We start from the raw sequence: 72,089 nt of genomic DNA, 5'->3' as shown, positions 1-72,089 counted from the left end.
GAAATTTTTAAAAGCTTACAAATGCACTTTGTTCCAATTTCTTCTAGGTGACTTTGCTTCCTAGTATACTTAAACAATTACATTCTGTTATTTCATTCACAGAAGAAAATACAGTGGTAATATAAAATATTCTCCCAAATTGATTTTTTTCTTACTTTTCAAACTGCTCACTGATTTAAACAAGTTTCTCTCCTTTCATGATCAATAGAAGAGTTGATAATAGACAGCTCTTAAGTACCAGATAAATTCAAACTGCCAACTTTTTTTTCCCTTCACTTTGAAACTTCACTGATAGTTCTTTCAAACTAATTTCAGTTTCTTTTTTAGATCAGTGGAATGACTTTCCTCCTTTGCACTAAAATTATAAATTTGTCACTCTCCAGAGAAAGACTGATTGAAAGGTTTAAGTATTGGTTCCATGTTATGTTGATAACATTTTGTTGTTATTTTTCTTTTTAAAAAAATTCTACAGAGTGGTATCCAAAACTCACTAAAAAATTTCAGAATTTATTTAAACTTGCAAACTACAATTGGAAATTCACAGTATAGAAATTACATTTCAGCCACAAATTTAGTCTCTAGTTGATAATGCCACAAATTTCTGCAGACTGAGAAGAAGATTCTCCTCTCTCTTATTTGTGTCTCTTCTGCCTCTCCAACTTGATCAGAGTTAGAAAGGCAGAGAGATAGAAACTGTCTTTTTTGAAGGCTTTGAAAGTTCCACAGAAAAGTTTTCATTCTTTACACCCTTTTCCCTTGGCCAATTAGAAAACAGGAAAAAGTTTGTTGGATTTATCAAGACACAAAATATAGACAATATTAACAACATACTGGACATTACACATATAAACTGAAACAAAGACAAGACAGAAATACACTAGTGAAGTCTTTCTAATTCATCCAGAGAAACCTGTTTCTAACCCAGAACCAAGCCAAATCAAACCAAACCAAACCAAACTACCCAACTGATCAGATTGGGAGGATTGTCATTTATGGATCGGGATAGCATGGCCTGTTTCCAGTCACCCAAGTACAAACATTCACAGGGTTCTCAGCACTGACCCTTGAGAGCTAAAGGAATCCATGCAATTCCCGGGTCATGATCACTGGAATTCCACCAGTCAGTTTATCTGGGAGTCCCACCACTACCACCATTCACTATGGGTAAAATTGTTGGTGCTGGAACAAATCAGAACCACAACCAAAACCAGAACCCCAAACCAAAAATTTAGGAACAGAAAAAAGGTTTATTGAGTTTGCCAGCACGGCAGCCCCTCCCCAAAGGAAAAAAAGGACAACGCTTATATAGTTTTCAATTTGGGCAGGAAGTGAATTAGGCATGAGGTACCTCTTTATTGGACAGGGCTGTTGCTGGGGGCTTGTAGAGTGGGAATAATGATATGGTGTCCCATAACTGGAGAGGGTCCATTGTAGGGGGCTAGTAATAGGAAAGGCTCTTCTTTAGGCTAGCTATCTTTATAACCCCTACCCTAACAGATAAGACTTTGCTGTTTCAGCAGAAAGGAAGGTTGCAGATGGGGGATAGAGCTGGGGGGAGGCTGCAATACAAGCAGGGTGAGGGACTAGATAGTGGAGCTGCAGATAAAATGGAGTTGCTTTAGCTTTCCCTACTACTCACAATAGACCAAAATAGGTGTAAAGTCATCCCTTCTAGCTGTATGTAGCACATATGGACTCTGGATTCACTTTACCAAGCCTAGACTTACACAGAGCAATCTCCTCTCATGATTAAAGGGATACCTCTGAAGGGCCATGAGATTCTCTTAATGCTATCACCCTTGAGCTTCCACCATTGTATTCCTCCTAATATCAATCAGTTATGTTTTCAAAAATCTGTAGCCAATAAATAGTGCCCTACTATCATTTTGAACAGTTGGTGTCTCCTTGCAAGCAGTAAGAACTTGTGATCATCAAATGTCTATTTCAAAGAAATATTTCAAAGAGAAAAATCAAAGAGATTTACTGAGAAGATATAACAAGAACTAGATGATGAAAGCACACACACCTGCTGCACCACAGAACTGGAGCTCATTGTGCCCTCTATATCCAGATTCCTGGAAAGATTGGGTCCCAGCTTAAAGTCATTCTTTGAAATATTCTTTATACCAACTTCACTACTGGTAAGGGAGGCATAGCCAGTGGATGAGTCACTCCCTTAGTTTAAGGATATAGTGTCTCATCTGCAGGGTCAATTCACTGCAAAGGTGGGCCAAGCAAGTGACTTTTCAGGACTACAGTTGTTTACTGGCTTAGCTACTATGGTTACAGAAGAATCTGTTATGTGCCACTATTTCTGGACCTATGGTAGCTCTTGTACCGTGCAAAACTGACAGGATCATTTCATCTCCAGTACTCATTCACCTATGCTCAGGAAAGAACAAGTACAAAAGAGACAAATGAAATCGATCACCATGTGTTTGAGTCATAAGGCATCCTGGACAAGAATTCAAGGGACTCAAAGTGGCTGCCTCTCCTACCCAGGGACTTTCAATAGTTTATCCTTACTTTAATGCCCTGTTTCTAATCTAACTTGCTATTTTATACAAAAGTCACAAGAAGTGACTGGCATACACTAGTTTAATGTTTTTCAAACACTGATTGATTCAATAAAGATGTTCTTTCCTGATAAAAGTATCAGTGTTATTCTATCAGTTACTTTAAGTGGGATAGGGTAATTAGTTGAATCAACTTGATACCCATCAACCTTACAATATGCCCAATTATATAGAATATATTAATGAAATAATATATTATATTAATAGTATATGATAATAATCTGTTATAACATATCAATTGTAATATAATTATAACAATCTATTATTGTAATAAAATTATGATACTCTATTATATTATAATACTTTGATAAATAATAATATAATTACATTGCATAATAATATTGTTATATATTATATTATGATAATGTAATGTAATCATTATGACATTATTATAATAAATGTTTGAGCATGTTTTCCTCCAACTTGACACTTTTTTGGTTAGTGCTATGCTTTCCTGTGCAGGTTAGGTTAATTCACTGAATGTCACATTATTGGGCATGTATGTATATTGCTATACTATATGTACAGTGGTCCAGTAGGTCAACAAGCATTGATTTAGCACTTAGCATGTGCCAGGCACTGTGTTAGTTACTTTGGATGCAAAGAAAATGGGGAAAAAGCCTTGTCTTTGTTCTGATGGCACTCCTATTCTAATGGGGAAGACAACATGCAAATACCTATTTATATACAAGATTTATGTGTGTGAACATATATATACATATACAGATGCATATATGTGTGTGTGTGTGTGTGTGTGTGTGTGTGTGTGTGTGTGTAGTGCAAATGGAAGATAATTTCCAAAGGATAACACTAGAGGAAGGGAGAAGAAAGGCTGGGAAATGTTTCTTAAAGAAAATGGGATTTCAACTATTGTTTGAAAGAAAACATGGCACTTAAGAGGAAATGTGTAATAAGGACATTTCAGACATGGGAAACAGTCTTTGAAAGGCATGGAGTCAAGAAATAGAGTCAAGGAAGAGAAAGAGCAAATGGCCCAGTGAAGCTGGAACCTAGAGAAGATGGAAGGAGAAGAAGGGGCCATATTACAAAGAGCCTTAAATGACAGAAGACTTTATAGGTAATACTAGGGGTAAAAGAGAGTCACTGTTGTTTATTGAATGGGAAGAGGGTGTGATATGGTCAGTCCTGTGCCTTAGTAAAAATAACTTTTTCTGCTAAGTGAAGAATAGGTTAGAATGAAGAAAAATCCAAGGAAGGGAACCTGATTAAAAATTTAATTCAGCACTACAAGAGTGAGGTGAGGAGAAGCCACTGGAATGGCAGCAATGTGAAAGGATACATATAAGAGAACTGAAGGCAGAAATGACAAGATTCACAACAGACTGGATATGGGGCAGGGCAGGGGAAGAGTTGATTATGACCCTGAGGTTGCAAGTCTGGGTGACTGAAACAATGGTGATGCTCTCAGAAGTAATAGGAAAATTGGAAAGAAAAGTGGATTTAGGGAAAGATAATGAATTCTAATTAGGATATGCTGAATTTGAGATGTCTATGGAGATCCAGTTCAAGATGTCTAAAACATAGTTGATGATGCAGGACTTGAGCTCAGGAGAGAGATTAGGGCTGGATATATAGATCTGAGAATCATCTGCTTAGAGATGACAGTTGAACCCTTGGGAGCTGAGATCACTAAGTGAAATATAGAGGGAAAAGAAGATCCAGGATAGAGCCTTGGGGAGTATACATAAGTAGTGGATGTGAAATAGATGGAGGTCTACTAAAAGAGACTAAAGAAAAGTGACCAGAGTGTAGAAGGAGAACCAAAAGAAACCAGTACATATTTGTGAATATATATATGTATATGAATTGTGAATATATATATGAGTGTGTGTGTGTGTGTGTGTGTGTGTGTACCCACCTATCTTTCTACCCATCTGTCTTAGAGAGAAGCTTTTGTTTTGAAAAAATGGTCTAACCATTTTTAACCTAATAGAAAATAATGGTCAGAATTCAGAATCACCTATTTATTTGTGTTTAGTTTTAGAAAAAGAAATTTTCTTCTAATGAAATTCCTGAATCATCAACCTTTGACTGATGTAGTTCTAATAGTTAGAAAACAACAAACATGTTTTTCCCAGCTCAATTGGTTGTTACCACAGCGGATCCAAAATCTTCTTTGGTCCATAATGATTCAACTTATCTTTCTCTGTCTTTCTTAAGATGTAAAGCAAATGATTTTCTTTATTTCAGAGATAGTTTTTTATTATTATTACAAATTGAGCTGCTGTTATGGTCACCTTTAAGACAGGAAGAATAATTTATCACAAGTCCATGGAAGAAAGTTTTTGTTATTCTTGAGAAATGTTCTGTAGGGATTGGAGCAGGCTCCTACAACTATGATCCTAGAGGCCACGAAAATGGGCAACTTAATTGGTCAACAAGTACTTATTAAGAACTTAATACATGCTAGGCACGTTGTTAAGAGCTAGGGATACAAAGAAAAGCAAAAGCAGACCCTGCTCTCAGGGAATTTACATTCTAACGGAGGAGCCTACATTTTAACTCACACTATCTTTGGAAAAGTTTGGGTCCCTGGGTGATGCCCACACCTTTTTGGAGGTTCTGTGGGAAGGATCCATTTTTGTAACCTGTTCAACTGTGACCTCTGAAGAATTACTCTTAAAGGTTCATGTTCTGAGATATGTGAAAGAAAAAGAAGTTATTATTGACACTAGAGAAGAAAACATTATTTCTCAACTCAAAACAACTTTTCCATGACTGGTTCCTCAAAAATGAAGCATTATTATGCTAAATATTATTCAAATGCCTTCCCCCAAAATGGGTTAGTTACTGGTGAGATTGACTTAAAGAGTTATGTAAATAAGGAATAATTGCTCTGGCATACAGACCCAGAAGTGGTATTGCTGGATCAAGGGTATATACAGTTTCATAGACCTTTGGTCATAATTCCAAATTGTCCTCCACAATGGCTGGATCAGTTCACAACTTCACCAATGCACCAATGCATTAGTGTTCAAATTTTCCCACATCTTCTCCAGCATTTATCATTTTCCTGTTTTCTCATGTTAGCCAATCTGATAGATGTGATGTGATATCTCCAAGTTGTTTTGATATGCATTTCTCCAATCAATAGTGATTCAGAGCATTTCTTCCAATGACTACAGATAGCTTTAATTTCATCATCTGAAAACTGTCTGTTCATATCCTTTGACCATTTATCAATTGGGGAATGACTTTATAAATTTGACTCAGATCTCTATGTATTTTAAAAGTGAAGTCTTTATCAGAAATACTGGTTGTAAAAATTCTTTCCCAGTTTCTGCTTCCTTCTTAATTTTGGTTGCATTGGCTGTGTTTGTGCAAAAGCTTTTCAATTTAATGTAATAAAAATTTTCTCTTTTGCTTTCATAATGTTTTCTATCTCTTGTTTGGTCATAAATTCTTCCATTCTCCTTAAATCTGACAGGTAAATTATTCCTTGCTCTCCCAGTTTGCTTATAGTATCAGACTTTATATCTAAATCACATACCCATTTTGACTTTTTTTGCTATAAGGTGTAAGAGGTTGGTCTATGTCTAGTGTCTGTTATATTATTTTCCACTTTTCCAAACAGTTTTTGTCAAATGTTGAGTTCTTATCCCAGAAGTTAGAGTCTTTGGATTTATCAAACAGTGCATTACTATAGCCATTGGCTACTATGTCTTGTGTACCTAACCTATTCCACCGATCCACCACTCTGTTTCTTAACTGGTATTAAGTAGCTTTGATGACGCTGCTTTATAATACAGTTTAAGACCTGGGAGGGCTGGACCACCTTCCCTTGAATTTCTTTCCATTGATGTTCTGAATCTTTCGTTCTTTCAGATGAATTTTATTATTTTTTTTCTAGTTCTATAAAATAATTTTTGGTAGTTCAATTGTTTTGGCACTGAATAAGTAAATCAATTTAGCTAGAACTGCAATTTTTATTGTATTAGCTCAACCTACCCATGGGCAACCAATGTTTTCCAAATATTTAAATCTGATTATATTTGTGTGAAAAATGTTCTGTAATTGCTTTCATATAGTTCCCAGGTTTGTTTTGGCAGGTAGACTCTCAAATATTTCATACTGTCTACAATTACTTTAAATGGAATTTTTCTTTCTATCTCTTGCTATTGGGCTTTGTTAGTAACACATAGAAGTGCCAACGTTTTACGTGGGTTTATTTTATATCCTGCAGCTCACTGATGGACTTTCAATAAAACTTGCCTTAGTGGAATGGTCCTGAGGGATTCTAGCTTGTCTGCAAAATACCACATGAGTGCATACTTCATGTAATTCTTAGGAAATGAGGCAAGGTAAATGACATTGTAGATTTTCCAGCTACATGCAAAATGAACTTGACTCTTAACCCCTGCTTTTAGGAGGGTAACAGTCATGTAGATTGGGATATCCAGGTCGGTGACTTACACCATAGAATACTTTGCCAAAGGCCCTCTTCATTCCCTCATGGGAGGTAACAGGCATTGCAGTAGCACCACGGGTGGGCATCCCTTTCACATCCTCTACCTTAGTCTGTGGTGGAGAGTATATCTATCCACTCATGGACACATTTGGCAAACTCTCACTTGGGGACCAACACATTGCACCTTCTCTCCTTCCCCCATGTCTGAAATGTTCTCCCTCCTCCTCTCTGCTTCCCTGGCTTCCTTTAAGAGTCTGTTCACATCCCTTCTTCTGCAGGAGGCCTTTCCCATTCCTCCCACTGGTAGTGTTTTCCATCTGGAGTATATCAAATTTATCTTGTATATGTCTTGTTTATATGTAGTTGTTTGCCAGTTTATCTCCCTCTTTAAAAACGTGAGTTTCTTGAGAGAAGGAACCACGTTTTTGCCTTTTTTTCTATCCCTAGCACTTAGCACAGTGCCTGCCACATAGTAAGTATTTAATAAATATTTAATTCCCTGACTTTTCCATTGCAGGGTCATTGGTAAACTGGATAACGCCAATCAATCCTGAAATTGAGGTGCAATACCTGGTGCAGAGTGCAGCCTTTCCAAGCAATATTCTATATGAAGACCCAAAACTCTACCCTGGGCCATGTGGTGAATCATTCTCATGTAACAGAATGGAATAAACATTTCTAAAGGGCCTATTGTATGACAGACACTATGCAAAGTGTTTTACACATATTATTCATTTGATCTTCACAATAACCCTGTGAGGAGGGTGCTATTACTATCTCCATCTAAAGATGAGGAAATTGAGGCACACAGAGGTTATGTGAGCTACCCAGTGCTGCACAGCTAGTAAGTGTCTGAGATTACATTCCACCTCAGGACTTCCTGATTCCATGCCCAGTGCTCTATCCACTGAACCACTTCTAGGTACTGGTTAGCAAGTGGAGAGATGCTTTCATTAGGTGAGATGACACTTTGCCCTAGGAGCCAAGAATGAACTGGAATAAGGTGTAAAGGTAGTTCCTTTGTTCTCTGACACATTCTTGTGCTAGGAAAGCTGGTGTCATATGTTCTCTCTCAGAAGACATTTTGGAATTATTGAAGGGCTTCCTTTAATTGGTTATTTAACTTCCTTAAGAAAGTTTTGAACAGTTTCTCTTGGACTTGGTAGGTGCTTAATAAATGCTTGTTGAGTAGATGAATGAATGAATGGATCTTTGATTCTACCACCTCCTTTCCTGAAGACTTAAACTATATGCGTTTGTTTCCTCTCATCTTAAAAGATAAAAAGAGCAATTTTTCAAATGCCCAGGATAAGCTTCTATCAGACTGATCGCTATATAAGAGGAAATCTGTCAGCATTAATTAGAGACTTTTTAAAAAGAAAAAAAATGCTTGTCTTTTTGTTTACTGCTACACAAAAAGGGACATGTCTGTGCATCAGCTATGGAGCTCCCTTTGGCTTCTAATCTTTTGTAAATGAAAGACATGGTACCTTTGTTCGATGGGGAGAAAGGACATCATGGCATGTTGCAAACACTCCGGGACAAAGAGATACACTTTTTCTTTTTCTTTTATTCTATGTATGTGTGCCTGGGGCAGCTAGTTGGTACAGTGGATACCAGGCCTAGAGTCATTAAGATCTGAGTTCAAATCCAGCCTCAGATACTTACTAGCTGTGTAACCCTGGGTAAGTCACTTAATCCTGTTTGCCCCCATTACCTCATCTGTAAAATGAGCTGGAAAAGGAAATGACAAATCACTCTGGTATGTGGCCTCAACAACCCTAAATGTAGTGATACAGAGTTAGATAAGGCTGAAAAACAGCTGAACAAACATGCTGCCGTTCACCAGGTCAGTGTACATAAATCTTGGAGTCTATTGTCTGTTTTCCCCAGGTCCTAGTAACCTTTTGACTTTCATACAGCCAGTGATAGCATTAAAGCATCATTATTGGCAGCAGCAGGGATGGATTCAGGCTCTACCCAACATCACTGAGACCTGAGTTCAAATCAACCTTCAGACACTTACTAACTGAGGAATCCTGTACAAGTCACTTAACTTCCGCCTGCCTCTGTTTCCTCATCTTTAAAATGGAGCACTTCCTTTCCAGAGTTGCTGTGAGGATCAAATGAGGTTGTTTGTGTAAAACACTTTGCCAATCTTCAAGTATGATATAAATGCTAGCTGTTATTAAATACTTAATTATGTAGTGCTGTGTGTACAGTAAGAAGTCACGTGGTGTAGTAGATGGAGAGTGGGTCCAAGTTTAAGTTCTGCCCCTGATACAGATTAGCTGGGTGGCCCTGGACAAGTCACTTAAACTCCACAGTGTTCTAGGCAACTCTTTGTATATGTTTCAGAGAAAGTATCTAACTGTGACAAAGGGAGTTTCCTCATCTTTTAAGTGTTTTTTTCCCAGCAGTGTTCACTTTTCTAGGTCCTTTGTCCCAATAAAATTACAAATCCACTCTATACCTTTCATGCAACTTATAATACTGCATCATGCAAGAGCAAGTTTATTGAGCTGCCTCTAAAAGCCCTAACATGGACATATATTAACATGAAAACCTTCTACTGAAGTTTAGCATTTCCTTCAATTATGAATTTTAAAGAAAATATTTTGCTGAGAAGGAATTCCCAGGTTTCCACAGACACCAAAGTGGCTATAACACACAAAGAATCCCTGAAATAGATGATCCCTAAATTCTCATCACATTCTATAAGTATGTGAATGGCTTAGTTTTAGGACCTCAGGTTCATTATTGTGTCTAGACCATTCTTAAGCAATGGCCAAATGCCTGTATCTAAAGGGCATGTACCTTTCACTATCTTTCAAGCATCTTCCCAAGATAAGGCTTACCAGAAGTGATATAACAATGTTTTAGGAATGCATTTTAAGTTTACGGCTACCCAGCCTAGCCAATATCACTTGTTATGATTCAGCACTTGGACCAAGGGAATTTGAATTGGCTACAAAACCCTCAGCAAGTAATATATGAAGATCAAAAAATTCGCACATCAGATTTACTGGGAACTTATTGCATAACTGCAACTTAGTTTCTCTCTCTCTCTCTCTCTCTCTCTCTCTCTCTCTCTCTTTCTGACTCTTTCTTTTTCATCTCTTTAAAATGTAAAAGGAAACCATGAAGTGAAGAAAAAATGATAGTCTATATTATTGTGAGGTTATAAAAATAACTAAGGAAGGCAACTGTCCAGCACATGGAGATAACATGCAAAGATGCTGTTGAAATACTTATCATTATCACACTATTACATAAGAAATAGTTAGGGGTCAAATTTTTTTAAAAGAGAGATGAAGCAGTGGGAGGAGGAAGGAAAATTTCCTAGATCTGCAGTTTCTTTGTTTGGAAGAAAACATTCCTCATGTCATTACATTTATCTTATTGTGGGGAGGTCCTTACACATTATTGCAGTGGAATTCCACGCGCAGATAAGTAGCGCAACATGATGCAGGCCCAGGCCAGGTGGATGCAACAATTCTAGGTGCTGGGCTAGCCATCACAAGCCAGATGTTCTATATTTCAGGGCTGGCTCACAAATTAGATAAGTTTTATTGTTAGAAATAAAGTTTAGAAAGTCACTAAGGCACCTGCCAGACAATAATCACCAGATTTTCCCCTTGGATTTGTGGTCCCTAGAGCCCAAGTTCTCTTTTTTATTTCTTTGTACACAAAATTCCTTTCTCCAGCACCAGATGCCTGGCTAAATGTCCCTACCTCAAGTCACTCTAGGTACATGATGAGTTTAGGTTCAAAATTTCTTCTTCCTTGCTTCTATCTCACTGCCCATCTCCTTCTGCTCTTAATCAATTTTCTATCCTCTACCCTCATAAGAAAAGTAGAAGAAAAAAACAGATAATTTTTTCTCTTTCATATCTGCTTGCCTTCTTTGTGTGTATTCATCTATGCTATGTCTTTTTAGGCTCTTTTCTTATAGAAGTCACTTTTGGAAAGGGTTAGTGTCATTCTTGGAAGGACTCCATCCAGTTGATGAATGAGACCAAGTGATACATTTATATAGAGAAGTGCTGAGTCAAGAAGAAAAGAAAAATGAGTCCAGAGAAAATAATGTGTTCTCTGATGAATAGTCAGGCATGTCTCAATAGATGGTAAAAAAAAAAAATCAGTGAGGTCCAAAAGGTCTTAAAACTGGAAAAATAATGAGGTGAGAAACTGCTGCCCTCTCGACAGTGCTCCGGTCCAGACTGTCTCAGCTCAGGACTGTCTGCTCTAATGAGGCACCCCAAGATCATCTGATGTAGCTACCTGCCTGCTCTGGGTCCTAACCTGTCTGTCTTGGGGCTGACAAAGAAAAATGTCTGTATTACTGTTGCACCCTTCTCCATTGTAATATGAGGTAACTATCAGGAGAGAATTTTTCCTGATAATTGGGGACTGAGTTCAGGTATGATGGATCTAGTAGGTAACTCAGGAGTCAAATCAGTAGAGGATGTCATCAGTTCTCAGATTCCTTCTTTGATGAAGTTGGTGTCCTGGTTCCAGAGCAGGACAGGTTCATGGGACAGAACGCAACCATACTACATGGACTATTAAATGCCTTTCTGAGAGGTTTGATAACCAGAGGCACACGCAGTAATACACAGGTTAACAGAAAAGGAGCCCCAGACCACCAGGGATGAACAGCAAACTTCCTAAAGCCTTACCAGACCTTTCACTACGACCCTATTTTAAAGACTGCACAGAAGACAGACTAGCTCAGCAATTGTACACCAACCTTGCATTGTGTTATGAACCGAATTTGAATGCCTCCTCTTCCTCAAGTCAAATATGTGTGATTTTCTAAAGTCCAGAAAATTTTTTTTTAAATAGATTTTTACAAATATATTTTGTTTTGTTTTTATATGAACTACATTTCCCCCTTTACCCCTCTCCTTCCCTAATCCCAGAAAGCCATCTTTTATAACAAAGAATGGTTTTTTTTTTTAAAGAGGAGGAATTGAAAAAATCCATTAAAAAATCAACACCTCAAAAAATACCAGAGTAGAGAATGACTACCCATGATCTCCTTGATCGAAGAAACTCTCTGATGAGGTGAAATGATTTGCCCAGCATCCCACAGCCAGGATGTGTCAGAGATGTGGACTTAAACTTAGGTCTTCCTGGCTGGTGATTTTAAACCCTTACACCACACTGCCTAAGTTTATTTAGACCATATCCAAGAATCAGAGTAAAAGTTGGCAAGGGAAGGAGCAGGGTTTGGGAGGGTACTGAAGGGAGAGGGATTTAAGGGGTTTGAGGCAAGGTTGTGATTTTTCAGGAGCCAGATCACATATACAGTAAGACTTGAGGAAAGTCTCTGAAGTATATGAAATACCCCCCCTCCAAAAAAAGGGGAGGAAAAGGAAAAAAGTCATTTAGAGACTGAGGTTTGAAATAAAACAAATTTGCATTAAGAACTCATGAAGAAAGTTCCATCGATATCTCCCTTAGCTGAATGCAGACTGAATTAAAGGAGTTCTTGTTTTCTTCGGCCTACAGATAAAGGGTGACCGGTGACAAGGTCCCTCAGGATGCTGTGCCCACTGCCCTTTTGGAGAGGCAATCCAAACTCAATTGATTGCTTTATCTGGGAGTATATTACCTTTTCAGAATCAGCTTATTTACTCCTGGGCAGATACTGCTAAGATTTTGCCTCTTGCTGGTTTTAGAAACTCCTACTGTTTAATGCCTTCTCACTCAGGATTACTAGAGGCCACATTCCATGTTCTTCTCAGGAATGAAGTGGTCATTATGGAAATAGAACAGATGTGGTCAAAGACAGCGGCAGTGGCAACAGCAGCAGCACGCAATACCCCAAGCTCCCAAAATAAATTCGCTTACATAATATGTGAAACCTCACAATCTCTCCCTTAGGTTCTCTTGGCAGAACAACTCATTTCCACTAAGAGGAAATATTCTGTTAGTTGAGATAAGGTGCACCACTCATTCACATTTTTCTCACTTTTCTGGTGGCAAGGTCTTTGTAAACACCCATCAGAACTGGCTTTTCTTCTTGATAGAGCCCATCACAAAGGAGGTAGCAGCAGAAAGTAAACTCCCTGAGGGCACAGCCTGTTCTATTCTGGTCTCTATATATGACTAGAGCTTAGAACTGAGGGGAAGGGGAGAGGGTGGTTGCAAAATGGGCATAGGAGGTGCTTCAACAATGCTTTCTCAGTTAAATTGTGTAGCAGTAAGGGAGTATGAGAGCTTTTGTTTTACCTATTATCTCCATGGAAATAGTGAATCCATTTGGTAGGGTGTAAAGGACATTGGGATTTGGAGCCAGCACCAGATTCTAGCACTTACTACTTGTGAGACTATGGGAAAATCGTTGAGTTTTTCTTGCCTTCAGTTGCCTCATCTTTAAAATGAAGGAATTATATGACTGTCTTCCAGTTTTAGCTAGGTGGTGTGGTAGATAGAGTGCTGGACCTGGAGTCAGGAGGACCTGAGCTCAAATCTGGCCTCAGATACTTACTAGCTACGTGACCCTGGGCAAATTGCTTCACTCTGTTTGTCTCAGTTCCCTCATCTGTAAAATAAACTGAAGAAAGACATGGCAGGTATCCCCAAGAGATCATAAAAATGGGAAAGGGTCCCACATGTACAAAAACATTTATAGCAGCTCTCTTTGTGGTGACCAAAAATTGGAAATCAAGGGGATGCCCACCAATTGGGGAATGGTTGAATAAATTGTGGTATGTGAGTGTAATGGAATATTATTGTGCTATAAGAAATGATGAACAGGAACACTTCAGAGAGGCCTGGAAGGACTTATATGAACTGAGGCTGAGCGAAAGGAGCAGAACCAGGAGAATTGTACACAACAATTAGTGTGTGAGGAATTTTTCTGGTAGACTTAGTACTTCATTGCAATGCAAGGATTTAAAAAATTCTCAATGGACTCCTGAGGCAAAATGCCTTCCACATCCAGAGAAAGAACTATGGAATTCAATCACAAAATGAAGCAGACCACTTTCTTTTGTACTGTATTTTGTTTTGTTTTATGATTTCTCCCATTCATTTTAATTCTTCTATGCAACATGACTAAGGTAAAAATGTATTCAATAGGAATGTATGTGTCGAACCTATATAAAACGGCATGTCATCTCAGGGAGGGAGTGGGGAAGGAAGTGGGAAGGAGGGGAGAGAAGGGAAAATATATGGAAGTGATTGGAGAACACTGAAAACAAATAAAATAATTTAATTTAAAAAAAAAAAAAAGAAATGGCTGTATTCTTGTCAAGGGAACTCTAAATAGGGTCACAAAGAGCTGGACATGACTGAATAACAACAACAAACATTTATTACTGAATTGCATGTATGTGCTGTATTTATCTGATATTTCAGATAATGTCACTATTGGAAGGGACATTAGACACCAAAGGAGATAACGATGGTGATGATTAAGAGTTTGTCTTCATAATGCAGAGTTTCTCTTTCACTCTTTATGTCTTTGCAATCTGGCTTTGGTCCTTTTCCCTCAACTGAAACTACCCTCTCCAAAGTTACTGAGGATCTCTTAATTACCAAATCTCCCGGTCTTTTTTTGGAGGGCTTAGTCCTTCTTAATTCTGTCTGTTGTATTTGACACCGTTGGCCATCTTCTTCTTTCGGATATTCTTTCCTTTCCTACTGACTCACTTCTTGTCCATATGGACCACTCTTGCTTATCTCTTTTGCTAGCTCATCATGTACCTTCATTGTGGAGGTTCCCTCTTTTCCTCTTCTATACTCTCCCTTGGTAATCTCATCAGCTGCAGTGACTTGCACTATCATCTCAACAAGATGACCCCCAGACCTCTATATCTAGTCCCGGTCTGTCCCCCAAGCTTCAGTCCCCCACCATCACCAATCACCTAGCAGAACAGGTGAATGACAATAATTGGTTCCAGTGGCTGTGAAGGCAGCTAAAGCAGGCACTGTGGAGCACTTAGAGCTTGGTCAGCATGAAACATGTCAAGGTCATCCATCTATTGCATCCTAGGCCATCATCAGGCAGGAAGAAAAAGTAAGACTGATGACTCTGAGCCTCACTTAAATCCAGTTCATGTGAAAGTCAGCACATCACCCTATAAAGTTATTGATCCTCTTTGTAAATTAAGGGCCATCACCAATAACAACCTATTTCAAAAATGAATTTGGCTATCTCAAAATGAATATTCCATAGATATCTAAAACTCAATGTGTCTAAATCTTAACTCATTATCCGTCCCCCAAATCTTCCCCTCTTCCAAACTTCCTTTTCTCTCAAAGGCACCACCATCTTATCAGTTTCCCATATATCTCAGTATCCTCTTAGGCTCCTCATTTTCCCTTACTCCGCATATCCAAGATTACTAAATTTTGCCTTTTCTCCCTTTTTATTCCTCTCAATCCCTACTTCTCTTTATTCATATAGCTACCACCTTGATTCAGGATATCATCACCTCTCACCTAGACTATAACAACAATCTCCTAATTGTTCTTGCCTCATGTTTTTCACAACCCTGTTCCACTATACAGACTGCTGGTTTCCTTAAGTACAGATCATACCAGAGATTCTTCAACCAATTCCTATGAATTATTATGCCTCTGAAATCAAATACAAACTACTTGGCTTATCTTTTAAAGTCTCTGCACAACCTGGCTTCAATCTACCTTTCCAGATTCCCTGGGCATTAAGTTCCTTCCTCCGCTCTTTGATCTAGCCAAACCATCCTTTCCTCTGTTCCTTAGTCAGGATAATCTATTTCCCATTTCTATGACTTTGCATTAGTTCTCTCTTCTCCCCATGATGCATTTCCTCCCTATCTCTGCCTCAACTAGGAGGGCAGACTGTATAAAGTGCTGGACTTGAAGTTAAGAAAACCTGAGTTCAAATTTGACCTCAGATACTTACTAGGTGTGTGACCCTGGACCAGTCACTTATCTTCTGTCTGCCTCAATTTCTTCAACCGTAAAATGGGGTAATAATAGCACCTACCTCTAAGAGCTGTGAGGACCAAACAAGATAATTTTTGTATTTAGCACAGTGCCTAGCACATAGTGGGTACAATAAATTCTTCTTGCCTCATCACTTCGCGGAGTCTCTACCTTCTTCTGTTTCTGCATTATCTGTCTTGATTCCCCACACATGCTGGTGCTTTCTCTTCCAGATCAGCTTTGTATATAATTTTGCATGCATTTATTAGCTTTATATTTCTACTGTAGCCAATTTTTCGCAAACTTATTGTATCCCTCACTAGAATGTAAGTTCAATCAAAGTAGGGATTGTTTCATTCTTTGTATTTATATACACATTCCCTAGCACAGCCCCTGATATGTGGAAGATATTTAATAAATACTTGTTGACTGGGTAATTGATAATTAACATAACCGTTATTGCCCTGAGCAGTTCTATAGTCAGTCAATCAGTCCACAAGCATGTATTAAATGTGCGCTATATATACCAGGCATTGTGTTTAGTCTTAGAAATACAGTATAAGCAGAAAAAGAAAGATGGTTGCTGCTCTCAGGAACCTGAGGAAGACAACATAGAAAAGGGAGCTAGAAAAGATTTATCGGGGGGAGGGGGGGGGGGGGAAGAGTGCCGGCACAGGAGCCATACTGGCAAAGTCTCAAGATCAGAAGCAGAACCAAGAGAGGAATGAAGGATGGTTGCCTTTCTTCAAAATGGGGGTTCCGGGAAAAATTCAGCAATGGGTGAAGGGAACAGAAGGATGTTTAATGTGAGAAGAAAACTGTATTATAATGGTGAAGCCTGGACAGTTAGAAGCAAAATCAGAAGAGGACTAGAATGCATCCCTAGTGGAGAAGGAAGCAGTTCCCACACTGAGAGTTTCCCATGCTCCTTCATGTACTCATGTGACTTATTCCAAAGAATGTAAAAAATTAATCCCACTCAACAAATAATTATTGAATGACTGTTAATGTTTCAGGACCTGTGCTAGATGCTAAAGACATAAAGATAAAATCAAAACAGTCCTTGACCCTAAAAAGCTTAGAATCTACTGAGATGAAAACAACATATGCATAATTAAGTATACATAAAATATATACTGAGAAACTACAAAGTAATTTGGAGGTTGGGGATTTGAAGAATACTAAAAACTAGGGAGATTTCAGAAAGTGGACTGAAGAAAGTAGTAGAAAGCCATTGGATTTAGCAATTGGGAGATCAATAATAATATTGGAGAGAGCAAATTAAGAGAGTAGAGGTGGGTTTTGAAAAACAGATTGCGTTGGGTTGAGAAATGAGTAGGAGGGCAGAAAATAAAGGCAAGACTTTTTGTAGGAATATGGCATTGAAAGGGAATAGAGATAATGAATGATTATTTAAGGGGATACCAGAGTCTAGTGAAGGAATTATTTTCATTTTTGTTTATTTTTTTAAGAATAAAGAAAATCTGGGCATATTTATAGGTGAGAGAGAGAGAGACAGAGAAAGAGAGAGAGAGACAGAGAGAGACAGAGAGAGAGAGAAAGAGAGAGAAGAGAGAGAGACAGAGAGAGAAACAGAGAGACAGAGAGAGAGAAAGAGAGAGGAGAGAGAGAGCCACTGATAGGAGGGATACTAAAAATCATGAAGATGGGGAAGATGATTTAAGAACCATGGAGGACAATATAGGAAATGAAATCATGAAGAAGCATCTCATTTTCTAAGAAAGGAACAGTGGAGGATAGTGGTGGAAGATGCTGAGAGTATCTGATGTTCAGAAGTTGGGAAAAGAGGGAATTTTTCATGGATAGCCTCAATTTTCTTAGTAAAAATAAAGCAAAATTCTCTCCTTAAAGAAGTGGACAGGTAGAGCATAGGTGACTTGAGGAGAGAGTAAAGTTCCAAACAGTTGCTACAGCAGAGATAGGGAGTCAATCAGGGAAAAGTGAAAGAGCTGGCATGCCCATGTGAGATTAAGAAATCTGACTTTGTAATGTACAAATGACACCGTTGGCCACCTTCCTTTAATAGTGTTCAGCAATTTATAAGTCGGAGCACAGAAGGTAGACAATAGAGGTAACACATGACTGGGGTTTGGAGAGGGCTGAGTGGCAATAGGTCAAAGGTGAAAGGGATTCAAAGGATGAAGACAGCATAAAGCTAAACTGATTAAGGTTAGCCAAAATTTCAAAGGAAAAAAGTGAGATCAAAGCAGTGGGGATGGACTAAGGAAGCAGGAAAGGGTAGAGTGACCATGGTAGGAAAGGTGAGGCACAGAAAAAGATGGGAGGACAGGAGGCTTTGGATAATCATGGAGTGAACACATTGGGAGAGAGTGACCTCTGGGTAGGTGGGAACCAGCTTCCTGATTACAAAGAGATAGACGGAGTTTGAGAAGAATTCTCACATAAAGGCTGTTTATTAACAATAGAACAGGGTTTCCATAGTGCACAAGAGAAGGGGAGAGCACATCAGAATAGGAACACAAGAGACGTAGGTCTGAAGTAGGGGGTATGGAGAGACTGGGCATAGGGAATGGGAGATTGTCTAGACATCCTTTGATTCTGGATCACAAGGATCTAGAGAAGAGGAAAAAAATTGTTACCAATTGGAAAGTAATTGTTTGACTGTTCAGTGTACAATAATAGGTCTGACATTGATTTCAGTATCACTACCACATCCCCAGGGAGGAGCTGCACCTCTTTTCCAGAGAAGTAGGGGTGTGTGTGTGTCTGTGTGTGTGTGTCTGTGTGTGTGTGTCTGTGTGTGTGTCTGTGTGTGTGTCTGTGTCTGTGTGTCTGTGTGTGTGTGTGTGCATATAAAGTGGAGAGGGGATGAAGAGAGGGAATGGGGAGAGGAGACAGGAGAGTCACTCTTTAGTTCCAGTGATGCAGAGGGCCAAGTGCTAAGAGGTCTAGCATGTATTACTTATAACATTTAATGACACAGAATATATATAAATAGGAGCTAAGAAAAGAGTTGGATCTGTGATTTCATTGGTGTAAAGTACACTGGAATAGGGAAATTTCTACAAATGAAGGTCAGGAATTCCCATGCTTGGAAAGTTACCTGAGAGCACTGAGATGCTGTGACTCACCCAGAATCACACTGACATGTGTCTCAGGCATGACTTGATCCCTACACCAAGGCCAGCTCTAACCACTACTCCATTGTACCTCTCTATGCCCCTGCTCATAATGTTTAATGATATTTCTACATCCTTTACAGTACACATATAAATGTATATTATATACACATACATACATGTATTATATACATGCATACATGTACATATTATTATATACATATATAGTATAATGATACTTAGTCACAGAAAGGCGGCATAGCAGAGTAGATATTACATGGTCCTCAGAGTCAGGAAGACCTGATCCTCCCTTTGACACATATTGTTGCAAGGCATTTAGCTGTGTGATATTCAGCAAGTCAGCTAACCCTTCTCAACCTCAGTATATCATCTGCAAAAATGGGAATCACCTTTACCAGCTACCGTGAAGATCTGAGGAGACAACAAAGCGCTTCGTAAACGTTAAAGCATAATTATAAATGCTGCTGCTGCCACTCTCCAGTCCTATGACATTGTCTGCTGCCGATACAATTGCTACCATTACTACTACCACTGCCATCACTTCTACTATCACTACCACTACCATTACCTCTACTACTATTACACTACTACCACTACTACTAGTAGTAGTACTACACTACGAGTAGTAATAGACCACTCTACTACTAACTACTACACTACCAGTACTACTACTGCCCCAACAGAGTAGATGCCAATATGCAATGGAAGAGGGAGTTTCTTACTCTATCAGTCTCAAATCTGGACTCCTCCTCCCGTATTTCTTTTTAGTTGTTTTCAATTGTCTCTGACTCTTCGTGACCCCATTTGGGGTTCTTTTGGCAAAGATACTGGAGTGTCTGCTATTTCCTTCTCCAGTTCATTTTACAGATGAGAAAACTGAGGCAAACAGGGTGAAATGATTTGCCCAGAATCACACAACTATTAAGTGTGTGAGGCCAGATTTGAACTCAGGAAGATGAGTCTTTCTGACTCCAAGCCCAGAGCTTTATCCACTGTGCCACTTAGCTGCCCTAATAAGTCCCAAACCACAAGAAAAAAATGGTACGTCTCCAACCCACCAATTGAGGAAGCATCTCCCTCAGTTTTATTCATCTGCTGTCAGAATACAGATGCTTACCAGAGTTCCCTTCCATCAATCTGTTTCTTGGAAAAAAATAACAGTCCATTTGGGGTCATTCTTCCCAAACGTCTTCGGGCACTATCCATCTCTCTGCTGCATTCTCATAAGCTCTATCTATGTAGAAACAGGGAGAAGTTTGTTTTTCCTTCCCAGATACTCACATCCCCAGAGGGGAGATAACCCAGGATGTGCCCAGACTAAAGCTGCCCAACAGCACATCTCCCCTCCCTGAAAAGTATCAAAGTGAGTTCAGTGTAGATGCATCCAGACTGTTCATGTTGTGTTGCCTCCAAAGCTGTTAATAGTGAAAAACAAGGCAGTTAGAGAATTTTAGGCTTTAAGACAAGACCTGAGCTCCAAAACCAGGTCTGATATTAGTTCCAATGTGATCTTGAACCAATTACTCCAAAGAGTAAGGGGAGGGGTGGTTATTGTGCTACCTAAGTTTCAGGATTTTGTGAAGACAGTGTATGGTTGCTGCTGATGCTGCTGTTGTCATCGTCCTTGGGACAGCTAGGTAGTACAGGGTAAGGGTGCTGGGCCTAGAGTCAGGAAAACACATTTTCCTGAATTCAAATCTGTCCTTAGATGCTTAACAGTTGTGTGATCCTGGTCAAGTCGCTTTACTCTGTTTGCCTCATTTCCCTCATCTGCAAAATGATCTGGAGATATGGCAAACCACTCCAATATCTCTTTCAAGAAAACTCCAAAAGGGAGTTGAACATGACTGAATTACAACACAACTCGTATTAGCATGCCTTAATTAGTATGCCTTAAAGTGTTATACAAATGTAGAGTAATGAGAATGATGATAGGGAGATGGACTGAGCATGCGATATCACCATTATGGATAACTTCCAGCTGAGGAAGCTCCCTTCACCAAGCTAATCAGCACCTTCTCTCCCAACTTCTAGACGTAAAGAGCTGCCTAATCTGGAGCCCTGAGAATGACTCTTGTCAGTGGGTCAGAGGTGAGTTACAATTATTTAAGATCTCTTCTTTGTAGAGTTGCAGAGAAGCGTGATTCAAGTCATGGGAATCTCAATTCCTGAATGGCCACCTTGGTGTGTTCAGGTTCTGTTCCCCTTTGTTGGCCCTAGGATAAACCTCACCTGCACCCAGCCAGAGGTGTCCAACATGTGGCCCTCTGAGTGCAACCTGAACTAGATTAATAAGTAACTGGGAAATGTTTAACAAAATTAATAAAAATACAATAAAACATAGGTAATATTGTATCTGAAAACTAAGTCAATACCCAGCCTGGAAGGATCTTTATGGATGGTTTAGTGGCCTCCTGTTTCTAGTTGAGGACACCACCTCTGTAAGCTATTTGGCACAGAGGACACCCAAGGGGTTGGCAATAATGAATTTCAGCAACAGCTGCATCCTTGACAGTGCCCTCTGTGGCCTTCCTTATTATCACAAGTGCACCTGTATCAGAGGTCAAAGGACCTCAGCGAGTGGTGGTCACTGGATCTTGACAAATGGTTCCCTCATGCATAGTCCAGAGTCTGACACTGCCTCACAGAAAACATCCCACCTTCAGTAACACAGGCTGCTCATGGCTTAGGCCAGCCACAGTGGTGGTGATTTTTTTAAAGTAGTTTTTATTGTGGTGATGGGATGTTAGGGAAGGAAGCTGAGAGGCTGGCATGCTGAGAGTGTCAACTAACTGTGTTACTGTACGTAATATTCAGAGAAACCACTTCCTCCCAGTGCTGAAAGCTCAGCTCCCCAGGTGTTGCCTGGGGGAGATCTTCTGGACCAGCAGCAGCTAAATCCTCCAGTCTTCTAAGTGTGACACAAGGAATCTGAATAGTTCCTGGCCTATTTCTTTAAGCAGTTGCATAACGTAGACACTCAATAGATGATTGCTGAGTAATTGTGATTGGAAACTGCGACAGAACTGTCTTACAGAATAAATGGGATATATCTGGTGGTCTGTGGGACACCCCCACTTTTTGAATTTTTCCATAGAGAATCAGGGAAGGGAGGGAGCTGTTGACCCTAGAAACTTTTCCAAAGTAGCCCAGAATTATGGGAATTTGCCCAGTCTGTTTGGCTACGGCTGTCCAAGCCTGTCTTTTTTTTTTTCTCCTGGGGCTTTACCTCTGCTCTTTTTCTCCTAACCACCATAAATGGCCCAGGGTGGGGTGGCAGGGGTGTGTGGTGAGGGCTGCATATCTGGGTGGGGTATGATTAATAGTCAAGGTCACAGCATTCAGCAAGGTCAGTTTGGAAACTCCCAGGCTCCTTCACGGGCCCCAACTGAACCTGAGAACTGGGGAGAGAACTCTTCCCCCAACCAGGGAACCTGAAAGCAGCCATCATGGGCAGTTCTCCAGCCAGTCGTTGGTCTGTGAAATTCTTATCAGTGGTTAAAACCTGACACCCTTGATATACGCGTTGAGGGGTTGGTACGCTTGCTCAAATGCTCTGGTCTTGTGGATTTTTACTTCTTAGCACATTATAAAACCCAGCAGGAAGCAGTGTTAAATAGCATTGGCAAATCCATTAACCTCTGGGAAGCAGGGAAAAGGGGCTGCTTCTAGCTCGTTCTGATGATGCAGTTCATATTTGCAAAGAGCTTTTCCCTCTGCCTTGATGAGATGGGCCTCCAAACAGGTTGGCCAGCCCGGGGCTGGTGTTATGGGGGCCGTTATCCTTATTTTATCAGAGGCACAGGGAGGATGGAGCAGTTTGCTAAAGGTCACCGTAAGGATGCAGGCCCTGCTTCCAGGAGAGCATCACCCCTCCCCTCCTCATTATGTCTGCTGAGAGCAGTAAACTCTCCTTTGGTCCCTGCTTATTAAATCCTCCCTTCGTCGTGTTGTTGAGAGCAAATATTCATATCCTCATGTCATCACCAGATAGAAGGAAAGCAAAGAAAAAATGAGGAGCCTCTTCAGGTAGGATGAAAGAATGCCAGTGAGCGGCTCAAATGTTGAAAGCAGACACATATTCCCCCGTCCCCTGGTACTTCCTCTCCTCGCAGGTGGCAAGAAAGGCCACAAGAACAGGTTGTACGGAACACTACTTGAAAGGTCCATGGTGTTTTGGATGCTATTACTACGATGTGTATCCAAAAATGATTTAACTTCCCCAGTCAGTGACGTGTACAAATGGCACATACCAGCAAACCACACATGCACACAATGTATGAATCCCCACATTCTTGACCTCTCATTCCAGCCGGAACATTTTTTCCAGAACTGAAAAGAAATGAATTAAGTTTGCAAAAGGATATGTGTGAAAAGGCCAAAGGAAAAATTGAAATCAGCTGCTTTTAAAAGCGAGCGCCTAGGGTGTTTCACTGAGGAGAACTCCTTTTCAATCCTTGCCCCCATTTAGGATAACCAGGAGAAGAGGGAGCTCAGCTCCTCGCAGTATTTGGTGGAAGGAGAAGAGAAAGGGGTGAGAGAAGGGTCTCATAGGAGGGAGAAGCCCCTGATGAAGGCCCAAAAACTGAGGGCTGCACTTGAAGACCTAGAGGGCCACCTGTGGCCTCAAGGCTGCAGGTTCCCCATCCCTGGTATGTTGGATGGGTACTTTGCTTCAACCTGACCTATTATGGGATTACTAATCCAGTAGACTGTAAGCACCTTAGGGACAGGCACATTATGTTTGTATCTTCTGTACTTAGTGCCCAGTAAGAACACTGAGACTTGATACCAAAGACTTAATAAATGCTTGTTGAATAAAACTGAAAATCCTTGAGGGAAAGACCTTTCCAGTGCATAGTCATTTTCCCTGGCAACACATACAGGGTGGAATTTTCTTGAACAGATAAATGGATGATGAACTGGGCCCAAAATTGAATAAGAAAAAGAGAGAAGAAAGGGTTGCTCTGGCAACCCTTGCTCTGGATTTTTTTTAATTTAATTTAATTTTTTAATTAACAAAAATCTATTTTTTTCTTTCTCACTCTGAATGGAAGGGAAAAAGCAAAACCCTCCCAAAATATGCATAACCAAGCAAAACTAATTTCCATATTTCTCATATTCAAAAAATATATGTTTCCATCTATATCCTTAGTCATCCCTTACTTCTGTGTCAGGAGGTGGGCAGCATGTTTCATCTTCGATCCTCTGATCATGGGTCATTGAGCTGACCGAAGTTGCCATGTCTTTCAGGCATTTATTTTACATTGTTATTGTCGTTATATAAATTTTCATCCTAGTTCTGCTTACTTCCCAGGTTATTCTCAAACCGTACCCTTCATAATTACTTATAGCACAATAGTATTCCATTACATTTGGATACCATAGTTTTAGTTATTCCCCAATGGATGGATACCACTCTAGTTTCCAGCTCTTTGCTACACAAAAAGAAGTCCTGTAAATTTTTTTGTACATATGGATCCTTTTCCCTCTTTCTTTAATTTCTTTGGGGGTATCAGCCTAAGAAGTGGTATTGCTGAGTCAAAAGATTCACACAGTTAAGTAACTTTGAGGGCAGTGATCCAAATTACTTTCCAGAATGGCTCAACCAATTCACAACTCTGCCAACAGATCTAGCAGGTGTTCAGAGCCTTTCTTGTATCATGGGTCTCTTCACAATATAGAAAAGTCTATGAACCCCTTCTCAGAACAATGTTTTTTTTTTCAAATGCATAAAATAAAACACACAGGATTTCAAAGAAAACCCATTTTGCTGAAATGGTCATAAATAGAAGTACATATTTTAAATCAAGTTCACAGACTCCCAGATTAAGAAGCTTTGATCTAGGAAAACTGAATAGTGTTTCTCCCTAAAATGCCAATATTATTCCAGTGATGTTGTATGACTGCTGGTCATGGAATGTAAACAGCCTCTAAGGAATCAACATTATAAGTGAAGGCAATGAAGAGAAACCTTGTGGGTATAAATAGCCGGTAGCACTTTACCAATGGAAATAAAAATATGATCAAAGGAATATATAAATAGAAAAGAAGGCAGGCCAGTCATTTAATGAGAGCAAAGGATATCTTGGGTACAGTCTATGATTTCAATTGAGACCCTCATTATGTACAAGAGTCTCATTGGGTGAAAAGAAATGGGGGGATTAGAACCTAAATCATTGCAAGAAAAGCCCACATGGATTTGAAATATGGATCCGAACAAGAGTTGAAGCCGAATGCTGTTGGCAGCTTGACTTGAATGAAAGGAATGAAAGAAAACCATGATGAGTGAATAGTACACCCATTTTCAGGAGCTAAGGCATGCAACCCTTCCCTACTTTATGTGAACATCAAGTTGTCCTTGTTATTGAGTTATTCCAGTCATGACCCCTTTTGGGGTTTTCTTTGCAAAGATAGTAGAATGATTTGCCACTTCCTTCTCTCCCTCCTTTTCTAGATGAGGAAACTGAGGCAAACAGAGTGAAGGGACTTGCCCAGGGTCACACCGTTAGTAAGTGTCTGAAACCAGATTTAAACTCAGGTCTTCTTGACTCCATGGATAAAATGTCAAATGTCAGGATTTCCATCTTAACAGCCCACAATGGTTAGAATAAAGCAGTTGGAGCTCGGGAACAAATGTTGACCTGGCTCTATACCACATCCCATCAGTACTGCATTCAGTTTAAGTCACTTGTCTTCCACACAGTACTTGACATTTCAAACAAACAAAAGGCCTTCAGAGTTGAAGTGCCTGGGTTCAAATCCAGGCTCTGCTACTTAATGATATATGACCCTTAAACAATTCATTTGTTGGGGGAGTAGTTGAGGTTAAGTGATTTGGCCAGAGTCACACAGCTAGTGAGTATCCAGCTGAGACTGGATTGAAACTTAGGTCCTCCCGACTCCAGGGGTGGGGCTCTAGCCATTGTACCACCTTGCTGCTCCTTGGGCAAGTTATTGAACCACTCTAGACCTCAGTTCCCTCATCTATAAAATGAAAGGGTTAACTTCAATGAGGACCAAGTTTCCTTTCCAGCTCTAGTTATAGGAGGCTATGATCTTTTGATGAGAATGCTGAATGCTAATGACCAGGGGGTACTATCAATAGCTGGAAACATATGCTGGTCATATCAGTCAGCAAGACTCCCCATTCATGCCAATGTCAGATATTTCTGATGACCTTTTCCTCCATTCTAGAAAGGGCAATGGACCCAGACTGGCCTAAGTACAGATCGTGAACAAGGCCACACGAGAATGAAAACAGCGAACAGCATACAAAAGAGCTTTCTCTTTGTTTACCAAGTCAAACAGGCCTTACTGTAGAAGTGTAGACTTTGAGGAAAAGAAATAATTGGCATCTTTTCAGGGCGTTCAGATTGGTTTGGGAGCTGCTGCCACGTCACCCACATCCTTAGGATTGATGATGCAGCCTCAAGGGAATGGCGATCTGATTTCTTTTACTGATGACCCTTACATGGAGGTACCCTTGCCTAACATTTAGTTATACTAACAACACAGCACATTCTGGGGTAGGATGTTAAAAGATGGCATTAGTGCATGAGTTAAGAAGAAACATTGCCATCAAAACCAAGATATGAAAGTCTTACACTAAGACAAAATAAAGAAGAAACACAAAAACCTAGAATTTTTCAAGTCTTAAGTCAGTCTCAATTTTGAGAGTTAGATGGAACCTCAAGAGATGAGCTGGTCAAGCTCCCTGACTTTAGAAATCAATAAGCATTTATTAAGCCTTTACTAGGAGCCAGGGATTGTATTCCAGGGGTGGGGGCGACCTGTAACCTTGATGTCACATGTGGCTGCAGGTTCCCCAACACCATACCAAGCTTTGTGGATACAAAAAAAAAAAAAAGGCAAAAACACAGTTCTTGTGCTCTCGAGGAACTGACATCTAATAGGAGAGAAAAAATGCAAATAATTATGTATTGAGAAAGATAGATAAAGTGTAGTTTTTAAGATAATCTCAAAGGGAAGGCATTCATGGGGTCAGGGAGGTACCAGGAATGTCGTGCAGAAGATACAATTTTACCTGAGTCTTGAAGAAAGTCATGGAACCAGGGAAGATGTTTTTATTTACCTCAAGGTCCAAGATCCAGAATCAAGTGCCTTGTTTGACTTATTATGACCCCACAGCTAGTAAAATGTTGAGTGAATAGAAATTGGGTCTCTTGCCTCCTATGGCAAAGCTTTCTTGTTTGGGAGAAAAAACATTGTAAAGATGTGGGCTTTTCCACCAGTATAGCAGGGGGATGTTTGTCCTTTGTTCTGGAAGATGACCACGACATCAGGAACATGATGCCATGGCTGGCAAGTGAATTGGATTTAAGCAAGGGAGGGCTGTGAAAAGTCACCAGCCTCATTTTTTCCTCTGGCACCATCTAGATCCAGTGGCCAGATATGGATGAGGATGACTGGAAAGGGCCCCCAAAAGGGAGATGAGTGAAGAGGTGAAAGGCAGGTGAGTCTTGCACTGAGATGTTTGTGCCTCACCAGCAGCAGGGTTCCCAGAGCAATGATGGTTCATGATAATGGTACTTCGAGTATCCTTGAAGGATCCTTAAAGGGGGGTGAGAAGGGGTCTACAGAACCTATAGACCTATGTGTGGAAATAACATATACACGTTTGAGGTGATCTGTTGCAAGAACTTGAAGGGACTCTGCAGAAGAATGAGAATGGCTGGTGATCCAAAGTAAAAAACCCTTTAGTGATCAGTTTTAACTCACAAGCAAATGCTAAAGGACTTAATGGAGATACCCAAGGACATGGGGGTGTAGAAGAAGGGGAAAAGAGACAACTAACTCTCAGAGAGGACAAGATATAAGTGGACCAGTCACAGTCACCAGTGTACAGTTAGAGTCTAGAGAGGGCCTTGTATGCTGGGTTATAGTCCTCACAGGGTCACATTCCTACTTAAAAAACTCCAAATAGCCCCCTTGTACCTCCTTTCTTTTCACTTAAAAGTCCTTTACAACTTTAGACTCAGTCTACTTTTCCAAGCTCATTATACATCACTTCTTTCCACAAATTCTTCATTTTAGTCAAATGACCCTTCTTCCAGTTCCGTTGACACTGGCACTCCTTTTCCCATCTCCACACCTTAACATGACTGTCCATCATGCCTAGAACACACTCACTCATCACTTCTGACTCTACTTCCTAAGACTTTCCTTCAAAGGTCAGCTTAAAAACTGCTTTCTTCTATATAAGACCTTTCCTGATATTACCAGCTGCTAGTGCTTTACCCTGAAATCACCTTTAATCTGTTTTTTCCTCTTTGCATACATACACAAACACCTATGCGTATACGTATATGTGTGTGTATATAATGCATACATACACACGTGTGAGTATGTGCATATATGTGTGGGTCTAAATACTGTGTATATGTATATATGAATGTATGTATGTCTATACACACATGTATTTCTGTTGTCTTTCTCAGTAGAACGTAGGTTCCTTGAGAGCAAGAACTGTCATTTTTTTCTTTATATCATCAGGCCTAACAGAGGTCTTAAAAATACTTGTTGACTGACTGATTAACCATCCTGTCAGAATCTGCCATGCCTCCAGTAGAACAACCCCTCTACTCCTTGGTTCTCATTCTATGGATCTGGGAAGCTCAGTGACACTGAAGAGGACCAAATTATTTTAGAGAGAGAGGTATATGTGCGTGTTCACAATCAGGCACATCTGATTGGTTCTCCACTTTTGATGTGACATCTTAGGAAGGTCCCAGTTAGTGAAGCTTCATGGGTCACGGAAGTTGTCATCTTAAGAAAGAGCCTCTAAATCACAAGAAGTGGAGATGTCCCGTGCAGATAGCCCCTCACAAGGAAGACCAGGCCAGAAAAACCAGAGCTTTTATTGTAGTTTGTTTCTAGACTAGCACAACCTCTGTCTTAGAGAGAACTAAATTCACATACTTATGCCTAAAATTTTGGCCATAGCCTGCATCGGACTGCCCTTCTGGAACTTTCTGTTGTTCTCCAGGCATTAAATTCTATGAGTAAATGATCCATAATTATCATCTGTAACTAATATGATTTGCATTGTTGAAAATGCTTCCAACTAACCTTGGACTGAGGTCCATGTGCTCCAGTCTCCCCATCCACCAAATGGCTTTTATCCCATCTAATAAAAAAAAAAAATGCAACTCATCCTGTCTGCTCCATTTGTCATGGATCAAATGCTTATTCTTTGGGGTTGAGACCGATATTAATCATCATCATGCTCTCTCCTGGCCCATAATTCCCAGGTAATTATTTCACATAAGTAAAACCAGATTTATATGTATTCTAGGGCCAAGTGAGCTGGCTTACCTGATAACTCTTCCCAGAGTTCTGAGGGTGTGCCCAAAGGAAGTTCTAATCAGCTGCTGCTAATCTAGTGCAGTCAATTAATTGTAACCTGGATAGAAGAGGAATCATATTACTAATAGAAAATCTTCAGACCTGGTGAAAACTCCTCCCAAATCCAAACACTGGAGGCAATTCTAGAGAGAAAATAACCTGTTGAAACACTAGCCCAAACTAGAGATGAACTCAGTGGAAGAATTTCCTATTTGAGCCACCTGAAAGTCTTTTTGGAATGGTAATGAGGCAAGCAGGCCCGCTGGCAAGCTCCAGATCCAAAAACCAGATGTGCTCACCTCCTCCCTTTGGGCCCTTGTTTCCAGTTTAAATGACATGGCCTCCACCCTTTGAAATGACACCTTGGGACATTAACTGTGGCGGTATAATACTTTATGAATCCCAGGTCTCTCTCCTAGTATTGGCACCTCCTATTGGAAAACACATGGGGTCCACCATTTGCTCCCTATTTCCATGGCCCTGTTGGTTCTTGTGCAATTTGTACTTCTTCGTTCTGTTCCTTCCTTCTCTTTCCTACTGCCAATGTCTTAGTTCAGACCCTCATAACTCATAAAGGCTTTCTGTTCTCTCTGCTCTATCCTTTAACAAGTGCCCAATTTATCTTCATAACAAACACTTTGATCCCATTATTTTTATGTTCAAAACCTTCCTTTTTCCCTATAAAATAAAGTCCAAAGTCCTTGGCTGACAGTCATTCAGTGCACTCAGGTCCCAACAGCCCTTTCTAACATTATTTCCCACTTTTCCTCTCACCACACTATGTTTTAGCCAACCTTGATTCTCTGCTTTTCTCTATATTTATCTCATTCCCTTCTAATCCTGTTCCTGAACATACACCAGTCTCCAGGTATAGAGAGGAATTGAACTTGAGGATAGACAGGAATTCAATAGGAGAAGACAGAGTAAGGCATAAGGAATGGACTGTCTAAGGTAGGAATGTGGAAATGCATATGGAATGAAATTGTCCCAAAGTAGTCGATGTCTCAATCATGTATCTCCTTCAGTGCCTAGCATTGTCTTTTCTAAAAATAATAATAATAATAACTTGTTGAATTTAATTTAATTCAGTCAGATATCATATTGAAAACATTCAGATTGTGTTCATCATATAAAATGAATGAAAGTTTGGGGGATACTCTTTAGACCAAGAGTTCTTAATCCGAGGCTTATGGATTATGGATGGATAGCAGAAGGTCTGTGAACTTGAATAGGGAAAAAATCAATCTTTTCACTCATTTTTAACCTAAATTTAGCTTTTTCTTCTATTATGAATCTTTTTTGGGAGGAGGGTGGAGACATTCTGGGAAGTTGTCTATAGGCTTCCTCAGACTATCAAAGGGGTCCATGAAACAAAAAAAAAGTTAAGAACTCCTGCTCTAGACTATAGTTTCTCTAGAGAGAAGGCAGGAAGGCAGGAAGGAAGAAATCTGCAACCTCAAGGTCACATGTGGCCTATTAGGTCCTGGGGGGCAGCTTTTTGATAGAGTCCAAAGTGTACAGAACAAATCCTTTTATTAAGGAGATTTGTTCTGTGAAGTTTGTATTCAATCAAAGGGTCGCACTTGAGGACCTCAAGGGCCACATGTGGCCAGGAAGGAAGGAAGGAAGGGAGGAAGGGAGGGAGGGAGGGAGGGAGGAAGGAAGAGTGCTTTGTTCTCCCCAGATACATATCTGTGAGGCTAAGCTGTAACTCAATGCCAAAGTACCTCAAGCAGAGGGCTGAAAAGATGTCCCCATTACCAGTACTGAAGGCCACGCCATTGTCTCTGCCTCTTTATCTTGAGCTCCCAGGTGCTGTCGTGTAGCAGGGTGTTCATGCAACACCAGGAGGTATAAGGAAATGAAGGCAGTGCTCAGTGTCAGCTCCAATTGCAGGGTGCAGAAACAAAAGGAAAATCATTGAATGTTATTGCTTCCTTGCCATCTCTGAGTTCAATAAAACATGTGGAATGTGTGTGTGTGTCTGTGTGTCTGTGTGTCTGTGTGTGTGTCTGTGTCTATGTGTCTGTGTGTGTCTGTGTCTGTGTGTCCATGTGTGTGTCCGTGTGTGTCCGTGTGTGTGTCTGTGTGTGTGTCTGTGTGTGTGTCTGTATGTGTCCATGTGTGTGTGTCTGTGTGTGTGTCTGCGTGTGTGTGTGTCTGTGTGTGTGTCTGTGTGTCTGCATGTGTGTGTGTCTGCGTGTGTGTGTCCGTGTGTGTGTGTCTGCGTGTGTGTGTCTGTGGGGGAGGGGGCAGGGTAGAGGAAAATATGAGTTGAGAAAAATAAACCTAATCTCTTAGTTGAGCACGCTTACTTTTTCCAGGTGCTGACAATGATTTCCCAGCATCTGAAGACCTTGGGAGGTGGATGAGGGCACTCGAAGCTTGGCCTGCTGCTCGCTGGAACATCATGGTGTGCCTTTGTTTCTGGTGACTGCCATGTTTGGGTGTAGGTAATATATTGAATATATATTTGAAATATATCTGGAAAAACAAAGCAACCTTAGAGTCACAGAAAAGGAGTCTAGGTGAACCATCTGGAGCCTGGCAGGCCAGCATGGGAGTTTGTCCAACCTCTTCGTTTTTATCCATGAGATAACTTGGGCAGAATTTATTCATCTTTTTTGTAACTCAGGTGTTTCTATGAGCTGCCCTTCTATGGAATAGGTGGCCTCTGAGGTTCCTTCCAAAACGGAGAGTCTATGGTCCCATTAAGGCAGAGAAGCAAACGACTGAGTCAGAAGGACTGGATTCTAGAGCTGGTTCTCTTAGCAAGAAACAGCCTCTCCTCATCTCTAAAATGAGAGGAGTGTCTAGTCCAGGCGTGGGGAACCTGCACCCTCAAGGTCACATGTGGCCTGGTAGGTCCTGGGGGGGCAGCCCTTTGACAGAGTCCAAAGTTTAGCGAACAAATTCTTTTATTAAGGAGGTTTGTTCTGTGAAGTTTGTATTGAATCAAAGGGTTACACTTGAGGACCTGGAGGGCCACATGTTCTCCACCCCTAGTTTCACTACTAGACAGTTTCTAAGTTCCTTTCTGATTATAACATTCTATGGCTCTCTGATTGATTAAATAAGGTGAGCTGTTTTCAACCTTCACCCTAACCCACTCCAACAGCACCAGCAGCAACCCCCCAGTACTTCCATCCTTCTTCTTAGAGACTGCTATTATCCGTTACTTTTCTTAGCTTTCTTTTCTCTAGATAAGTGAATCCAGTTCTTTGTGTCTTTATAGACCCAACCCCCTTAGGCATTTGTATTTCTATCCATCTCTTCTCATCTTTTTCTAAATGATCCTTGAGACACTTTAGTTGTATTTTTAAACAGAATATACTAATGAAGACCTGACCAGTGATGAGCACAGAAGGAGAATTTTTCCATTTCCTACATAAAGCATCATGTTTGGTTGGCTCCACAATTCCAATAGGTCAAGCTTCAATATGAAAATAGGAAGGATGTGGGGCTAATGTAGACCAGGGTCTTAATCCTTGCTTGGCCATTAACTTGCTTAGTGACCTTAGGGTCTCAGTCTCAGTTTCCCTTTTTCTAAAAAAAAAGAACTAGAAGAACTCTTAGGAGTCATTATACCATAAATTGTACATCTTTGGTTGGTAATCTTAATGCCAGTTCTTTCTCACTTTGTTTTTATACAGTCTGTTTTTCTTTAGACATCCTATATTGTTCCTGAATCTGTCTGGCCCTCCTCTTTTGCCATGAAGCAAAGATTCTCATTTCTTTTTAAGGCAAAAGAGGAAGAGAAGAGAAAGGGCAAGGATTCACTAAATGCCTCCTATCCTTTGGGCTCTATGCTAAGCACTTTACAAATACTTCATTTGATCCTCATAACAAACCTAGTAGGTTATCGCATCATTATCCGCACTTTACAGCTGAGGAAATTGAGTAGAGGTTAAATGAATTGACCAGGATCTCACAACCAGGAGATGGCCGAAGTCAGATTTTGATTCTTTCTGTTCGATCTTTTCTCAATTCTTTCAGAATTTAGCTCTTTCTGCTTTATTTTACCAACATAATTTTCTTGGTTGATTGTATGTTAGCCAACTTCAGATTGCACCTGTCAGATTTATAGATAATACTATATATGTTCAAAGGAATTTCTTTGTGCTCTCAAGAGTAGTTTTGCAAGATACTTGGGTATTTCTTTAACGTTATCTATGAAATCATGGCAGTCATTTCTTTCAAAATGCATATGTGAAGAAGAAGGAGAATATTGGTGGGAAATTTTGTGACATCATAGGGATTACCATAAACTCAATGACTTCAGTGTCGCTAGGCCTCAGATAATCTGGGCATCCTTTTTAAGTAAATGTGTTAAGGATGATTGCAACAAAAGGTTGTCTCATATCTTCTTAGAGACAGAAGAGGTCTCTCCATCTACCTCTGGTAACCCGTGGTCACCCCTGATCAATTTACTCATCATTTGGAGATTTAAAGGTCTTGTTAATGAAGCTATTTCCAAAGCGCTGTTATTACTGGATAGACAGTAGTGGTTAAATCAAGCCACAAAGATTTCCAGAAAAGATTACATACACACAGTCCCTAATGTCATCATTAACTTGCGACCTGTATGACAAAGAAAGTTTGTCTTACATATGAGATACTTCCTATTATGTAAAAAATTGTTTCATTTTATTGGTGGAATGGGTAATAACAGGTGGAACTGTAAGATTACAAAAGGAAATTTCCTTGTCTAGAAGGGGGCAAAGTCCTCATCTTGGATTACACACTCAAGTGGAAAAACAATTACTTTTTATTTTACTGATTTCACACATTTTACAATAATATATAAAGTAAGGTGATGAAACTGCAAGGTTATCTAACGTAGGCAATTTGTAGGTCAGATACTCTTGTTCCGCTGACATTCCTTGAGCATCTGTTTTCACAGATGCAATTCCCAGGAAAATCCTTCAGCAAACTAATATAATTCAGAAATTCATACCTTAGAAGTACCATCCACTCCTGAGGCCCCTTCTCTTTGGGTAACTCGTCTCAGAACCTCCATTTAAGGAGGCCATCTCTTTAAACATCTTTTCATTTCTCATCAGGCTATACAATAGACTTATCCATTATGCCCACCGTGGGTACAAATATAAGAGTCTTTCCTTTCCTTACAATCAAATAGGGGTATACCTCTCTCTCTCTGTCTCTCTCTCTGTCTCTCTCTCTGTCTCTCTGTCTCTCTGTCTCTCTCTCTCCCTCTCTCTCTCTCTCTCTCTCTCTCTCTCTCTCTCCCTCTCTCTCTCTCTCTCTGTCTCTCTCTCTGTCTCTCTGTCTCTCTCTCTCTCTCTGTCTCTCTGTCTCTCTGTCTCTCTGTCTCTCTCTCTCTCTCTCTCTCTCTCTCTCTCTCTCCTCTCTCTCTCTCTCTCTCTCTTTCTCTCTCTCTCTCTCCCCTTGTCTGTCTGTCTGTCTCTCTCCTTGTCTGTCTGTCTGTCTGTCTGTCTCTCCTCTTTTTCTTTGTCTTTCTATTTTCTATACTGTCCATCTATGTAGCCCTTTCTGTCTCTGTGCATCTGCCTCTCTCTCATCTATCTATCTATCTATCAATCATCTACCTATCTCTAATCTATCAATCAGCCTATATCTATTTATCTGTATTTATGTATATCTATTTGTCTCTTGCTATTGGTCAGAAAAAGAAGCTTTGATCTATACTGTCAACGAGATTTGGGTGAAAAGGGAGAGCAGGAGATTTCACACCTTTTCTGGTGGCAGTGTTAATATTCATTTGATGATTGTTCTCTGAGAAAGAGTGAAAAGTGGAAAGAGAAGGGAGGAGTTGCCCAGAAAGCAGCAGGAAATGTGGCAGCATGCTTATACGGAAGAGATCCTCGTATTTGGGAGATGGAAAGATGGGAGAAGGTAGTAAGAATAAATTAAGCGAAAACATTTTTTAACCTCTACAGAATGTGAAGTTTATTTCACCTTTTTTTTTTTTTAACAAAGTTAGCTAGCATGGGCAGGAAGAAGGAGCTGGAGAAGAAGGGGTATTTAGTTTTAAAAGGCTTTATTCTTTGATTATGACTTTGGATCTGAAAACATTTTTAAGGTGTCTAATTAAAAAAATAGTTTTCAACTTCAATAAATTTGCATTCTCATTGATGTGGGTTGTGGGGTAAGCTCCAAAGGTGCAGCTGGTAACCCATTCATTCTGGCTCAGCCTGTATGACCCTCGTCTCGACTTCCATCTACTTGGGGCCTTGCAATAGAGTTCTCGATATTTTTTGAGTATCACTGCAGTCCGCAGGCTGTCCATTCTTTGCTTTTGATATAGAATGACCCGCCTTCTTTTCCAGCCATGCACCTCTCTGATAACATCCTCTAATCCACTTCTCTTTAATTTTCTAAAAATATTTTTCTCATTTATTCACATGGGATGTATAACATCATTGTTATAAAGATTACAGCTTCATTTCCCACATTCACTATTCAGAACAGAATAATTGTCATGTGTTTGTTGCCAGGCTTTCTCTTCAGGATGCTCTTTTAGAAGGAAGGAGTTCTAATAGCACTTTGAAACATCCCTGTCAAAGCCAACTGCTACAAAATTCAGTGCTTCACATCATCTCTGGGATCTGAATTCCACTGACATGCCTTTGAAGCATAGGCAGGCTTTGGAAAGAAGCATGCAATTACTGTTTCTTTTAGAATAAGGACACTAGGAGAGGAAAGGGAGACAGCACGTTCCCTTAACAAGGAAGCTCACAGTTTACCTGATGGCTGAAGTAGCTCACTGCTGGGAAATTGAGGAAAAGAGAGATATGTGTGTGTGTGTGTGTGTGTACATGTGTGTGTAAGAGAGAGATGGGGAGGGAGGGAGAGACAGACAGACGAGAGAGAGAGAGAGAGAGAGAGAGAGAGAGAGAGAGAGAGAGAGAGAGAGAGAGAGATGGTTTCTGAACATTTAATCAGATCCTCAATCTAATTAGTTGCTTCTTATGCTTCCCACACCTGGTAAGATAAACCAGCCAGCCTTGGACAAAGAACACCAGTAGTACCATCTACTACTCTCCTCCCTCCCTCCCCTCCTCCACCATCACCCCACACCACTACTTGATTAATTGTTCCTTTTTTTGTTTTCTAACGAGGGCAAACAGTCCTTCTTGGCCTCCTATCTGGGTCAAATGAAAACCACAGTCTAAGAGCTTGGGATCTTGTCCCTGAATGGGTCAGAGCAAGACCTTAAATGATGGAGGAGCCAGGGGCTCCACAGAGCCCAAGCTTTGGCTGCTCTCCTCTTACAGAGCACACTGCTTCCCCTTTGCATGAGACTAACTACCTTCAGTACACCTGGCAAGATTGCCACAAGCCTGGTCTTTTTATTAGACTCTGGGTACACATTTAACTCATATTTTTTTTTAAACAGCAACAAAGGAGTCATTGGAAAAAGATGTTTTAGGTCTGACTCAAGCAGTGAACTCCAGAGCTACGGTAATTTGCAGAGGAGGATCAGGGTGAAGAATAAATCCTCTGGAAACCTTATGATAATCTGATGGATCCTTGATCTCATCAACATATGTACCTGGGCTAGTCCTATCCACATCCCTGAGTAAACCCTCCACAGGAGAGCCACCCAACACACTGGAGGCTTTCCTTTAGGTGTCATGGTATTAAGTTGGTTCTAGTGGAAGACTTCAGAGGCTATCGTCCATTTGCTATCCTGCATTCTGGCAATATAATGAGTCTGCCTCCTTTTCTAGTTGTGTATCTTTGTGATACAATCTTAACAGCCCTTCAAGTACCCAATTTTTCATTTGCATCTTTTTATAATCATGCATCTTTTTATAATCATTTGGGTAAGCTGGAACTCCAGATCTTCAGGGACTGTGGTATTTCATGATTTAGTCCTATATAGAAACCCTAGAAAAAATAGACCAACATCTCCAGGGTCTCTCCATTGGCTCCAGGATATAATTTAAATTTACAACTTTCCACAATCTGACTCCTTTACCTTCAGGGATTTGCTGCCTATTATCTTCATGTACTCTATGCTTTCTGTCTCCCTCTACATAAGTAGTTATTAAGTGTTTATTATGTGCCAGGAATTGTGGTAAGCATTGAGAATACAAAAAGAAAGAGGGTGTCTGTCCTCAGGGAGCTTAGATTCTACCTACACAAACAACGCTATTTCATCCTGTCTCCTCCAGCAGATTGCCCTCTCTGTCATATCCAATCCATCCTTGATTTTCAATCTTTCCATGTTTATTAGCTCCTTCTATACTGCCTATAAACATCCACCATCCTTGCAAAAATCCTCACTTGATCCTTCCATCCCCAGTAATTATCACACTACTTCTCTTATGCCTTGTGGCTAAACTCCTCAAAAAGGCCATCTACAATACGTATCTCTCCTTTTCCCCCTTTTTACTCTCTCCTTGATCCGTTCAGTTGTTTTTCAGTCTTTTCCAACTCTTCATGATCCTATTTGGGATTTTCTTAGCTAAGATGGCTGAAGTGATTTGCCATTTCCTTCACCAACTCATTTGACAAGATGAGGAAACTGAGACCAAGAAAGTTAAGTGACTTGCCCAGGATCACACACTAAAGGTCTGAGGTAGAATCTGAACTCAGGAGGATGAGTTTTCCTACACTTTCTGTCCCGCGCCCTATTCATTTTGCCCCTTAGCCGCCCTGATTGATCCTCACAGATAACTGTCACACGACATCTGCACTGAACGGTAGCTGCGTTTGTCTACAGGATCATTCCTCTGCATTTATTTCATTGATAAAGACTTTTCTTTAAAAATCAACTCTTGAAATGGGCAACTCCATGGAACATCAAGTTTGCGATTCGTAAGCTGGCGAGTTCACTCCGAGCACTCTGCCCACTATGCCACCTAGTCACCAGTTTCCAATCTCATTATTCCACTGAAACTGCTCTTTCTAAAGGTACCATTAATCCTTAGTTTGATAAAGCCAATGGCAGCTAAATGGTGCAGTGGATAGAGAGCCAGATCTGGCTGGAGTCAGGAAGACTCATCCTCCTGAGTTCAAATCCTGCCTCAGATACTTATTAGCTGTGTGACCCGGGGCAAGTGACTTAACCCTGTTTGCCTCAGTTTCCTCATATGTAAAATGAGCTGGAAATGGCAAACAACTCCAGTATCTTTTCCAAGAAATCCCCAAATGGGGTCGCAGAGAGTCAGAACAATCCTCTGACTTCTCTGCAGCCTCTGGCACTGTTTGACCACCCTCTTCTCTGTGACACTTTTCTTCCAGACCTTTTCTCTGGGTTATCTTCTTAACTATCCATCCTCTATTTAGTCACCAAAGTGATTTTTCACTGAGCTTTAGCTCAGTCATCTCCCCCCTCAATAAATTCCAATGACTCTCCATTGCTACCAGGACCAAGTGCAAACCTCTCTCTTTACCATACAAAGCCCTTCCTTCACAGCCTAGGCACCCTGCCCCAACCTCTGCAGTCCTTTTACACCTTACTCCAAAGCATGTACTCTTGGATCCAGGGACACTGGCCTCCTGGCTGCCCCTCAACAAGACGCTTCACCTCTTTGTTCCAGGCACACTCGGAATGTTCTCACTCCTATCTCCTTCTCCTGGCTTCCCTGGTTTCTTTTAATCCCAACTAACATCCTGCCTTCTTCTACATGGAGCCTTTCCCAGCCTCTCTTCATTCCAGTGCACCATCCCTCTGTGATTACTTCCTATTGATGCTCCAGAGAGTTTGAACTAATGTGTTGGCTTATGTCTCTCCCGCAGTTTGGAAGCTCCACCCTCTCCCAGAACTTACTAGAGTGCCTGGCACATAGTAGGAACTTAATAAGTGTTTGTTGACTATTTGGGGAAGACAGTGCCTAAGGAAGCTGAAAAATGGGGGAGGACAGATACGTGGGGGTTGAGGACAGAAATAGAGAAGTCTAGAGTATGGCCAGTTAAGAAATAAAAAAATGTTTAAAGAGATGGCCTTAAATGGAGTTTCTGAGAGGTGTTATCCAATGAGAAGGGGCCTCAAGGGCGGAGGGTACTTCTGACATGTGAATTCCAGGGCTGAAGTGATTCTCCAGGATGGAGATGTTTCCGGGGTCACGATGGACAAATCTTAAACAAAGGGTCTCTCTCTCTCCTCCCTCCCTTCCCTGAATTTATAGCATTTATAAAGCACTTTAAGTACTATATTAATAGTATTTTATAGTACTTTTAAGGTTTTCAAAGCATTTTTATAAATATTATCTCATTCCATCCTTTCAACAACCTTGAGAAGTAGTTTATTACCTCCATCTTACAGATGAAGAAACTGAGGCAGACAGAGAGTTAGGTAAGTTGCCCAGGATCACACAACGAGTAAATAATGTCCGAGGCTGTGTTTGAACTCAGACCCTCCTGACTCCACACTCAGCACTTTATCCACTGCATCATCCCCATAGGTTGCAGGCTCTCTGAAGATTGACACTATATATTTTTTAATCATTTTATCCTCAGCTTCTTGTATCTAATACATAGTGATTTAAATTGATAGACAGATTTTTGCTTCAGAGAGAAGTTTGGAGTAATTCAAAGTGTACGTGTGTGTGCATGTGTGTGCATGTGTGTGCGTGTGTGTGTGTGAGATGAAGTGGGGGAAAGCTGGCCCTTGAATTTTGAGCTATAAGGCCATCTACCTTTATAAAGCAGCTTTTAGTATATTCTCTTCTTCTGGAATCAAAGAAGTATTTTTTAAGCCTTTGATTTCTTCCTTTTGGTTCCGTGGGGTCAATGATGTACATGTTACCTCATCCTGCTGCAGCTCTTTTTTTCCCATTGAGAGATTCCTTCTGCACGTTTCTAACACTGTCTCATGACACCTGAACTGAAGAAGGACACTCAGATTACTTTCACTTACAAGCACGTTTTGTACATCACCCTCCTAATGCCAGCCATATTCTAGGATCAGTGCCAAGCAGAGCTCTCTTTTAGATTGGATTTTGTCCCTTCTCTGACCTCCTCTCTCATTTTTTGTTTGTACAGAATGTTGGCACCTAACCACATTGGGGGTGGGAGAGAACCGCAGTTTCTTTGGTGTAGGGAATTCCCACCATAGGAACTAACTCTACTAACAGAGATCAGTACCTGTTTTCTAAGTCACAGACTTAAAAGGTGACCCAAGAAGTTAATTGAGAAACTAAATGACCTAACCACACCACGCAGCTAGTTTCAGAGGTTCCCAGGTCTCCTTGAGTCTGTCTCCTAAGGCATACTACCAGTTGTCCTGATGTATATCTGGCCACTGGACCCAGATGGCTCCAGAGGAGAGAGTGAGGCTGGTGACTTTGCATAGTCCTCCCTCATTTAAATCCAACTCACTTGCATGTCATGGCATCACCTTCCTGATGTCATGGTCCTCTTCAAGGACAAAGTTACATATTTAACTCTTTCAGGTGAGCAGGCCTTGCCTCCCCAACTCCACTGGAGACTTTCTGGAGGAAAATATTTCCCATAATACATCCCCCACATCATCGAGAATTTTTTTTACTAGGGACTACATGAATAAACAGCTAAGATGACAAGATCCAGGGCATTAGTGAATTTCAATCAATCAGCAAACTAGGTACAAAGAAAAACATCAAACATCCCCTGCCCTCAAGGAGCTTATATTCTATCAGAGGACATGTATATGAGTAAGCATACTCCATAAATGACACTTCAAACCTGACAGTTGCCTGTTTGACTTCCATATTTTGTAAAGGATAAATGTGTCCTTTATACCAAGTTTTCAATCATATAATGTATGTACAACTAATTAGAAGAATCAAGGACACAACCTCAACTTAAGGGTCTATGTTAGAAGCTAGTCATTCATTTTACCAGGTGGATATAGTGTGTTCCTATGAAAAACTTGTTTCTGAGTCTTATTATGTTCACCCAGATAATTCTCTCCCATACCCCTCAGAGTTATGGATTTCCACATCCTTGTAAATAACTCACTTTTCTCTCTAAAAGAGTCTATTTTTTAATCATATGTATTGTTATTGCTCCTTTATAACAAAAAAACACAAATGATAATTTGTTTTTCTTCTTTTTCAATTAACAAACTTGCATTTCTCTCTCTACCATCTCCCCACCCTCACCTCCACCACAAAAAATGGAGAAAATCCTGGTGACAAACACACATGATCACGTAAAACAATTTCCTACATTGGCCATGTTCTTGATATCCAATACCACTCCATTGCCACTTAGATCTCATTTCTTCCTTTTGAATGAGGCATGATTTGGATTTGTCCATCTTCTGTGGATTTGAAGGGTTGTCATAGAAAAGAAGGATTAGACTGATAGCTTCTTGGCTCCCAACCAACAGAACTAAAAGCGCTGGGTGGAAGTTACAGAGAAGCATTCCGTTTGGACTTGCCCTCTCAATAGATCTTATAATTAATGACTTTATTTTGATTTGTTCTTTTTATGTTTACTCTTTACATATGTACAGATGCACATAAATACATTTATGTGTTATGTGTGTTTTGTGTGTATGTGCTCACATACATACACATGTATGTGTGTATAACCACATACCCTTGTTGTCTCCCTATTACAACATAAAGTTGACATAGAAATTGTTTCTTTCATTGTATTTGTATCCACAGTCAATAAAAATTTATGGAGCACAGGGTCTGGATTGTAACAGGCCCTTAATTAAGTTTTTTATGCTTAGTAAGGTGAGTGTGAAACAAAATTAAGTGGGCTCCTTGTTTTAATTAAATGACCTAACACATATCACATACTCTTTTTCCCTAGGGCTAATCTTCCTGTAATGACCTAAGTTGCATACTCTCCCTGCGAAACACAGAAGGCCCAAAGAACCTCAACACTCCTTAGTCATCCAGATTGAATGAGACCAGCAGTCTCATTCAAGGCCCTTTCCTGCAAACAGGAAGTCTGAATATCAACAAGCTATCAATTCTCCAGGGGTCTTCCCCCCACCTGTCATCCCAACACTAGCATGAATTAGAACCAGTACTCAGGTCTAAACTCCACACTCCCACCTCCTTGCCTGGTCCTGCTCAGTTCAGTTTAAGAACTGGATAAGACTTTACTGGCTTGGAGGTATCTAATTCCCTCAGTGCCCCACACACCTGACCTATTTTTCCATTCCTACCTGACTGCCCTTCGTTTTGTGACTATATTCCCTCAGCAAAACTGGCTTATTTTATCATCTGGTGGGCTCTGGATTTCCTTGGACTCAACTTAGATATAAGGAGCCTTAAAAAATCTTTATTGAGTATCTACACCAGGGAATGGGGAACCTATGGACTTGAGGCCACATGTGGCTCTCTAGGTTCTAAATTGAGGCTTTATGAAGGACTTGAGGACCTAGAGAGCCACACACGGCCTCTGAAGCCAAAGGTTCCCCATCCCTGATCTACATCATTAGGCAACTAGGATTCAGGAATGGGGAGAGGAAGGAGGAAACAAATTATGTCAAACTGTGACGCAATAAGACTTCATGGGTTTTACATTTCTCTTTTTAGATAGTTTGAGTTTGGGGTCCCAGTACTTGAAAAAGTTCAAAAAAGAGTTACCAGAGTTTCCTTACACTTCAGCAAGCACTAATGAGTTAATTAACTGTTAATGAAATGGGAATGTATAGATCCTATTTTCTTTAAAACATATAATTTTTAAAATATAAGTATGTGGGGGTGGGGAGTCCCTTGATAAAATATGTTTGGAGCTTTGACTAATCAAAGATATCTGAGAAGTCTCCAAGATATTTATCAAACCCCAGAAGCAGCTGGATTCACCAGATTCATACTGTGACAGCAACATCTTGTCCACCTTCCTCATACTGATATTCTAAATGGCAGTAGTTGATTTCCTTGGGTGGGATCCAGCTTGTTCCCATGTAAACATGGAACCCCAGAAGACTACTAAAGCCTGGCTGAAGGCAAATATGGAACCCCAGAGAATGTATGTTCCCCAGTCATGAAACATCCTCTACTTCTCACCTTGGACCCTATTTTCCCTGTCTCCTAATCCCTCCCAAAGACAAACCTGTTTAGTTTCAAGGGAAGACTTGCTAATAATACTGTTCAAAGTAGATTGGACTCAGCAGGTCCAAAACAGAGTTTATCTTTTCTTCAAAATTCATACCTCTTCTTCATTTCCTATTTTGGCAGAGGGCATCATCAGCCTTCTGAGTCTTTCAGTCACCCAAGTTGGCAAGCTTATTGTCAGCTTAAACTCCCCAGTCTCTTTTAAGTCATATAGTTAATCAGTTGCTGTCACTCCTACCTCCACAATGATTCTCACATTCATCCCCTTCTCTCCTCTCACACAACCAGCACTGTAGTTTGGGGCATCATTGCCTCTCACCTGAATTGTGGAAATAACCTCAGGACTGCTCTCTCTGCTTCAAGGCTGACTCCACTCTGATCCAAACTCCCCTCAACTGCTAAAAAATTATTTTCCTAAAGCATGGATCAGACCACTTCTGTTGCCTCCAGTGGCTCCCAGTGACCTCTAGGATCATACATAAACTACCTCTGTTTGGCATTTAATGTTTTTCACAATGCGGCCTCAGCTTACCTTCCTAGCCTCATTGCATGCTGTTATATTGTATGCTGTTCCCTTTTATAATCCCCACAGTCAGGAGTGTACTGGTTTAGGAGAGCTTATTGAAAAGTTTTGTGTGAACATTTGCCTCTTGTAAAATCACAAACGCTACAAATCAGGTCCTGATTTATTGTTTTGTTGATTGCCTAGATTTAAGAAAGTGATGAAAGACAGCGTTATTGCTGCAGATTAAACTTGAAAGTCCGTCATGAGTACATTTTCCTCCACAGCCAGTAAAACATTTACCAGGGCACTACTACCCACAGTCCAGTAAAACTCGTCTTCTTGCTCTATCTAATTCATGGCTTTTGTGCCTTGACACTGGTAAACAAATGTGTTTTGACTTCACTCTGCCCCTCACCTCTGCCTCTTACTTTAGAATCCCTGTTCTCTGTCAAAATTCAGCTCAGATGTCACATTCTCCAAAAGGTCTTGAATTCCTCCTAAGCTCAGTCATAGAGCACTGACAGAAATGTACCAGGACACTAACATTGGTATCAATTTCCACCTGAGATGACTTCAGAAGGCCTTGGGTTAAGGTTGACTTGGATTGGTCCTTGTTTGGGTAAATCTTCTAAATCAATCAGTTGATAAATATTAAGCTCCGACTACATTTCAGGCATTATGCTACACCCTAGGGATGCAAAAAGAGTAAAAGACAGTCCCTGGCCCCAAAGACCTCACAATACAGTAGGGCAGACAATACGTGAACAAATGTATATGAAGCAAGCTATATGTAAGACAAACTACATATGTAAAATAAATAAAAACTTTATATATACATATGTATGATAAACCATTTGCATAGGATAAATAAGAACCAATTAACGCTACAATCAAAAGGGGTTGGGACAGGCTTCCTGTAAAAGCTGGGACTTGAAGGAAGTCAGGAATAGTCAGTAGGCAGAGATGAGGAGGGAGAGCATTCCAGGCATGAGGAATGGTCAGAGGAAGTGCCCATTCATCACACATCTTCTGTCATACAGTGCAAAGGAGAGGGCCGTCCAGTGCTGCCAACAGAAAGGAAAGAAGACAGCCGGTACGGCAAGTGAAGGGGGACAGAGAAATCAAGAACCTCCTGCTCAGATTCTTCCTGGGGTCATCGGCAAGAAAGAAACGGTTTGGACTCTTCTGGGTGTTGATCTCACTTTAACATGTCTTCCCCTGCTTGAAAAGCGTTGGCCTCCCAAGTGTCTGCTTCTTAGATGGGGGAATGGGGGAGAGATGAGAAAGAGGGAAGCATGGACAGAACTGCTATCTTCCTCCTCTCCCTACTCCATCCATACTGCACACTCCTTTCCCCTCCCTGCTCCTCCACCCCAGGTTCTGAGTGCAGTTTGGAGCAGTCCAGTGCACAGCCCAATCCATCCTTCCCATGCCTCTGTTCCCATTAACTCCCTTTTCTCCCCAGAGTTCTCACCTCAGTGTGTGTTGGGAGCTGAAGGGAAGTCTGTTCCTGTCCATCTAATACATTGGAGAAATGGTTTTAAGAACAGTTTATCCTTGTGATAATATGATTCCTGTCAAGCTGCCTGTCTCTCAGACAGGGTGTGTTCGGCTGTTGGAAGGGTCTGTCACACATGAGTCTTGCCCTAGGGGCTCAGACTTCCACTTCCACACCCACCCTGACTGGACTGTCCAAAATGTCGGAAGATGAAATTATTTTTCAGAACATGTGTGTCCTGTGTTCCTCTCCACAGACTTGTGCTTTTCACAGACAAAAGATGGGTAGCCAGAGCCTCCCTCCCCCTATTTCCCAGTGGCTTATTTTGTTCATGGCTGATACCAAATTCAATTAGTATAAAAAATGTAATTGAGTTAAGCCAGACTGCTTATTAATTTCAGGGACACAAAAATGGGCAGTCCTGAATGAGAGCACATCTGTGGTCTGAAAAGGCCCTGAATGTTCTTTTAACTCCTGTTCAAAACTTAGCAAGGCAAGATTCACTGGGGACCATTTTGTGAAGAGCTGCTCTCCACAGGCAGAGGAGAGGAAGGATGACCTCATAAGCTTGTTCCATTGCTAATTTTTATGACTGAATGAGAGTACTTGCATCACAGGCTGCTCTGCAAGGATGAGTTTGTCTTCTTCCTGGGGAAATGCTGGAAATAAGGCTCAGCTCCCTGTGAAAGGGTTGATTCTGGGCCAAGGCCTCTTTGGTTAATTTGAGAAAAATCAGGACAATGATTGTCAAATGCAGCCACCAGCACCATTCATAGGACTGTAGATCAGAAAGGACCTCAGAAGCCATCTGGGCTAACCCCTCTCATTGTGTAGATGAGGAAACCAAGGCTCAGAGAGATTGAAATACTTGCTCAAGGAATTACACATCAGATCTAGGCTTTGAACCCAGGCCCAGGGATTACGGAATCAGGGCTCTTTACCATGCTGCTTACTCCTGAAGGGCTGTCCTGAGATGTTGCTACAAGAAAACTGACCCATCATCGGTGTCCTGCAGAACTCTTTTTCACCCCATGGTTTTCCCTAGATCCCTTGTCTCCTCAGTCTTCCAGAATATATTCAAACCAAGTTTTGGAGACTGAATTCTGTGCCAAATAAGCAAGACTCTCTCTAGCATCCTACTTCAAAGCAACCGAATCTGATTTTCTGATATAATTTTGTTTAGCAATGTTGATAGAATAGGACAGATCAATAGAATGGTTTGAATGAACTATCACACAATTGAAATATAAATGTTAGTATAGTAGAAAGAGCACTAGGTCTGAAACCAGGAAAGACCTGAGTTCAAATGTTGCCTCTGGCACTTAATAGCTAAGTGATCATGGGCAGATCACCTTAATCTCTGAACTTCAGTTTCCTCATCTATAAAATGGGGTGTTAATACTTGTATTTTCTACCTCGTAGAGTTGTTCTCATAATCAAGTAAGGTAATGCGGTGATATCTTTGAACCCAGATTTCCTCACTCCAAAGTCACCTGTCCTGACCTTATCAGTTTTGTATTCCCAGCTGCCTATTCAATTTTTCAGTCATGCCTGACACATTTTGACTCCATTTAGGATTTTCTTGGCAAATGCTGGAGTAGTTTGCCATTTCCTTCTCCAACTCATTTGACAGATGAGAAAATTGAGGCAAACAGGACTAAGTGATGTGCCCAGGCTTACAGCTAGTAAGTGTTGAAGGACAAATTTGAACTCAGGTCTATCCACTATGCCACCCAGCTGCCCCATAACCACCTATTAGACATTTCTAACTGGATGATATCTTAAACATGTTCAAAAGTGAAGTCATGCTCACTTCCCCCAAACCATTTCCCCTTCCCACTGTTGTGGAAGGCACCATCGTTCTCTCAGTCACCCAACATTCTCTTGCATACTCTTCATTCTCTCCTCTGATGCTGCAACCCTCATCACCTCATGTCTGGACTATTATAATAACCTCCAGGTGAGTCTACCTGCCCCAAGTCTCTCACTGCTCCAATCCAACCTCCAGCCCTTCGACTGAACTGGAAGATCAAATTGTTCTTCCAAAAGCACTGGTCTGACTACATCACCTCCCTATTCAATAAACCCCAGTGCTTCCCTATTACCTCTAGAATGAAATATAAAATATACTCTTGGATTTGTAAAGTATTTTAAAGTTTTTGATTTTTAGAGTGTGAAATATACTCTTTGATGTTTATAATAATTTTTATAACATTATCCCTAGTCCTGCTTGTCAATCAGCATTGGGGGAGGCATTGTATTCCCTACTATCTCCCCAGTATGTATCTCTAGCGGCTAGCTTCATCTCCAGTGTGTCAGACATCATGCAGGCCATTGGGGGGGAGCTGAGACTCAATGTCCCATCCCTTTCTTCTGATGTGGACCTATCAGAATTGTCTTTCATGACAAAAGTTACCAATAAAAGCTGGCTCCATCTTGAAACCTTTGCTGACTGCATCCACGTGTTGCTACCTCGACATGTTTTTAATAAACTTTTCATTCTCCTTCTCCTGAGTTTTGCCTTGTTAATCAGGGCGAGAGCTCCAACAAAGGATTTTCCTTTTAAAACTACCTTTCTAGCCTTCTTACTTCATTCTCCACCTGTCTTGCACCTACTCCCTACTCTAATGTATCAATATATTACCTCATGGGTACATAGAGCTTTTAGGGAGGACTAGCCCCTCTGATGTGAGGACTTGCCCATCTCCTTATCTCTGCTTATCCACCTTTGGTGTCCACCTCTCACCCAACTCTCACCTGCGGTTCCAAGAAATGGTAGCACATGCAGCAACCACACCCTGTAAAACGATCTTGGCAGATGGGCTAATCCAGGCTGAGAGGAACCTAAGAGCCTCATACCCATGAGGGAGGTGGGGAATGTTTGCCCCAAGCATGTGAAAATTTCCCCAGCAGAATGGGAAAGCAAGAACAATTTGTCCCAGTGGTCTTGAAGGTAGCTAAAGCAGGTGTTGCTGAGCACTTAGAGCCTGAGCAGATGTCAATAACACCAAGGTCATTCACTGTATCCCAGCATGTGACCAGTTCTGACTCTTCTTGCCATTGGACGTCTATGACTCCGGAAGTGAGAGTGAGGCTGATGACTTTGTGCAACTTTGCCTCACTTAAATCCAATTCACACACAAGTCAAACATTACCCCACGATGTCATTGGTCCTCTTTGAAAATAGTAGTATTGCCTCCCACTCTCTGATCCAGTGATACCAGCCTCCTGTTCCTCATACGAAAAGCCGTCTCTGGCTTCTGGGAACTTTCACTGGCTATGCCCCATGTAGGGAATGTTCTCACTCCTCCTCTCCTCCTTCTATTTGCCCTCACTTCAGTCTTCTGCAAAAAGACCACCTCCAATGCACCCTATTGACACCTTGTATGTCTTATCACATTCTCAGTTTGAGTGAGATACACTCATTCCACATCCTGGGCCATCTCCAGTCGTTCTGATGAATATCTGGCCACTCGACCCAGATGACTCAGGAGAAGAAATTGAGGTTGGTGACTTTGCACAGCCCTCCCTCACTCAAATCAAAGTCAGCTGCAGGTCATGTCATCATGTTGACATCATGGTCCTCTTTGAGAAAAAGAAAGACAAACACAACAACACCTTGTATGTAGGCACTTGTTTACATGTTGTCTCTTCCCCTGGATTAAGAGCTCCTTGAGGGCAGGAATGATTTTTGTCATTTTTTGTATCCCTTGTACTTAGCAGAATGCTTGGCACATAATTAACATTTAATAAATACATGGTTGTTGATTTAACCAGATCTCATTTCATCTTCACAGTAACTTTAGAAAGTGGGTTAATATTCCCATTTTATAAATAGGGAAACTAAGGAGGGCATAGGTTACGTGACAGAGTCACACAGCTATTATTTTCTGAGGCCAGATTTGAATTGAGGTCTTCTTGACTCCAAGTCCAACACTCTATGTACTCCATGTCACCTCTGTTTGCCTTAGTTTCCTCATCTGTCAAATAAGAAAGGCTGGATTCACTGGTCTTTTCATCTTTAAATCTATGATCCTATGGATCTGAGGGAGGATTTGAATTCAGGTCTTCCTGACTGTGAGTCCAATGCTTTAACTAGCACATTGCTTCCTAGTTGAGCAAGTAAGTTACTTTACCTCTCAAATCTCAGTTTCCTCCTCTATAAATTGGAAGATAATAGTACTTGGAGAACTTAACTCACAGAAGTTTGATTTTTAAACCTAAAAGTGTGGTGCAAATGTGAGCTGTCCTTGTTTGAGAAAAGCATAGAATGAAGCTCAAACTGGGCATAGTTGGCTTAAACACACACACAAACACACACACACACATGCATGCACACATGCACACACACACACTGCACTGTACTGCACTGCACTGCTCAACAAGCAAACCTCTGTAAGAATTTATTTTAAAGCAGCTTTTGTTAAGAATAAGCTTTAGGCAAACCTTTTGCTAGAAATGGGAACTTTCAGAGTAATTTAATAGTGATAGAAAATAATACTGGTCTCATCCAAAGATTCTCTCATTAGAGGGAAGTCCTGGCGTGTAAACTCTCCAGAGATGCTGATTATCAATTTCCTTGTAACATATGGTTTTAGAGCATTATCTGGGAAAGGCCCAATGACTTACCTCGAACCACACAACCAGTAGGTACCAGAGATAGATAGGATTTGAATCCAGGTCATGGGGTGCTGAGGTCAGCTGGAATGGGCTCTTAAGAGCAAATTGCTGAATTTTCAGGGTAAGCCTTCACAGTTTAGAAATTGGCAAAGGCTACATGAGACCTTGATTTCGTGATTGTCTAGACTTCAGAAAGTGCTAATAAACGCAGATTAAACTTCAAAGTGTGTCTTACTATACATTCATTCTCCAGGCCCCCCAGCCAGCCAGCACTCTTCTGAACTAGGTCTTCTTGATTCCAAGGCTGGTGCTCTAGCCATTATGACATGCCACCCACCCACCCTTCCTAAAAACCTTATAGTTACTAATATGCTTAAATTTTTTATCTAAAATAATCACCCACTCCTCCTCCACAGAATGACTTGGTTCTTTGATTTTCTTTTGGTCTCAAGTGCCAAGAATGGAAGCTTGCTCCAAGGACTGAGTTATCTTTTATAGTCAGAGTCACACCTGGCATCAAACTACCAAGTGTTATGATAGAAGTACCTTACTCAAAGGTTGTTTTTTTAGCCTACTCTACAACCAATACTCCTGTTTCTGGGGGCCCTGGAAGGGAGTGAGCATGTGATTCTCAAACAAGAGATCTCATTTTTCCCAGCCATAAAGTAGCATTGAGTTTGTATGATTTTCATTTCCAGTGATGAGTTCACTTTTTATTGCCTTTTATTATAGCAAATTACGAGGCATTGGGTAGTAACAGAGGGGGTCAAGTAGATAATTAATGAGAATTAATCTGTGAAGAGGAATAAAATCTCATATTGGATCCCTGTTTTATGACTGTTTATTATGCAAGTGTGAAACATCAAAGGACACTAACCCAACTTGGCACCTTAATTACATTTTATTGCATTTAAGAACTTGATGGAAATTTTGTCTACTGCCAAGAAATACCAGTTTGGACCAATTATCCTTAACTGGTCTATCAGAAAGTGGAGGGCACTCTTACTGAAAGAAAGTTGCTTATAATTTACCCTAGGTGGAAAAGAAGGAGTGAGTTGATATCACCACTAGGCCCCAAACAGTGCAATTTCACAAGTACAAGACTGAATGGCTGTCCTTCGTAAGGTAACCATTAAACCTTGCTTACAGAGAAGCAGCTTGGAGTCACAGGGCCTTAATTTCAAATCTTGTTCCATCACATACTACCTGTGTGACTCTAGGCAAGTCCCTTAACCTCACTAGGTTTCAGGTTCCTATTCACTAAAATAAGGTAGTTTTGCTTCTAGGCATTAGCCAAAGGAGGTCAACAATAGAAAGAAAGGTCCCATCTGTTCATAAAAAAAAAAAAAATCTTTATAACAACACTTTTTGTGGTAACAAAGAACCAGAAACAAAAGAGATTTTTGAATGACTAAATAATCACAGTACATGAATATTATGGATGTATTACACTGTAAGAAATTATGAATACAGAGAAGTATGGAAGATTTAGATGAACTGATGCACAGTGAAGTAAGCAGAACCAGTAAAATTATAGAAATAGGATACATCAGGATGTTCCCCTTTTAGGCTTCAACAAAGCTGAAGGTTGTAAAGGGAAAAATTAAATAGATAGATAGACAATGATAGATAAATAGATAGGTAGACAGACAGATAGATAGATAGATAGATCAGATAGATCAGATAGATAGATAGAGACATAGTCATGTCCAACTCTTTGTGACCCTATCTGGAGTTTTCTTGGCAAAAATATTGAAGCATTTTTCCATTTTCTTCTCCAGCTCATTTTACAGATGAGGAAAGCAAGGCAAATAAAGTTAAGTGGCTTGCCCAGGTCCATTTCCTAACACAGGCCCATTTCCTAACACAGTTAGGAAATGTCTGAGGATGGATTTGAACTCAGGTCTTCCTGACTCTGACGCAGATGAAACCCTTACTTATAAATGAAAAAAAACAAAACAATAGAAATTGAATTCTGTGAAATTGTAGTAACAGGTCTTGGAGCAAAGGAAGAGGTGTGAGAAGGCAGCTCCCTGATCTCCTGCTTCATGGCAGAGGGCAAAGCTAGGGGTGCGGAGAGGCAGCTAGATGGTGCGCAGATTAGAAAGACTCATCTTCCTGAGTTTTAATCTGGTCTCAGGCACTAACTGTGTGATCCTAGGCAAGTCACTTAACCTTTTTGCCTCAGTTTTCTTATCTACAAAGGGATCTGAAGAAGAAAATTGCAAACCACTCCAGTATTTTTGCCAATAAAACCCCAAATGGGCCCACAAAGAGTAAGATATGACTGATCAACAGCAGGGATGTAGAACACAGATTGTCAATACCATACTTTTAAAAAATATATTGGCTAGTTTTTCTATTTTTTACTTTTAAAATGAGAGTGGTATATTAAATGATCCCTAATTAAATTTGTTCAAACCAAAGAGGTACTGATAGTATGGTAAACTTATGGTTTAGCAATGCCTCTCACTCAGAGAGTGGACAAGATAGCCCAACTGTCATTTCATTTCAGCTGAATTCTAGGGAACATTCATAGGTTCATAGGTTCTTCTATTTAGAGCTGAAAGGAATCTTAGAGAACACCTAATCCAGTGTGTCCATTTTACAGATGAGAAAATCAAAGCCTAGAAGATTGAGGTGAATTGTCCACAGTTACAGAGGAGTAGGGAGTACCCAGGTCATTTGATTCCGTGTCCAATGCCTTTTCCCACTGCATTGCATTTCCAATTCATTTGCTAGGTCCAGGAGAAAAAAAGATCACTTTGTTCAGTGATATCACTACTCTTCTCCTACCTAGGGCAAAAAGAAGGTTAAGAGTGGGTCCCAAACAGGTAAGGTCTGCCTGTGGCAAGGACTTGTCATTGTGTGTGGCTCAAAAGGGTCAGAATAGACATCTCTAGCCCCTTCTGCCCCCACCCTTCTCCAAGTGAGACTTTCATTCCTTCCAGGTGGGGAGGCAGGAGTTTGGGGCCAAAAGACACCACCCCTGCTCTTCTCAGAGAGAGTGGGTACTGAGATAGAAGTATATCTATCTGCTCCCTAACATATTATTAGCTTGCAGAAAATGATTGACTTCAAGTTAAACGTTTGACAGCTTTGTCAACTGAGGGTGCAAGGGGACCCTGAGATTCATATCTAAGGTTTGACTGCTTCCTCACCTAATTCCACAATAAACACACATAGAGAATAGGAAAGAAAGCATTTTATCTAGCAAATTAAAAAAGTAATTCATTTAGCAAAAGAGAAATCAGAGATACATAGGAGAATATAAAAGAGTGAAGAAATTCTCCCATTGGTAGCAAGATAACTCAACCAAGAAAGAGGGTCTTTGATCCCACTCAACAGGAATCTGCCTGGAGTCTCTCCAGTAGGAAGTGGGGAATACGATGGAGGCTGCCCTCTCCACTCATGTCTTCATGGAGTATTTTCCTTCAGAAACCTGAATTGGAATTGGCCTCTTTCTCATTCTCTTTTGAAGCTGGGAGACAGCTCGACACTACACCTGAAGAAGAGGGAGAATTCACACTAGAAGAGTCCCCAAAGGAGGCACTTGAAGGGCACTGATGAACCCGGAGCTCCCTTGCCTCTCACCTGGCCCCTCACTCGGGGCAAGACCTTCATTTCTAGTGGCAAGGACAGAGTCCTATGCCAACAGGCTTTGGGATAGGAGCTACATTCCTATCTTGTTTTCACCGTAAAAACCTATCAGAGAAAAGGACTACTGTGTCAGTAGAATCAACGTCGTCTGGTTCCAAGATAAAGAGCCTAGAACTTATCCATCTTTCTGGTCTGTCCACAGGTAAAATAGAGACAGTGACATTGCCAGACAATGGGGCTCACAGGGACAATGGGAAGGTTAGCTTGAATCATTGGTGTAGGGGGGAAAGGGTTTGGATTTCTCCAGCTTGCTTTCAGAGACATATTTCTAGCAATGACAGCTTAGATAAGGCAAGAAGACTTAGTGGCTTCTTTGGCATGCTAAGGAAGGTTTGAAGGTGCTTTTATTAAAACATATACTAAATTGCTATAAATATGTTCTGTTTTATACATAACCTATGTATCCTTATGCATCCCTCCTTTCTCTTCTTTGCGGAGAACCATCTCTTTATTTATTTTTGCTGAAAAATAAATAGAAAGGGCATAGAATCATATGAAGCAATCCAGTCCTTGACCTTGCAAAGAAGAGAGGGAGGGGTAGAGTTAAAGGTTTTTTTTTTTTTTTATTTAATCCAACAGGCCAATGGCACTTAAAAGCTACATTGTGACAGAAAGAACTTGACACTAGGCCCTGATAATTTGGATTTTGCTTTCATCCTTCCTACGTGTGCCAATTGACTAGTCCCATCTTTTCATAACTGCTAATTATTCAAAGGTCATTGGAACAAATTATGGCTATTAAATTTGGAACAAAGAAGATATGATTTTATAAAAGGTAAAATCAGAATATGGAGGGGAAAATGGAAGAGTAGGGGTCAGGACAGGACTGAACTCTGACATAGGATGGTCAATGATTAATAGGATTTATAATGGTGGAGAAAAAGAAGTCCATCCTTAGCAATGGAGGCAGATGACTTTCTTGAGTCAGAAAACCCCTTTACCAAGCACATAACTAAGGAGAATTCTGTGCTACTCATCTATAAAATGAGAGAGGTGATCCCAATATTCCACTCTGCTTGAAATCTATCATCCAACAAACCAATTCAGCCTATGAAAATTGACACCATCAGCTGTCAATATTGTATTTCATGGATCACGGATTCTTGTGTCTGGTATGTTCTGGTGTGGACATTCTAGCTCCTGGTGGTGAGTCTGATTGCTTGCCTATCAAGACAAAAGATAAGAGCCTGAATTCAAAATGCTTCCTTTGTCCTGATTTTGGTGAATCCAGATGAGTCAAGAAGCCATTCTGTGTCTCAGTTTCTCTTTCTATGTAATGAGAATTAATGAGGATTCATTCTATTTGCAAAACTTTTGCAATTAATTAATGAATCTGATGAAATTAAGAAGTTTTCTGACTGAGTAAAAATGAGAAGACAAAAAATTTAAATGTTTTTACGATTATCATAAGTGCTTGGACATTTGCTCTCCTGCATATTTCCTCTAACTGCCAAGGAGATATAGTTAGCCTTTGTTTGATAGGGAAAAATAAGCAAAAAGTCACACAGTTTCCCCCCCTCGTACTTATCCCTTTTGCTGACTGTGAATCAGCTCTTACTTAAAACTCATCTTTGCATTTTTTGGTGTCAACTTAACCCTCTATCTATTTTCACTGATCTACTTCCTACAGCTAGGACCATGCTTAAGTCGTCCCTATGGATTTGAGGACTGTGTATTACTCCTACTTTTTGTATAGTCAAGGCTCTGGCACCTGAACCCTTTGCCCTTTGATTGTTCCACCATGTGGAACAGCCACTCTCCAATTTCCTTTGCACATGGTGGCATTTCCTTCCATAGGCACCAGAAAAGGTATGGGGCAGGCCTGATGGGAAAGGTCCAAGAACAGACTTCAACTTGCATCACATTCCTTCCTTCCCGCTGTGTGCAACTGTAGTAAGAGATATTTTTCTGACCTTGTGAGTTAGTCATCATCTCATTTTGATAATTCCTCTATAAGATAGGGTCTCATAAAAAGAGCATTGAATTTAGAGGCAGACAACCTGGGTTTGAATCCCAGCTCACCTCTCCCTCTCTATGTGATGTCAGGAAAGTCAGTTGAACTCTCATGTCTTCCGTTTCCCCATATCTAAAATGAGGACGTTGGACATGGTGATATCTGAGGTATCTATGATATAATGATTCTAAACATTAATCTACAGGAAATTTGAAATTGATAGGAGACTCATTACCAACTCACATGCAGAAAAGTACCCACATTCCTCTCTAGTTTGGTAAGTGTGAAAAGAAAATGGCTTTACCTCTCCTATCCATCACCATTACTGCTATTACCATCACAACTATCTTCTTCCAGATCCTTATTTTGGTTTTGTTTTTTAATTACCTGTGGCCCAGAACTGCTGAGTAATTAATATTGTCAGACAAATATAAATGTCACATCAAGTTTCCAACAGGTATTCAACCCTGCCAGATGGTCAGGTGAAATGACAAACAGCATGTGAAAACTGACCCTGGGTAACCTCATCTTTAAAGCCTCAGTTATTAATATGTAATATGAAAGAGACATTGGATGGATTCAAATGGCTTCAAATAGATGCAATATGTACCCAGTACATGCGATGCTTACCCAATTGGATGCGAAAAATTTTAAGCAGTGTTCCAAGGAATCCTGGACATCAGAGAAAGTTTCAAGGTGAGGTAAATCAGAATAACGCACAGCACACACCTTGTAGCCTGAGGCCCACGCTCTTTATTGGAAAGTACCATTTAACATTATTGTTCACTATCCTGCTTACAAGTTGGGGCACAAAACCATTCATTTTTCAGTTCATCAAGCCTGACTGACTTCTCGTTATTAACTCACTTTTGATGGCAGTTCCTCCATACTGGACATCCACCAGTTGGTCAGGGTCTACGCACTTTAAAAATGATCTTTTCTCTGGCAAAGACTAGATATCGACTGCTATCTTACATCATATACCAAAAAAATAAAGGTCAGAAATGGTACATGACCTAGATATAAAGGGTGATATTGTAAGTAAATTAGAAGAGCATGGAACATATTAACTATCAGATTTATGGATAAGAGAGGAATGCATGAATAAGCAAGAGATGGAAATCATCGTGAGATGTAAGATGGATAATTCTGATTATATTAAATTTAAAATTTTTTACAAATAAAATCAATGTAGCCAAGAATAGAAGGGAAGCAGAAATTTTGGGGAGGGAGATTTTTATTCACTTTTTCCTGGATATAAACCTCATGCCTCAAAAATGTAGAGAAATGAGTCAAATTTATAAGAATATGATTCATTCACCATTGATAAATGGTCAAAGGATATGAACAGAAAGAATTTTTCCAGTTTTTTTTAACATTTTTATTTCAAGTTTTAAGTTCCAAATTATATCTTTTCCTTCCTCCCTCCCTCTTTCCCTTATCCCTTTCTGGGTTGGTAAGAAATCAGATATAGGTTAAACATTTCCATGTTAGTCATTTTGCACAAGCTAAAATAAAAAATGAAAGAGAGTGAAAAATATGCTTCAGTCTGTATTCAATCAATATTGATCCTTTCTCTGGAAGCACATAGCCTGCTGCATCATTAGTCCTTTGGGATTGTCTTACATCACTGTATTGCTGAGATAGCTAAGCCATTCACAGTTCTTCATTGAACAATATCGCAAACAGGCAGTTTTTTGATGAAGAAATCAAAGCTATCTATAATCATATGCAAAACTGTTCTAAATTATTATTGACTAGAGAAATGCAAATTAAAACAACTTTGAGGTTCCATCTCATATCTATGAAATTGGCTAAAATGATAGAAGGGGAAGACGACAAATGTGGGAGAGGATGTGGAAAAACTGGGACACTTACACACTGTTGGTGGAATTGTGAAATTATTCAGTCAGTTTGGAGAACAATATGGAATTATGCCCAAAGAGTTATACAGCTGTGTATACGCTCTGACCCAGCAATACCATTATTAGATCTATTTCTCAAGGTGATCAGGGAAGAAAGAAAAGAACCTATATGTTTCAAAATATTTAGAGCAGCTCTTTTTTATGGTGTCAAAGAACTGGAAGTTGAGGGGATGCCCATCAACTGGGGAATGACTGAATTGATTGTGGCATATGATTGCGACAGAATACTAGGGTGCTATAAAAAATGACCAACAGGTTGATTTTAGAAAAAAAAAATGGAAAGACTTGCATGAAATAACAGAGAGTGAAATGAGCAGACCCAAGAGAATGCTGTACACAGTAAGAACAATATTGTTCAGAGTATCTGTGAATGACTAAGCTATTCTGAGTAATATGATCATTCATGTCAACTATGAAGTACTTATGAAGGAAAATGAAATTTGTCTCCAGAGAAAGAACTGATATATAGAGATATGTGTTATATAATTCCACATATATATATCTATATCCAATGGTGGCCTTCTCTAACATGGAGTTGGGAGGGAAAGAGGGAAGGAGACAACTCGGAACTAAAAATGTAACAAAAAATATATAAAAAGAACAAATAAATAATTCTTTGTGCTTACTGCTGCTGCCAATACTGGATCATGGATTTCAATTGGAAAGAATCGTGGTGGGCCATTTAGTCCAAGACTCTCATTTTTCCGTTAAGGAAGAGAGGGAGATAGAGGTGACACCAATAGTTTACCTAGGTCACATGAGTAGCAAAATCAACCTTATTACCTTTACTCTGAGATCACCCTTAATTTATCCTGTCTACATCTTGTACATAATGCTTTACACCTTGTCTTCCTCATTAGGTTGTGAACTTCTTGAAAGCAAAGACTGTTTTTTGCCTAGGTGCATGATGAATGATTGCTGATTGTCTGGTTGATCATGTAGTTCAATATCACACTTCTTGGATGTTCCCTAGGATTTCATCTAATTCTATAAAGCTTGCCAACTGACCTGAATCCATTCAATGTTCGCCTTCTTCAGCATCCTACTCTTTCATTCAGTTGTTATATCAGTATTTATCTAGGTCCTATTATGTTCATAATATTCTGTTCTGTACTGAAAACTAGAATCGCCACTAAAATAGGGTGAACCAAATTTGTTTCCCATGGTACTAATGTGCAGGGGCATGGAAGAGCATGCCTCCTCCATGCAGTGTCTGTTATCCATGCATCTTTCTCTCTTGGTCCTCTACTGACACACACCACTGCATATACCCATCAGCCTACAATCTGTGAAAGAGTGAAAAAGAGCAATGGCTCTTTGGGAGATTTGCTCAAACTGGTAGGAATCTGAGAACTGTCATTCACATCCCACCTCCAATGCTTACAGAATGTACGGGACCTTGATTAAATCACTAAACCTTCCTTTACCTCAGTTTCCTCATCTGTAAAATGAGGATGTTGGATTAGATTGCCTCTTGAGGTCCTTTCTAGGTCTAAATCTATTATCCTATGATCCATCTTACCCAAGATCCAGTTGTCTCGGTGCCTCCCTTCACAAAGATCTCCTACCCCAAAGAAAAAGCTCCTTTGACTCATGACTATATCTCTAATGGAATTATCCTCTGCATGGTTCCTGATCCTTAACCTCACTATGTGTTTTTGCCCCAGTAAAAACATTCCCACTTGAAACATATACTAGGTACACAGATGTAGAAGACATGAGACCTGACTCCAAAGAAAAAATGGTCTTCCATATGTTTGCATCCTAGCAGAAGTATTTAACAGAATTTTGCACCAAGTATTGCTAAAAGATGTAGTCTTGTTGGAAAATGTGCCTTTCAGCGAATAGTCATAGGTGACATGGTAAAGAGACTACTCAAAGAGACTTTCTCAGTGTCTAGTAACTCCATTGGAGTTACTTTTATCTGTTCTGCAGAAGACTTGGTTTGGTCTGATATTTTACCATAATGCCATCAAAGACCAGGGTCAGTGACTGGTCTTCATTTGGCCTTCAAACCCTTGGCAGTATGGGTCCAATGACCTTTCCAGACTATTTTCACTTTTCCTTACTCTATATTTCAGTTAAACTGGCATGCTTATTGCTTCTCATCCAACATTCCATCACCCACCTCTATGAAGGTTATCTTCTCTATCAGGAATGATGTTTCTGTAGACCTCATCATGTGCACATGCAGATATGCACCAGTAACCTCATGTCTATCTTCCAAAGAGCTGAGTGAAGAGAGTACAAAGCTTTTGGGGAAGATTCCTAAGTGGGACACGCTGTGTGCCTTAGGCTGATCCTGAAAGATTACAAGAGAGTATAAACTGGAATGAAGGCATCAGGGCACAGGACGAAGAGATTGACTGGTTGTATTAATTAGCCAGATGGCATCATAAAGTAGTCAGAAAAGACTAGACAGGCATCACATGACAAACGACAAGGGGCCCAGCCCACAGAGATGCTTTAAGACAATGTGTTCATGTGGTAGAAGAGTAATTCATAACTTTATGGTTCCTGCAAATGCCAACTAGGAGCAGTTGCTCTTTATGGAATAAACTCCTGCTCTGATGAACTTCAAGAAGCTATTTCTAGAGTAGTTTTAGAGGGCTTCGAAAATCCGTTTGTGCAGGCACTTGTGTGTGGACACACACACACACACACACGCACACACACGCACACACTCCTAAAAACTACCCTCTCCACTTGAAATGCCTGATCGATACATGTCTTGGGGCAGCTAGGTGGCCAGCAGATAGAGTGCCAAGCCAGGAGTCGAGAACACTCATCTTCCTGAGTTCAAATATGACCTCAGACACTTACTAGCTATGTGACCCTGGGCAAGTCACTTAACTCTGCTTGCTTCAGTTTCTTATTTGTAAAATGTGCTGAAGAGGCACATGGAAAACCATTCTTTCCTGAGAAAACCCTAAACAGGGTCACAAGAAGTTGGACGCAACTGAAAAGTGACTGAACAACAATATATGTGAAGCTGAGATGTGGAAAATGATGAAGCTTCTCATGATGTACTCATTCTAAGTGCAGCCAATATGAAGGCATATATATATATATATGTGTGTATATATATGTGTGTATATATATGTGCATATGTACATATGTATATGTGTATGTATATATATGTATATGTGTATATGTGTGTATATGTGTATGTTTGCATATATGTGTGTGTGTGTGTGTGTGTGTGTGTGTGTGTGTGTGTGTGTGTATATACGTTCTCACTGATGTCAGCTCCATGACTGGAAAAGTCTGGTGGAAATGCAGTGCTTCCCAGCACTGGCCACTGCTTTGTCTCATAGAAGTCTAAAGACCAAAGTCACAGTCCTTGATCATACATAAGTTCTGCTCTTAAAATAATTTCCCAGAATTCTTAGAGAAAAGAGAGCCAGGACAGCTTGAATTGATGCCTTTCCTTTCTGTCTGCCGGTATTCAGCTAGAAAAAGACTTGACAAGATACCAGTGGAATGAAATGCCACCCCCTCGCTTGTGTCACTGTTTCACCAATTCCACAAAACTCAGAGGAGGAAAAGGGCAGAGTCCCTTCTGGATCATCACCAGAAGGGTTGACTCAGCTTAAAGAGATAAGTTTTACCCTTTAGGAGCCACTACTATAAAATAAGTATCAATGGTACAGATAGCACTACTAAGGACATGCTAAACATGATTAAATAGTAAGGGAGACATGCATTTCCTAATGAAGGGAGTAAAGAAATTGTATATCTGAGAAACCACAAATATATCAAATACTGTGGAAGATACTACACCAGGTATCATTGATTCCGTGATTCCAATAATGCAGATTGAGAATAATATTTGAAAGACACATAATTTTGGCAACATAAGCTCTCCCTCTGCTCGTGCAGGTGGTAGTACCCTTATGCCTTGGTAGGCATTCTTGCTGAGTTGTGATAGAAAAGCTCCTCACCCTCTGGTCAGCCTTCTGGTGATGAATGTCTCCCAACTTAGACGGGCTGGTCCTTCAACACCAGAATCACAGTCTGTCACCGAGTCCATAAAACACGCTTCCACAACTCCGTGAGAACATATGCTCTGCTGGCCCAAGACCATTCCCCCTGTGCAGTGAGTCCCAAGAGGCTTCCGTGTACAACATGAGATATGATGAAGGACAAAATCACGTGATGGGGTTCCACATGTTCGCTCTTCCTGGCTAATTGAGAAAGCCTTTCTAGATAAGCAGACATCAAGAACTGTTTCAAGACTGGAAAAATAGAAGAAATAGGATCATGATTTTGATTCTCAATCACTGATCATTCTATATAGACAGGTGGCAACATGCAGGTGCAAGGTATAGAAACAGATTAGGTTTCCCATCCAAGAAAATCAAGGGTCCTCAATGCGGGCAAGGAAAATAGAACTCCCTGAAGGGAAAGGTTTAGGGTGAATATTTATTAAAAATCTGGAAAATAGAAAATGCTATTATAGCAATGATCATGATTCTGGTGGGCAAAACGAGGACCTGGCCATCTTTAAAATGTTGCTGAGGGCAGGGACTGTCTTTTTCCTCTTTTTGCAGCCTTAGTGCTTAGTGCAATGGCTGATACGTTGTGGATACTTAAAAAGTATTTATTGAATGAATAAATAAATGAATGAATGAATAGCTAAAAAATGAAAGGGGAGGCAGATCTCTAAGATCTTTATTTAGTGGACTCTTGTTTCTAATAATGTCTTTGTGATCCTTTGTATTTACTTAATACCAAGGACAAATACATGCTGAAAAATTAAGTTCTCTTGGACATAATAGAATTATTTTGCTTGTAAAGATCCACGGACTGAAGAAAGACTATGAATTTTGAACAGACAGGTTGTTTCCCCATAATTCCAGAGGGAAAAAATCTTAAAGACTTTTAGAACTGAGCATAGGCATGAAGGTTTGGACTATCTCCATGGCAACTTAAGTATATCATTTCAATTTTAGTTTGAGATTTGAGTGAGAGAAAAGGAATCAAAACTGGAGTGGGGGAATGGAAACTTGGAGTGAGGTGTTAATACTGGCAGCTGACACTGCCATCACAGGTAATAATGCAACCTGAAGGGAAACAGAGGCATGCCTAGAGCAGAGTGATTCTTACTAGATTGTCCTTCTAAGAGACCTTACAACAGATATTGACTTTGCCTGTTCTCCTTCCCTCCACTGCGTTGTCTTGGAAGCCTGTGTCAAGTCTAAAGTTTGTCTGTCCTTTAAAGTCTGTTTATACTCCTATTTAATTAGTGCAACTGGTGATTACATAAGGGTTAGCCAATGCTCTGCTCTGATCTATGCATTTCATTATGAAAGTAAAGCCAGAGAGAAAGGGACGATGACTGAACAAGACACATAGATATGAGAAAATGGGATGGAAATCACACTTTCTCTATCTGAATTGTTGGGGGGAGTAACTTTTCTTGTCTAAGGGTTCCTGAACTACATGAAAAAGAATCTTATTAATTATTATGTTTTATAACCTTCTCAAAGCAAAATAAAGAATGGATGAATCTGGTTCTCTGTTTCTCACCAGCTAAAAATAATAGTTTGACTGTCTCATGGGGAAAAAATTTTTGCTGCAATAGTGACACAGCCCTTCTCTCCCACTCTACAAATTCCCAAATAAATTCTTTGTAAAAGAACTAAGTTGGAACTGGTGACTGGAGAATAGGTTGCATTTAGTGGAAGAAGAAGGGAAATGAGTGTATATGACCAACAATGTGCACATTTCAAGGACAGAGGCCAAAGGATGGGGAGAGAAAATCCTTTTCATCTTGTAGTGGGAACATCCAGTGAACATTTCCACCTTAGACAAACATCCGTCTCAGATCCATGGTTATATTTTATCAATGCTTTTACTTCTTATTAAAATATTCTGTCACTTCCCAATACTCTCCCCCTCCAAAAGAGCCCTCTCTTCTTGAAACAAAAACAAACAAAAAACATAGTTATGAAAAATGAAGACCATGCCTAACAACACAGCATCACTCTGTATCTGTAGATCACCATCTCCCTACTGAGTTAGAAGAGACCTTAGATGTCAATAAATCCAAATCTCCCATTTTACAGATGAAGTCCATGAGGTAAAGTGATTGTCCAAAGTCACACAGGCAGTCAATGGCAGAGGTGAGTTTTTAATTCAAGTTTTCTGACCCCAGATCCTGATCACTTTCTACAGACTCCTGCTGCTTCACAAAGAGGAAGATATACTTCATCATTAGTCTATGTGATGGTCTTAGTTCTGGTTTTCTTAAATTGTTGTTTTCTTTTATATTATTGCAGTTACCCTATGCATTGTCTCTTTTATTTCTTTAGTTTACATTTCTTGCCTCAGTAAGACCCAGAGCTTAGCTGAATTTACCCAGCGCACAAAGGCACAGAAAGAAGATGGATATTTTCTGTTTGTTCATTTCTAGTTTAAGGAAGGTCTGATATAGCCCTTTGAGGACACAATCTGCCCTACAATTATCATGATTGCACAGCCATCGACATTGACAGACTGAGTCCACACATAAGTGTGGCAAATATGAAGCACATGTGGAACTAACATAATATGCACCAGGGGAAAATAAGGGGGAGCGCATGCACGTCTGTTGGGCCATTTGATTGGCGGCAACAAGCAAGCAAATCTCAAGTTAGCAATAGACACCCCGGAGTCTGAGAAGCAGGTAGGTGGAGATGTCTAGGTTGGTTTTATGTCATCACAGCAGAATGACCTAAAGCCGCCAGAGAGGGGCACAGCACCTGAGTTCTATTTCTGTCTCTACCATAGAGACTCTTACCATATTTGGCCAGAAACTGGAAAGCTATGACTTTAAACCTGTTGTTGGGGAAAAGGCTGGCCTTGTGGTTTTCTGTACTCATGGGAAAAGGGAAATCACTTTTGCCATTTTCTTCCCTCCCCACCTCCTTGTCACTACCACCTCCAATGCATATTTTAAACGGTGACTCGGCATTTCCTATGTACCTTGGATCCAAGAAACGGATGGTAATTTGATCTTTGAAGGCCAAATATTTCTTTCTTACTAAAAAAAGAGAAAAATGGATACAATCATATTAGCTAGGGGTTTGGGTTAGCAGGAAGTTAAGGATAAAGGGATTCTATGGAAGGAAGGAAGGAAGGAAGGAAGGAAGGAAGGAAGGAAGGAAGGGAGGGAGGGAGGGAGGGAGGGAGGGAGGGAGGGAGGGAGGGAGGGAGGGAGGAAAGGAAAAGAAAGGAAATGAAAGGAAAGTATTTATTAAGTACTATGTGCCAGGCACTGTGCTAAATCCTTTACGAATACCTTATTTAATTCTTATAACAATCCTGGGAGGTAGGTACTACTATTATCCTCATTTTGAGATGGAGAAAGGAGACAAACAGAGGTTAAATGACTTGCCCAAGGTCACACAACTGGTAAATATCTGAGGTCACATTTGAACCCAGCTCTTTCTGACTCCAGGCCCAATGTCCTACTCTCTATGGCCACTGGCTACCTCCGGTTCTAGCTCTACAGACAACTAAGAGAATTGGGAATACTGCAAATTAAAAGTTGAGAAGAAAAGTTGAGAAAATATTCAAATTCTATGCAGATAGGCTGAGGAAGGCATCATGGTACAAAGGTCAATACTGAAATACAGAAGGTTAGAATTCTGATAAGTTGTCCCATATAGGAGAGGCAGGGAAGGATAATAGGAAGAATGCCGGCTTCAGAGAATGTGGGCAATTTTAGGTGAATCGTTGATCTTCTGGGATTCTGGAAAATAAGGGATTTGAACTAGATAACCTCTAAGGTCCCTTCTATTTCTAAATCTATGTTTCCATGATCTATGAAGGCTATAGTAAATATACAATATCAGCAGCTAGAAGATGAAATTCATTAAGGAACAAGTCTTGAATTTGGCTCAGACTTGCTGAATTGAGAAAGTTTGATTCCCATACCCAGCAACCTCTAGAAGCTCCCAAAGCATTTAGGGTTAGGATTAGGTGTGTCTGATTAGATAGGAACAGAGCAGCCCACGAACATAGTCTAGCAGTGACTTGGGGAGAGCAGAGAGGCTAGATGTCTGGTCCATCAATGCTCTAAATAAGGGGTGGGAATTTATTTCTCCTTGATCAATCCTGTGTGGATCTGCCGTGACAGTCCCATTAGGTTTCTGTTATATCATAAAAGAAGTTAGCTTTTGGCTTCCAAAAGGTTCATTTCTTCCCTTTGATGATAAATCACTCTGTAGGCTTTGGCTTCCCAGAATTATTTATACAAATCTCAAATTCCTTGGGAATAATTTTCTTTAAAAAGAACCACTATCTAATGATACCATCTATTAATACAGATGAATGAAAAAGAGAAAGGAAATGGAAATACAAAATAAGGCCATCTAATGTAATCTACTCCATTGTTTCTTTTCAAAGAAAACATACCAACAGTAACAACGCATTTATTGTTTTCTTTTCCAAAATTGCTTCGGCAAGTATTGTATGTATAAAATTGTGTTGCTGTCGCATTTTTTCTAGATGTAGTGTTTTGCTCTTACAATCCTGCTTTGGTTCATTTCGTATTACCACCTGTCCACATCTCTTTGCCCTCTTCATATCCGTCATTTTGTGTTACTTAGTACCATATCATTACCTTGATATACTACAGTTTATTTATCTTTACTTCGCTTGTTTGGAAACTACATTGTTTCTAGTTTTTTTTACTATTGTCAACGAAGCAGTTATATATAATTGTGTACAATTAGACTTCACGCTACCTCTCCTCACCCCTCTTTCCTAGCATTTTTAGGCTATAATTCCAGTACTGAAGTCACTGAGTCAAAGAGTAAGGTTGACTGTAACTTTTATTGTGTATTGCAGATTGCCCACAAAATGATTTTACCAATTGTGGCCCTTTAAACAATAATGTAATAAAATATGTATTTCTACATAACAGCAAATTTTACTAATTTGAATTGCTTTTGCCAACTCAAAGGGCATTACTCTAAAGTTATTTTGATTTACATTTCTCGAGGGTCTGAACAATTTTCGCAAGATTAGTGCCCTCTCTGGATTACCTTTTCCAACTCTCACCTGCAGGTTGGACCTCTCAGAGGATAACTACCTAATTTCCAAGTTGTTCTGGGACTCTGTACCCCTAAATCTGGTCCACAATACAGCATTTGATAAAGGAAGGAACTCCCTAGTATGACCTCAATGCTAGTGCTACAAATTTACTGATAGTGTGAAAATGGGAGACAATCAAATGTTCTCTGAAGTGGATTCACATTCAGGTATTGTATTAAACTAATTGACCTCTGACATCCCTTTCAATCCTCTCATTCTTCTTTCTAACTTCCTTTGTCATTTCTAGAAGAAATATAGAAGAACCTGTTGGGAGAAAAGTGATAATTTGGGGGGGGGGGGAAGTTAATGAGCTATTTCTTTCATTGGAGGTCTTTTTGAGATTTTAAATGTTTTTATTATAGTTTTTAACATAAATGCCTCTGAGTTGAATTTTTAGGTTTCTTTTAACTTCTAGTTCTGAAAATTCTTTCTGGAGAATGTTACATGTATATTCTGAAACTTTTCATGGACAACTTACTGAAATGGAGTGACCAGATTAATTTCTTCTTCAGTATTTCCTGGGATTTCAGTAATTCTGAAATTTTATCTTCTCTTTAATCTTGCCCCTCAAATCTATCACTTTCATCTGGATTGTCTCCAAATTATTTTCTAGCTATTTTCTGTTTATTTTTCTGCTGTGCCTGTGTCTTTTTTCATCTTGAGCTTTACTATAGCAATTCCACTTGTAGCTGGGTCCATTAATGTGTTTAATTTGCCTCTGTTATTTTCCATTATCTTTATCATATCTCTGCCAAAGACATGATAGCTGCTTTGGATTCTTCCTTTGATTCTTCCTGAAATTTCTTGGTATAACATTTGGTTCTTTTAATTCTTCTCCTGTCTTTCTCCCCATCGCTTTAGTTTTCTTTCATTCCTCAGTTTTTTCTTGCCTGGTTTCTGACAGTCCTTCTCAGTAACGTTTTAGTCCTCATTTCCTCTTCTGCTTGTCTTACTCCATAATATTTCCTTTTAATAACACCGGAGCTTGTCGTCAGTTTGCTCATTTCTTTTGGGTACATCTTAATTTTATTATAGTGATTTCATTTCTTTTTAGTGTTTCTGCTACATCTATGAGGGAGGATTATGAGGAATATGAGTTCCATGAGACCTCTCAACAATGATTTGTTGCTGTTGTTTTTTTGGTTTTGTTTTGTCTTGGGGGCATTTTTCTTGCTAATATTCCTACCTTGAGATTTCTTATGCAAGGAGAAGCAGAGAGAACAATATTGACTGAAATGTTGTCAAATTCATCCTATGTCAAGTTACAGATAGAACGTAATAAAGGTTCTTACCACCTAAGTCCTTGATGTTGCCAAATGGTTCAACAGCAGATATAGATATTGCTCTAACAATGGAAATGAAATTAAGGAAGGTACAAGACCATGTGCTTTGCCACTGTACCCTAAGAACCACATGGCCTTTCCATCTGATTTTCAGATGAAGTCTCATCTATTATCTATCCTTATTATTAGAACATGAGCTCCTAGAGAGTGGAGAATAGTTTCCTTTTCTTTTCTGTCTCCAACTCTTAGCATGGTGATCACTTCATGATTTATTTCTTTTTTCTTTTCTTCTATTTCTTGCTTTCCCTTTTTCCCTTCTTTGGCTCTTTTGCTTCCTTCTTCCCCTCCCTTCCTTCTTTCATTCTTCCCTTCTTTCCTTCCTTCCTGTGTTCCTTCTTTCCTCCCTTCCATCCATTCTTCCTTCGTAACTCCATCCTCTCCTTTCCTTCCTTCCCTCATCCCTTCCTCCCTGCCTTCTTTCCTTCCTTTTTTCCTCCTCCTTCCCTCTCTTCCCTCTTTCATCCCTCCTTTCCTTCCTTCCTCCTTTTGTTCCTTTCTCCTTTCCCTTCTTTTTCCCTACCTTTTTCACTCTCTCCTCTCTTTTTTCCTTTGTTCCTTCCTTCTATCCTTTTTCCCCTCCTTCCTCCCTTTTTCCCTCTTTCCGTTCTTTCTTTTGTGCAAGTCACTTAACCTCTCTGAGACTCAATTCTCTCTTGTGTAAAATAGGTCATTACCTATCTTACAGGGTTGTGGTGTAGATCAAAAGAGATAATGAATATAAAGTACTTTATAACCCAAAAGTGTCATGTGAGTTAACTATTATTTTTCATATCTGCCTTTTCCTTACATCATTCCTTGTCAAAATAAGATCTGAACAAAGGACAGAGGTTGGAGAGATAGAGGAAGGGATGGCTGGGCTAATTTCCCATTTGTCAAGTAGCCTAGAAGACCAAGCCCAGCATTATGTCAGATGCATTCACATGACTCCTCAATGGCACTGCTACGCACCCATTCTGATGAACGGTCATGAGTGGAATGAATCTTTTCTCTACTTATGGATATCTCTTAGACCAGGGAGATAGAAGTAAACAACTTGAGTCTTTCATGTTGGCTTCTGATGACATTTATCATGTGGAATAAGGAAAGCCCTTTGGGCCTCTATCCTATGTAACTTTACAGGAACTCTCATCAGAGGAGAGAATCCCTGTAAAATCTCACAACTCTGGTTGTGGTTCTGGGCTTCCTGACTAAGGAGTCAGGATGAAGGGTTTGCCTCACTTGCCGTCAGTGGCTAAGGTGTTTTTTGTCTGTGTTGCTTGCCTTGTGACTATTTTTATCTTTACTGCTCAATATTTGGATTACTTTAATTTTAAAAGTTAACATTTTAATTGATCCATAAAGATTTTTAAAAAGCAAAAGTGACCAAGTAGCTTACTTCTGTGGGAGACTCAACCTAACCCTTTCAGAAAGTCCACTTTTTCATCTAGTATTTTTGATTGGATGAAAAGTCAATGTCACATTTCATGAGGGTGAATAATAATAGTAGTAATGAGAATAGTGGATGTTTTATACTAAAGGAGAAAGGGTTGCAATACTTGAAACAGAGCATGGGAAACTAAGGACTAAAGGCAAAGAAACTGCTCTCAACGGCTCCCTTACCTCACAGGGGTCCATTTGATTCCTAATTGACTTGAATGACAATATTTTGTTTTGTTTGGTTTTTTTTCACACCTTTTTCCTTCTGCAGCAACTTCTGTGAAAATGATTTTATTCAGTGTAAAGAGTCTTTAGCATTTCCTTCTCTCCATTTCTTACATAACCAAATCACATAAAATTCCCAGATGATCTTCAGATCATAGCCTTATTGAGCAACACTCATCGCTGCACACATTTATGAAGAAGCCCTACCCTCAGGCTCATACATACCTACTATATAAACTGCTTTAGATTTGGAATGGTTATGACCAAATTGCCTTAACCAGAGTTGGGATGAGGCCAGATTCTGGCTTACCACTTTATAAGAAAAGTCTACTAAATATATAATAAGATGATAAGTCTCAGTTTCCTCATCCTTATCTTTAAGATGAAGGGGTTGGACTATGTAATCTCCATGATGCCTTACAAGTCCAAATCCTATAAATTGTAACCCTGACCTATTCTCAACAACATGACATTTATATTTCACCCTGGACTGAAATAGTCAAGTACTTTGTTCATCTAAAGAACTGTAGGCTCTACTATCTGGTCTGGTCATTGTACCAGATAAATGACCTCACTTATCCCTGATGTTCTGACTGCTTATTAGTTAATGATCCTTGGACTGGTATAAAATCTTGATGAGATCCTTAGTCACAGATCTGCCTTGGCATCTTAAAAATCACTCTGAGACTACAATGAGGCAACAGGACCCTTTGAGTTGCACTCTGGGATCATTGCCTGGTTTGGAGAGGACAAAGAAAGCATGGAGGGAGGAGATACCAGAATGCCTCCATCCTGTGAGAGCCTTTCAGATACTCCAGGGAGAAAATACTTCTAAAATATGTCAATGGAAATGTTCAGAAGGCTGTCACATTTGGTTTAGCCCTTCTCTCCTTCTCAACATGCCCTTATCTGGGTTTTAAATCACACTTTGGGCTTTACTTAATGAAGTAATCTTTGATCAGATTTGATTGCTGATATTATGGTTTCACTACCAAGGAAGATAGATGAGTCCCTGAAGTACAGAATGATTTTCCCACTCTCGAGTAAGTTTCATATCAAATTTTCTGTCAGTGATGCCTTGGTTTTCTCCTATTCCTCTGCTTTACTGATGCTCACAGGTGTCACTGGTCCATCGAGGGAATTTGAATGCTGTCACACTTCCATCAAGACATTCCACACTTCAGAAACTAAGGATCCTAATCCTAAGACTCTCCAGCATGGAAGAAATTAGATTTAGACAATGCTTCTCATCTAATACAAAGGCAAACTTCAGATGGATAGATGACCTAGATATAAAATGTTATATCATAAATAAATTAGAGAAATAAGGAAAAAATATTTATCAGATCTATGAATAGGAGAAAAGTTCACTACCAAACAATAGACAGGATCATAGAAGATGAAAGAATAATTTTTAAGGTCTTCCACAAACAAATCTAATAAAGCTAAGACTAAAAGAAAAAACAACAGTGGAAAATATTTGCAGCATTTTTTATAAAGGTCTAATTTCTAAAATATATAAGGAATTAAATTTATAAGAAAAAGAGTCACTTCTTGATTTATAAATGGCCTAAGAATAAGTAGAAGAAATTCAGACTGTCTATACCCATGTGGAAAAATGCTCCAAATCACCACTTATTAGAGAAATGCACGTTGAAGCAATTCTGAGGTTTCACTTTATATCCAGTAGCGTGACGATGATGTCAAAAAAAGGAAAATGATGCATATTGGAGTAACTAATGGGAAATCAGGTATATTAGTGGACCTGTGAATGAGTATAGCCATTCTGGAAAACCATTTGGAATTATACACCAAAAACTAGGTGAATAGTTGATTCATATTTATTATAATAAATTTGTTTTTTCTTTTCTTTTTATGAATTGGGAGAGGATTGGCAAGTAGAGAAAATAGATTTCTGTTAAAAAAAAATAGGAAGCTGTGAAATGTTACCTTCACTTTCAGATGAGGACATTGTATTATTAAATTTTGCTTAATTGCTTTATTTGTCACTAGAGACCTCTCAAGGAGTGTTAGTAATCTATAACTACATGTGATATGTAGACAACACATCAATAAAACTTCAAGTAACCCGCCCTCAAAGAGATTTAAACCTACTCAGAGACTGTAAAAAAAAAATCATTATATTACCTTATCTGCCCTCTCTCCCATTGCCCAGTGCAAGCTCTGTGTTCAAAGGTCATGAGCAGTGGGTTTTCATACAGTGCCTTTCAAGAGGAAGTGTAGTGAGCTTGTTCCCTGAGAAAAACCCAGTAATTTTAAAAAGGTTGATCTCCAGGGACTTGAGAAAGCAAAGGAAAATAATTCTAGTGCCAAGTACAAGGCACACAAGATAGGAGGATAACAGGTTGACCTCTGGAGGAGACCTTAGATGTCTTAGCACTGTCTTCCTCTGATAACTGGGCAAACTGAGGCTCAAGGATG

General features: G+C 40.0%; 1 long non-coding RNA gene across 4 annotated transcripts; it reads left to right on the top strand.

Annotated features, from left to right (window-relative positions):
- The first annotated feature begins 18,383 nt into the window (after positions 1–18,383).
- Positions 18,384–71,141, top strand: LOC140502119 (uncharacterized). 4 transcript variants are annotated; one of them, XR_011966543.1, is made up of 4 exons: positions 18,384–18,439; positions 21,087–21,143; positions 31,745–31,833; positions 70,766–71,141. It is a non-coding gene; the product is annotated as an uncharacterized lncRNA (long non-coding RNA). The 4 variants fall into 4 exon arrangements; XR_011966542.1 differs by lacking the exon at positions 70,766–71,141 and adding an exon at positions 44,963–45,999 and having other exon boundaries at positions 31,745–31,869; XR_011966544.1 differs by lacking the exon at positions 70,766–71,141 and adding an exon at positions 44,963–45,999 and having other exon boundaries at positions 31,745–31,873.
- The last annotated feature ends 948 nt before the right edge of the window (positions 71,142–72,089 follow it).

Source organism: Notamacropus eugenii, chromosome 4 (assembly GCF_028372415.1).
Source record: "Notamacropus eugenii isolate mMacEug1 chromosome 4, mMacEug1.pri_v2, whole genome shotgun sequence".
NCBI lineage: Eukaryota > Metazoa > Chordata > Mammalia > Diprotodontia > Macropodidae > Notamacropus > Notamacropus eugenii.
This window is presented reverse-complemented; position numbering and strand designations above follow the sequence as displayed.